The 72089-nt window shown below is 34.4% G+C and overlaps 1 protein-coding gene across 8 annotated transcripts; it reads right to left on the reverse strand.

Annotated features, from left to right (window-relative positions):
- Positions 1 to 8063: 8063 nt before the first annotated feature.
- Positions 8064 to 46494, reverse strand: LOC149542068 (vesicle transport protein GOT1-like). 8 transcript variants are annotated; one of them, XR_016355424.1, is made up of 8 exons: positions 45873 to 46494; positions 35952 to 36042; positions 10244 to 10335; positions 10066 to 10146; positions 9303 to 9400; positions 9115 to 9196; positions 8883 to 8980; positions 8064 to 8670 (listed from the first exon to the last, which is right to left on the reverse strand). XR_016355424.1 is itself a non-coding variant. In XM_089797115.1 (8 exons), exons 2-7 carry the CDS (start codon positions 35980 to 35982, stop codon positions 8945 to 8947), a joined length of 420 nt encoding a protein of 139 aa, XP_089653241.1. In that variant the 5' UTR covers positions 35983 to 36042; positions 45873 to 46494; the 3' UTR covers positions 8064 to 8670; positions 8917 to 8944. The 8 variants fall into 8 exon arrangements, 5 of the variants coding, with proteins under 5 accessions (XP_089653241.1, XP_089653242.1, XP_089653245.1 ...); XM_089797115.1 differs by having other exon boundaries at positions 8917 to 8980; XM_089797116.1 differs by having other exon boundaries at positions 8064 to 8980.
- Between the last annotated feature and the right edge of the window lie 25595 nt (positions 46495 to 72089).

Below are 72089 nucleotides of genomic sequence, written 5' to 3' on the forward strand. Positions count from 1 at the left end.
TAGTTAAAAATAATATACCTTGAATATATTATAATAGTTACATGTACATGTGTGCGCACGCACTTGACATAAGTTAATTATTCCATATATAATATTAGTCATCTATTATTTATATATCTCATATATATAATATAATTTTTTGGCAAAATTATAACATTAACAGGTTCTTCATGTAAGCCTATATTGTGTTAAGGTTTTACAATTATGCGGTTAAACCATGCAAACTTCCAATGCATGTGACAAAGAGGTTTTTTCATTGGAATATGTATGGCAGATGGAGAGCACAAATGAACTCTTCAGTGGCTAGCAAAAGAAAATGATATTTCCTTCCTTGCCTTTTTCATGTGGAGGGTTCACATTCGAGAGAAAAGGTTTCAAAGCGGAAAATGAATTGTTGAATTTATTTAGCTCTGATTTTGTAAGTCACTGGAATTATGATCCACTAACATAATAAAAACAAGACTTGTTGTGAATGGGAACTCTACAAGCAAATATCAACATTAGGAGATGTTAGTGGGAGAAAAGATTTAAAAAATAGATTTATGGGATGAGGTTAAGAAAGAGATAGAGAAACATACAACAGAGATTAATATGTCAATGCAAGAATTGTCATCCCAAATTATGACATTGCACATATTAGAGTCAAATAAGTGTGAGCCACTAACATACTTCAATTTCTACAAGAAAGCTTCTCAACCCTATGCCAAAACAACTTTAAAATGCATGCAAAGATGAATGTCAGACTCAAACAAAAATGAATGATTTTTTGGAAATGGGGAAGAATCTAGCTGACCCAAAACCTATTTGGAAAATCGAAGAGGATCAATTTTTTAATGATCAGTAGAATTAAGATCATCCTAGTGAAGCATATGACAGTGACGGAGACATGGAAGCTAATTAGGATCCTGGATTGACCAAGACTCCAAGATATTTCATTAAAATGAGTGATCCTTTGAAACAAATGTATATTGTAGTGGCAAATATGATAGACAAAATGGGTTATTCAGGTTTGGGTGGTGTTGATGTTAGTTTTGTACCACTACATAACATATAGCAATTGAATACTTGATATGGAATATCAAACACTCAATCCCTCTTTTGAAAAGTAAATACTCATGAAGAACATGAGAAAAACTCGAAGGTTCCTTACACTTGTGGATACTAACTCGGTTATATTAATGTGATTTTCTAGTTAATTACATAGGCGGGCTTACATTATTCATTCGAAGATAACTTGGACTTTTGTTGTGATGGTGATGAATTAGCTTTGCAATGTATATGCTAAATGATGTCGATGGCGATGATGGAGGGTATGTCCACCAACAATGCTCTGATTTTCTAACTTTCTCCAAGAATGAATTATAACTACTACACAACTTGTTGCTTTACTTCTACTCCTATGAATGGAAAGATTAGCAAATGGACGAGGATCAAATCTAATGAAAGCTTACCAATGGCTCTACCTCCATAGATGCAATGATTCAAGGGGAAAAGACTTGATTATAATGCAAGGCTTCCTAACCAGCCGTTAGGATGCTAGTGGCAAACATCCACTAATATCACCATACAGCTATCCATCTATTTGTACTCTTGCTTAACAACTTTCTTGAAATGAAATCTACTGTAACAACTTCAATGAAATTTAACTCTTAACTATTGGAAGTAGAAACCATGCAATAACACCAAGTGTTATTAATCACCATACAAGTCACAACAATGATAAAGAGAAGCAATTTTGGTATTATCTTAAGCAACAATTTTCTTCAACACTTTACAAATGAGAGAAAATGGCCTTATATAGGGGCCAAAATTACAACAAACAATAGAGATTAAGAGGCAAAATCAACGACGTAGATCAAATCCCAGAAACCTTAATTAGGGTTGCCACCCCATCGGCCAATGAGAAGATGCCACCTCATTAATGGACCAATGGAAAAAAAAAAAGTAGCAACCAATGAGAAGGCACCAAAATGGTAGCCAATCATAATCAGACACCTATCCTACCAAAAAGAAAGGAGAAATTGTCACTTGGGCTTTCATCAAATGATCTTCTAATATAATTATACCTTTTTTTTTCATCTTTTTAGCCAAGGCAATCAACTTGGCTAGCATGTCATTGACTTCCTTCATGGGAGGGAAAAGTGTGCTTCATCTTGAGCTCAACCAAATTCATCATGTTGTTTGATGCTTGCAGTGTCTTCTCATAATCCTTCTCATACTCTTTTGCATATCCAATAAAGGCATTGAGGAAGGCAAGGGTGCCCAAATGCTTCTTCTTGATGGAAACCTTCCCCAACTCATCTAATCTTGATCCAAATTTTGTCTCAGTGACATACTCCTCTTTGATGTCTTCAAAATCAAGTGTAGCTCCAACATCGCTCATCATGGTTGAAATGGAAGTGCTAATGCCTGGGTTGTGTTGTGCAATCTCATTCTGTATCTCTTCAAGTATCCTTAATCTGATGATCAAGGCAACAAACCAAGATTCGACCGTACTCATTCCTCCATCTACCAACTTCATTCTCTCCAAATATCTCTCTGGTAGCTCAATAAATGCCTGTAGCCTAGGAATGGCTAAGTCCTTGACTAGAAGGATATCCTTCCACTGCCCTTCAAATGTTCTGAAGTTGTCTCTAATAGCTACCAATGACTTGAACGTCGAGATAAAGGAAGGCAAGAAATTTCGTCCATCTTGAATTATAGCATGGATCCAATCCTTGACTTCGTGCGATTGAGCTAATATCTCTTCTATATTGCTCATTGTCTGATGAGAGCCTTCTAGTAGGTGTCCCTTGTAATATCCTTATTCTCTTCATGGAAAAGGCATCATAAAACATTTTATAATCTTTGGTGTTGTGCAAATGAAGCTGTGGATAGCACTCATGCACCAAACATTGCCCCGGCCCATTGCCAATCACTCCTAAGGTCTTAAGTGCAAGATTTTCATATAGTCTCACAATCAGATAGAAAGGATAGGATTTGCTTTTGATTTTGCACTTTCCTAAGTTGCAACTCTAGATTTTCACTTATAAATCTAGCCCAATCAAATTTTCTCTTTCCATTTTCAATTTCATCAATAAAGTAGTACATCCGATTTTCAAATTGCACACCTTGAGCCATGCCCATGTTCAGCTGAGAAGCACAATTAGATCATCGTACTTTGATTTGAAATCTAACTTGGTGAGCTTTGACGACTTGGTGACAATATCAAACCGGGATGCACATTCCATTACCAATTTCGAACGAGGCAAGGTAGGAGGGAAAGTTGTCGCATGTACAATTCTGCTCTTGTAGATCTTCTTCACCATGGGGGATTGTCCTTCCTTCGATCTATCCTTCAACTGTACTATGTTCACCGTGCCGATATTGGTATCACTTATTCACCTCACTTTCGAGAAGAAGGTGATCTTAAGCATCATGTCTTCCTTGTCTTTTTTGGTATTCGTTCCCTTTAGGTTCTTGCTTACACTAACATCTACCATCCTAAACACTTATTTTTGTCTCTTCATTTTAAATGATATGGACTATATTTATCAATTTCCAACCTTCTTTCTATCAATGGAATCTAGCTTATTTCTACTTCTTCAAGTCCTATCCCTACACTTATCAATCTCCAAACTTCGATCCTAGGGGTGGGACTACGACTTATTTCTCTTCATTACCTTAGGATGGACGACACTTATCAATCTACAAACTTCAATCCTAGAGTGGTCTAGCTTATTTCCACCTCTCCAAATGTCCTATCATAAAATCTACACTTATATCTCTCAACTTTAGCCTCTCAATGGAAATGATGAAGTGGTGGATGAGTTGTCTAAGAAGAAGATAAGGGAAACGAACCAAGCAAGAACAAGGAATAAAATCCTCCTTTAAAACCAATCTTCACCTTTAAAAATGATCAGAATTTTACCTTAAATTTGCCTTTACCAATAACTAGGCCTTTTCAAATTCAAATCAATTCTTAGAAATTTCAGTCCTCCACAAAATATGATGCCCTAGCAAAAATCAAAATTCACCAACCTTGCAAAATCTACCTATGCCACTAAATTTTGACCTTAAATCACATTTCCTCTTTACTAGAAAAAATCGCCCAATTCTAGGAGAAATCGCTGCCAAAGAGGGAAAATCCAAACGTCAAAATTGCTACCAATCTCGCAAAAATTAGGCCTCTTCACCACAAATTCGACCTAGGGCAGAAATTGCCCAACTTGCCAAAATTTCGATCTACTCCTCCAAATCGCCCTAGGGCAAAAATTGCCCAACTTAAAGGGAAAAATCGCTGCCAATCAATGGAAAAATCAGACCCCAAAAATCGCCTTAGCTGAAAATTTGCTCCCTAGAAGAAAATTGCTCCAACTTGCAAGAGGTGGAAAGAATGAATAAGGAAATAAGAGGGGGGAAGCCCCTCTTATACCAAACTTTTTGCCTCTCCAATTGGACCGACCTGCCTAGAGAGAAAACAAAATTTAGTCCCTTAATTAATAGCTCAGATTTAAATGCAACATTAAAATTACAGAATAGAAATAAGGTAAGCCTAGATGTCAAAAAAATTATTTAATGATGTTTTGGCAATTAAAATATCATTAAAATCGAATTTAGCAAGACAAAATCAATTGTCAATTCCAAATTACCAATTTCCTTTAACATTTCTAAAATCCTCTAGGCTAAATTTCAACCAAATTAATGAAATTTTGCAATTTAATCCAATTTCAATTTTGCAATACAATTTCAATTTTTTAATAAAATAAATCCTTTCCTTGGCAGTCAAAATTCAAACTTCAATTTCAATTTCATTATCAAAAATTTTATTTTTCACCAAAAAAATTCAAAATTTTCCAAAACGAATAAATCTAACAATTTTATTTTGAAAATGTTCAAGCTTATACAATTATGTCAAATTTTCAAAATTCATCTAAATCCAAAATTTGCAAATTTATCCTATCAGATATTGTTCTAACCATCAAAAAAATGTTGTTGTTAAATTATGTTTGGCCTAAGGACAAAATTAAATGTTCTGAAAAATCAAGTTTCACACTGGGTGAAAACAAACCAAATCAAATCTTGGCCCAAAGGCGTCCAAGGTGTAAAATTGTCAATTAAAAATAAAAACCTCTAGACAACTCCAAATTTTGCTAAGGCAACTGAAAAATTCCCAACACTTGCGAAAGTTGCCAAGGCTTGCTCGAAAAAGGGTGTCCCCAAAAATTTTGGGGCGATGGTGTGAAAACCTCACAACAAGTGGCCTGGATCCAAGAGTGAAGAGGTTTGTTGTCAAACTGTAGTATCAGCTCCACCAAAACGGGGAGGTAGACCAATTATTAGAGTCTCTGATGTAATTGTAGATGATTCATCTAGAAGAAAGGAAAAAATAAGTTAAGGAAACAAACCCATTGCAATCCTAACCAAAACTTGCAAATCTATATCACTCATTTGCCATCTCATTCAACCAATATTGTTGAGTCTACCCAATCTTTCCCACCATGGTTTTTCCCCTATCATGGTCTCCACGTCAAAAATATTAGTGTTGTGTATTCATGTGTCTTGAAGATTAGTGTGTTCATGCTTTAGATCCAAATCTAAAGTTTAATGGTTTTTCTTTCTTAGGAAGGTAGGAGGAAGTACATCATGCAAAGTGAATACTCTATTTGCAAATGTTGAAGAACTCATGATAAATGAAAAGAAAGGAAGTCTCTAATGTAGTCTTTATTTTAGAAAATAAATGAAACTTTATTATGGAATATGATATATACTTAGACCTCTCTTCAACCAGGACTAAGATATCTCAACCTTAGCACTAGAAATTATTTAATCTCATGTTGCATATTTTATTCAATATATCCTTGATGGAGCGTCAACTTCTTACATACAGAGTTCAAAGCATGAAATTGTGTCACTTATCACTTGGGTGCTCATTTAGAGAGCTCATTTAGAGATCGGAGTTTCTAAAAACGCTTACACATGCATATGGGTGCCAAGTGTCCTTGGTTGAGATAACTTTCGGCGGCATATAGAAATTGTTATGTAAGGACTTGTGAGTGAAAGAGAGTTAATATAGTTACAGATGATTTCTTTTTAGCAACAATGTGTGTGGTAGATGCCTAATTATGGATTTGGCAAATTTTTACAGAATGGATTTAATTGTATATGGGAAATTACTCTTATGGAAGGACAATAGTTAGTGTTTTAAAAAGGTTTCAATGCAACACGTCAAGCACATGGAAACTTGTTTTGGGCATCACTTGTCTACCTAGTCATGGAGGTGGCTCTAGAAACCATGGGCACATACCTTTCACACATGAACTTTATTAATATGATGCTGCCCTAATTGTTTTAGAGAGACACTTTGGTTAGTATTTTAGATGACAATACACTACCAAAATTCTTCCAAGTATGTATGTTGAAACTACTACTGAAACAACACAGACTATATATTATTATATATATTGTAATTGGCGTTATTGATACTACATTGAGCTTTGTGCTTTGGAGTGAGTTTTTTTCTCAAACTAGTTTTCCCGCAATAAGTTGGTGTTAAAGCTTTTATGTTTGTGTTTGAACTAATTTTGCCGACGTCCATTTAGTATGGAACTGTTCAAAGGGCTCATAAGAATTTTTAACATTCACTCTGCTATTAGATTTTGCATTTGGTAGCTTTATGTCATACTTAGCTTCCTTTCAATTGTTATCAAGCCCTGGTCTACTTTTTTATCCTTGTTGGATTGAAGGCGTTTTTTGCACATATCTTGTTTTAAAAATATTTTTGCAACAACAAAAAAACGTAACAATGTTGTAGCTTTGAGATGGAACACACATCTGGTAGAATAGAGATGGACTAAATAGCAGCCATTTGAAAGTGAAAACTCAAAATGAAGTATATGATCATAGATATAGGTATATGAGCTGCAACTTCTTCAACAAAACCTTAACTAAAGGTTAGGATGTATGGGGTGCGAAGGATCAAAACCCAAGGGATTGATAAGAATTTGCCTCGCTAATTTTGTACTCTTGAATGAACATGAAGAGAAGATTGTGGCTAAGCTTTGGAAGAAGCTTGGATATCTTTATCAAGGGAAATCCTTCCTAAATAAGCTATTCCTCATAAAGAAGAACTGTTGTCGTAGGATAGAGGATCCATTGTAAGTCACATGAATGCATTTAATATGGTAGTTGGCCAGCTGAATTTTACTGGTATAAAAATTGATGATAGAAAAAAACTGGCTTCTCTTAATGTTCTTAGTTCGATTCATGGGATCACCGTGTTAGGGTCATTAGAAGCACAACAAACACTTTCATGATGGAGGATGTGGTTTCTTTGTTGTTATCTAAAGAGATGCAGAGGGCATCTTCTAAGATGGCTAAAGAAGCCCCAATTTCCCCTGGAAGATCAATAGAGACAGACAAGGACAAGGGAAAATACAAGTCTTCTTGGAGGTCACAGTATCCTCGTAAAAATCCCTAAGGTAAAATGTTAGATTGTAGAAAAGAACAACTCCAATTTTCACTTTGTAAATTATGTGGACTCTTAATACAGTGTTGGCAAAACCCATGTTTCTGGTGTAAATTTGAGTTTGGAAGTTCACCTCGAAGAAATTCTGTTTGGTGATTTGTCAAAAAAACCATGAAAACTGGGGCAAATATCAAGGTTCAGTGACCAGACATACAGGTATAGCCAGTAGCATAGTAAAAATCAAATACACTAGGACTCATAACAGTTATGTTGTTTTCTATTTTTTGGTTTATCCAATTTAGCTTTTTTTCCTTTAATTTTATTAATATGGTAAAATAATAAAATATCCTTGCTGGGCCTGCAATGTTTTTAAATTATGTTTTTCCTAGGACAGACAGGTACTAAGAAGAACTTTTAAGTCCCTGGATGGTGCCAATAACAGAACAATACCAGCAAAGTGGGCAACTAGGGCAGCACCCAATAACAGTGATAACAATTGATTCCCACCATAGTAGAGACTAATAACCTTGCACCAAAATAATTTATAATTTCAAATACTACAGCACAATCTGTCATCACAACTAGGGTGTTAAATCAGTTAATTACAAAATACATATCTCCACAAAGAAAGAAATATTTATTTCATATGAACATAAATTGGTCATTCGTAGGGCAATGCAAAGTGGATAAATGTAACTCCATTCAGGTTACATTTATATCAGTAATGGAGGTATTTGTTGGCAAAAATATTAATTACGAAGCTGCATACACTTAAAATGTTTGCAAAACTTCTATTTCCAACTGAATCTGCCCCTGCCATATCAATGATAAGACTGAATCTATATCACGAAAGTTGTTTACAATGCGAAGCTGACATTACATCCGGTTGTGATATGATCCTCAAAAATGTTGACTTTCAGAGAGGAGACTATTCCTCCATACAGGATACTGCAATTGATCATATCAATAATTTTTGGCAATTTAAAAAAAACACGTTCACTTGATGATATTATAAAACAATGGTAAGTCTCATGGTAAGATGTTTGGAACATGATGCTGTGTGGTCCAGAAGATGACAAAATTTTAAATTGTTTTAGATTTTTTTTGTAGAATTTTCAGTATGTAAAACATAACCATAGTACAATCTAGATGAATTACTAACACTGTTGATGTCATCAAGTCCACAGGAACAAGTAACCAAGTTCTTAGAAACCAAATTCCTCCTGCACGAAGACATTTCATTTATAATACATTACAACCAACTTGGTATAAAACTTCCAGAATTTTGAGCTGTGAAATATTTACTCAAGTGCACTGTATTTCCAGGAGGAACTTGAAGAAAAAAGTTAAAAATATTATTTTTTATTTGTCAGATAAAGATTATTTTTTTAATCAGATAAAGATAATGAAGCAACTATCTCTGATCCTTACAGACCCAAGTGTGATTCTCGAGTGTCTTTTCTCCTTACCAAACCATGCATGATTCAACATAACAAATTACACTGGCACCCTTCTCTGCTTCGAGCCAAATAGCTAAAGAAATTACAACTACTGATCAGTACTTTAATACATAAAACCCCAAAAAAAACTTAGAAATAGCAGAAAATTTGGGTTAAATTTTTTCCAGAAGTAACTTTACAACTTTGGATTAAGTAAATGTTCATTACCGATTTAATGAATGGTAGTTGGAATACCCAACCGAGTACAGGAATCCTGTTCAAGAATACCACAAAAGTAGGCCAGAAACCACTGCCAAGGCAAAGAAAGAAGTTGGCAAAAAGCATAATAGTCAACAAAGTATAATCAAGAGGATGAGCCAAAAAATAGAAAGGCAGCAAGCAAGAAAAGGATTAACCTGAAGAGAAAAATAAAGCCATAGGTTTCTAATATCATCCCGATGACAGGCCATCCAATAAGAACAAAGAAAAAGCCAATCACAAAAGCAATGGATCCCTGCAGGCAGCAAGAAAAAATTTATTCCATTGAGAAATTCACTGATGACAATACTTTTTAAAGATTATAAAGCTAGCCTCATGTACCAAATATAAAATACACTTTATTCTTCTGGCTAGTCTTCAGCATATATATAATCTTTTTAGTTCTGCAATATTAATTTTCACAAATCAAAAGACTATCAATATCAAGTTAGCTTCATGACCTCTAATCTTCACCAAAAGCCATACTCTTATGAGATTGAAGGTCTAGTTGGCACTCAATGTATCCAGGGATATATTAAAACCTAGGAAATAGCTGAGTTCATAGTGAGTAAATTTTCAATAATGCCTAGAAAACTGAAACTACTAGAACTCAATTCAAATTTAATATCCATATGATTACAATTGACTAGAAAAAATTATATTTTTTAATAAAAGATATGCCATTTTTATAAACTCAACTTAGAAAGATCAGTTTTCAAAGTTTTAGAAATATATGCAACTTTGAAAAATGGTATTCGTAAATACTTTTCTGTTCAAGATTGATATACTGATCGTACTGCATTAAAACATAATGGATGTCCGCACAGTTGTGAGATGTGTATCAATGCTGGGGCCAGAAACACAAACTAAAACTATCTTAATGAAAAAATACCAACTTGGGGACTTTGGAAAGCTCCATACCTTGTAGTGGCTGCGTTTCATAAAGAATTGTGCGGTTGACTTCACGCCAATTGTTAACATAACACCTGCCAAGAAAAGGATCTGATAAGGATCACAAGTTAGCATTGCTTGAATAAGCATTTATATCAACTTCTTCAAGCAAAGTGTCAAAACAATGGCAAACGCCACAATAACTTACATTTCCCATTGCCAATAGACCCTTATCAAAGAAGAAGATAACTCCCAAGAAAAAAAATAGAACACCAAAGCCTGTAAGGCCCATCCCGATTTCTGTTTCATGACAACACAAATTGAGTAAATATGCAAAATACTAAAATGTTATAAGCCTATAATTTATGTCAAATTTGGCCAGGAGCATGTAGACCAAGATGACAGATAAAAAAATCAGCACATAAACTCTTCAAGTATGCCAAATCAAAAGCACAGGAATGATAATGTGCCAATCATATGAGAACCCTACATCTTAACATTTGCATTAAAAATGCCAAAGAGATGATGAAGCCATGTAGATTTCATACACTCATCAGCCATTCACCAAAAAAAACATCAAAAGCACATCTATTCAGGATCAGTGTTGAGAGTAAGACAAGACAAAAACTTGGCAAGTTGAATTTTGACTCAGTCCCTCAGACTCGGTGCCAAATCTTGGTGAAGACTCAACAACTCCGCAAATTTTTAGTAACATATTAAATAATAAACTTATGGGAAAAAGATCTTTGGTCTGATTATTTTCAATGCATTAGTATATCTTGACTCTTTGGTTATTAGATTAATTTTGTAAATATTCTTAACTGATCTAGCCCTTTCAATTCTGTCCTTTCATATTCCAATGATTTAGGTATTACCATTATATAAAGCGCATTAGGGATTTTAGAGGTCCACAGGCTAGCTGTTTAGCAGAATTTATTATGGAAACCATTATCAAGCTGTGCAGACCAGCAATCCAAACAGCCTTCGATGGGCCTGTAACAGGTACCATTATCAAAGATATGCTATTATCAACCCCCTTTCTAGTGACAAGTGCGGTCTACTGAATATTGATTAAAGAGTTCATATATAATTTAGATAGATACAGAGTTCCTACTGATATCACCTCAATGTTTGTAGCTATGGTTCATTCGGTAGAAGCGGAAAAGTTTAGCATAGAACTTCTATGCAGAAGACCTTTCAAAAAATATGCATTTAGGTGATCTTGAAAAAGTTTTGATAAACATTAATGTAAATCGCATGACTCCTAGGCCATGCAATTACGATCTTAATATGATGGGAAGGAATAATGACCCTCTTTCCCATTGTGTACACTGAAGATCGCAAGAGATTCAAAAATGGAAATCTGTCGTCGGAAGAAATGTGGACTTCCTGATGCATTTTCTTCATGTCAGAGACCCTCCTGGGCATGATTGGATTGATAAGTTTATGGAGGAGGATCAACTTGGCTTGTGGGAAGACATCAAAAACATCAACCTTGGATATATTAAGCCAAAAAATCCTTACGATGAAATATCAGACTTGGATACCTACTCTCAATAATCTGGATTAAAAATCCTTCTTCTAATGTAAAAGGCAGAATGATCAAAAATCCTTTTTCAAATATCTCTGTTCAAATAAAAGATTGAAATAATTCTAGATTTTATTTGTAGAAAGCTTTATGTCAAAATACATCTTAAGTAGAAAGTACAATATATTTCCTTTTGTTTAATTTGTATATAAAATTAGTTAAATTTCTTTATATTTCGTTTCTCTCTTCAATATTCTAACAACTTAATCTTAGTCTAGCAAAGCTATAATATGGAAATCAAAATCAGGGGATAAAAGATTAAATTATTACAGATAATTCTGCTAAGGCTTTATAACAAGATGTAACTCTAATTTATTTTAAGTCTGGACCTTTTATCTATCAAAAAAAATTTATGGGAAAAAATCACTATATTGCAGCATCTCACATCAAAATAACTTCAACCATCACAGTAGCATTATTCAGAATCCTGATTGACCAGGCAAACCAGAAGTATAAATTGAATTCAAATTCTCAAAAAAATACGCTTTTCCATTCAATGCAGCACAAAACTATTTTTGCTTAGTCTGTATGATCTCACAAGCCCTTGAGTTTTGACATGATTGGTATCTCTAATGGGTTGATGCCTACAATATCTACAAGTTCGGATTGATGTCTCCAGTTGATTGGTGCCAACAAATTATTTAAGGGGGATTGTTGTCTCGTATAGGTTGGAGCCTACAAAGTTTGTAAGAGATTTTTTCATATAAGAATCATTTTGTTGCTGTTTTCTCCTCTTTAAGGGTTTCCACATAAATCTTGTATTCTTCTTGCATTGGAGTATTGTTAGATCTTATGTGAATGATATTGTACAATTCACTCATTTGATTATAGTGGTTAAGTTACGAAAAAATAATAGATTGTGTTATACTGATTCTCCCCCATCCCTCCGCCCCACCCCTCCCTGCCTGAGTATAAGCTTATGTTCATGAAAAGAGTGAAAGGGGATGAATATGGCTGGATGTCAAAGAAGTATTTGGGGTTTTGCCTCTAGCCAAGCTAGCCAAGCTAAAACCTCAGATACCGATTCGTGGGGTCCAGGCCTGGCTTCCACATCGGAGGCGGACGGATTCCGGATGCGCCCGAAAGCCCTGCGGGTGCTGGCCGGAAGCGCCTGGAAGCTGAGACTCAACTTCCAGGCGCATCCAAGAGCCTGCGGCTGGCTTCCGGCCAGCACCCGCAGGGCTTCCGGACACATCCGGGAGCATCTGCGGGCCCAGCAGCCTTTCAAACAAAAAACAATAATAAAAACATAAAGATATCTCTGCTCCTTATGTGTCCAGTCAAAATGACTGTTCTGCCATCTGCCACATGTCATGCACTTTTTTAATCCTTGACACAGATACGTACAACCTAAGTAAAGCTGATGGTGAAGAAATGTGTTAAGAGGGACATGTTTGCGATCAGAGTGGTATTAAGCTATGTGCACTTATTGATTAATATACAGGGCAAATGGGAAAGAGTGCCTTTGGTGGACCAGGTCCCATTAACTAAATCGATATCTCACATGGCAGGGGCCAAGTAAAACATTAGTTTGCTAATAAACATTCCACTATCTTCTGAACTGATTAGTAATAATTTAAATTAATCCAACAGAAAGTGCCAGTACACAATCATATGCTGTCTCAAAACTGCAAAACTGCCTTTCAAGCATCATGTATCCTTCAAGACAAGCACAGGGATTCCCCAACAAAAATTATTATTCAGGAAAGAAATCATCAGTAAGAAGTCCCAAATATGGACTCCTGTAATTTTCGATCTACAAAAAAAATCTGAATTAGGCAAGGACAATTTGAATTGCGCTGTATTAACAAACATCTTGTAGAAATCTTCATCATGACAAACTTATGGTATCCCTCAAAAGGATTAAAACTGTATAAGAAATCCACAAAATAGAAAACATAAACCTGGAAGCAACAGTGTAATACTAGCTTGATAAAGGCAACATCTAACTGCTAAGATGTTACAGGCTAAATCTGGATAATGATGAATATTTGAAATAGAATTTTTACTAGAATTCTGCGAATATTCTGACAAAGAGGATGCCCAACATGAAAACAAACACAAACAGAGCAGTCTTCAAATGCAATATCTAAAGTTGACAAATAATTGAGATATTAAATACCTGACAGCATTATTAAAGTCAATTATAGGGCTTTCTGCCAGTCACAATCAAATTCACTCTCAAATTCGAATATAGGGCTTTCTGCCGGGCAACATCTAATCACTGCTAAGATGTTACAGGTTAAATCTAGATGAAGCTAAAAATTTGAAATAGGATTTCCACCAAGAATCCTACAAATACACACACACACACACACACACACACGTTTCCTCCCGCATCCGCATCCAAAAAAAAAAAAATCCCCGCATCCTGTATCCGCTTCCAGAATCCGCTTCGGAATCCGCATCCGAATCGGTAACTTAGGTTAAAACCAATATCTGCAAAGGAAGAAACACTAAAAGGACAGAGAGAAGCAACTCAAAGGAGAATCAACCCACATTAAATCATCATTGCCTCAAATTGGCAAATATAAAAGGGCTTAAATAAGGAATCTCAAGAAATGATTAATTTATGTGTATGCATTTATGTATATTATTATTTATGTATAACTTTATTTGTGTCACCATACATTACCCCAAAATTTTAGTGCACTGTAAAGCACAAATTTTTCTAAGAGAATTAACAACTGAAAACACTGACAATGATTTTTTCACATTAAGAAAGCAACATAAACATACCATAATGCATGATCATGCACCAAGGATGTCATGCTACAAAACAATGACACATCAAAACACAAGACATCAATGCATAAATGAAGAATTGAAAGACTTCAAAAATATCATGCGATGACAGCAATACAAAGAATGCTGGGAAGATAGCATCTCACCTCACATTGATGATGGTGCACTTGCCACCTATCACAACACACATAAAAGCAAAAAAGATACAAACAGCCTATAAGGGACATGCATATGCATGATTGCATCTTTCATTCCACCCAATTGTAATAGTAGACATCATAAAAAATAAGATAACATCTATCAAATTATTCATGATTGCTTACACAAGCAAATGTTCACTGGAAGATTCACTAACTCCCTTGATTCTCATGACTGGCTGATCATTCCAATACAAAAGTGTAATACAGCTAAAACATGATAAATTCACTTTAAAAACATATAAGAATATAGTTTCAAGCATAGAAAGTGAAAAGGTAGGTATCCTAACTCAAGCTTCCTTTTGGACAACTTTCTGAAAGAAGTCAACTATAGTCCCCTATTTTGATTCACACCTTTCAGCACCTAATTGCCCTTGCTTTTGGTTTACATTCACCCTGGATTCCTCTTATGTTCTTTGAAGAATAAAGATTTGATAAAATATCTATAAGGATTCAATGTCAACAAAAGTATTGGATTGGTTGGGAAGACAATGTTTTTATTATTAATATTAATTAATAATTAGTTGTCATGTCCCCTCTTTAGTCTGACTAGTAGAGTTTATGTGAGTTAGCCTATCATGGGGGTCTCATAGGCTAGCAGCTATGGATAGAGACTCGTACAAGATACTCAATGATCGGGCTTGACTTTACAGGCACTTGGGAGCCAGTTGGGTGCAGTTCCTTGATTTTAGGGGGTATCCCTACATTTTAGGAGGATGTGACAGTTTCCAAATGTGAGGTTCCACGGGACCATTCTATTGTTTCAGTTTCAATATGACAGGGTGTGTTCCCTAGTTTCTAGGAGCATCCCTGGATTATAGGGAAGGGACTACCAGTTGACCCATCTCATCCGATATCTGTCACAGACAGGTGACATGGTCAGTTTCACGTTTATTTGGTTGGTTTGGGCTTTCATAAGGAAAATGGGGAATATTTTAATATTTAAATATTTCCTAAGTTAGCTTTTAAATAATTTATAATAAGGCTATTTATATGACCATTTTGGAGTGATAAGGGGATTATGGCTTCGTTTGGATAGATGTACCCTTGTGTTATAATTCGTTGGAAAGGTCTTGAATTATTATAAACTATTTTCACTATCTGGAAACTTTGGTACTTTTGAGTTATGACATTTTCATAAAGTAATGTTCTTCCTATAGCCTAGATGCCTTTATTTGGGAAAATGTTATTTTATTATACAGTGCAAAGTGTAATTCATTTAGGGTTCGATTTGCACTTGGGAGGAGTTATAAGGAGATGAAGACTTAAATTGTTGAGTATCTTTTGACATTTGAAACTTGTGACATTGGAAATTGCTATAGTGGAGTGATTCAAAGACTTGGGACAAAAGCCCTGAGACTAAAGTGTTGGGACGCAAACCTCAACAAGGATTTGGTGATTCAATATTGGAGTTAATAGGTAATATTCTCTGTGGCAAGGATCGACATTCTTCATAGTATTATTTATCATAAGGAAACATCACATTCAACTAGGCGGTCAGCCTATTCCAGCTTGCGCGTTTCTTCCAGAGGCAGCTCAGACTTGTATTGTGGGCGCCATTCTTTATTAGTAGCCAAGTTTTGCAATTTGGAGATCATACAGGGTTTGTGATAGAAAGCTCTCCATCTTTTGTGATTATAAAACCCTTCTACAGCTGGCGTCAAGTTTATTGTAGACAGCAAAATATCCATTTGATATATTCATTTCTTTGACTGCAAAAAATCTGAATATTATGCCTCGTACAATTTGAATCATTTCTAGGTTGTTAAGCGTTTTCAATATTTCAATGTTGCTCATCATTCTTAGTTTGAAGTTATTTGTTATTTGTCATTTACTTGCATATAGCTTCAAAAACACCTAAATACTTGAAAACGAGGAAAAACTAAAAAAAAATCAGAATTCTATAAAGTCTATTCAGAGGTACAAAATTCTGGTCAAAGTCTTGAATTTTGAAACAAGCATCAATTTCCAAGGTCACCGGGATTGGGGATCTTTCCTTAGTCTTATATATATATATATATATATATATATATATATATATATATATATATATATATATATATATCTTCCTCTTCTGTTCTTTGAAAAAATGAAGATTTGATAAAGTATATGTAAGGATTCAGTGTCAAAGAAAGCATTAGAATAGTTGGGAAGACAATATATTTATAATTAATATTAATTAATAATTAGTCTAATTGATATATATATATATATATATATATATATATATATATATCATATTAGCATTGCCAGCCATCATTCCCAACTCTTTGGCCATAGTCTCACAATTTCTGTCTAAATTTCTAAAATGAAAATTTTTTAAATACACTACAGCATCATCTCTTAACAATAATACTAACCAACTCAAACAAATTCTATCTTTAACCTCAATATGCTTGTTTATTATCACTCAAATAGTTGGTAGACAAGTACTCACTGAGTTGCCAAAAACTAGCCAAATTTCTTACAAAATGAGTTTTCCACATGTTTACTCGCCATTTTTTGGGTCAGTGCTCATCAAAAACTCAGTGAGAAAGACCAAAAAAACTCACCAGACACATTAAAAATGTGAAACACAGAGAAACACAAAACAAAATAGTCAAAAAAGTCACTATTCAGCTCTATATATGCAAGAGTGCCCCTCACACTTCCTCCCATAGCACTCAGAGAGCAAATATTCTTCATAAAAATATGCCAAGTACATGATTTTCATACCTCCCAGTCTCGGACTCAGCTCAAACAACTCAACTATAACTCGACAACGAAATGAAAAAAACCCTTAATATTTAGAGATTTTTAACGATTTAAAACTTGTTTCATGTGTCCATTATTAAAATAAGCTTTAAAAAACTATAAAATCATCAAAATAGAAGCTAATTTGATCACATGCATACATCACATAAGTACAAACATAAATTGCACCTAAAGGAAATAGAAAACATAGATATGCAAAATTGCAAATAATGTCAAATCTATATAAAATCCATGAAATCCATGACATCAAATGTTCCCAAACATATGTGTAAACAAAAACAAGTATATGACTCAAGCTCTAACTCAGTCTCAAAGTAGTATGCCTACCTCCTACAAAAGGCATCTGAGCTAGGTCCTAAATCACTAACAAGCCATAGTATTTGCCTGTGAGGTACCACTCTGATAAACATTAGTTGCGCATGTGCCTAATCATGCTCTATCCTGCTCTACCATAGCCATAGCCTCAACCTCTATGTTTGCCTGGTCAACCCACCTATGGCCTCCCCAATGTGATTTGTGGACTCCTCGATGCTCTTCTTCCTTGTTGGTTGCAAACCCATGGCCTCTTCTTTTCCTTCACCTCTCCCACTTTTCTTCTCTTCTTCTAACAACTCGCAAATAGAATGACTTCTAAAGCAAAATAGAAGAAGTGAAAAAAACAAATGGGAAATAACTTTTGTTTTTTACTCGCTGAAATTGCCAAATGTTGACATGAGTCATGAAGCACAGACTCAGCAACTCATGAGTCATGACTCACCGAGTCATGGCAACAGGTTTTTATGACCCGTTTTCCCTGACATGACTTGTGCACCTGGAAAACTTGTATAACTCGCGCCGAGTCCATTAACACTGATATTTTTTGCTCAAATGATAACATTGTCAAACGGTGTGCAACACGAGGTTTTGTGTGGTTTCAAAGACCTTAAGGTGGGCTTGGCGGCAAGGGCACTACCCCTTGACCTCACCCTCCATTGTTACAAGGAATGTGTCCGGAATTTTGCCCCAGACCTTGCAAATGGCACTACCCCTTGACCCTATTGGAGGTATTGCACCCAGCCCCCCACAAGGGGTGCTGCTCCTCAACCCCATTTGGACTGTGGACTTAATATTAAATAATAATAATTGCATTAAAAAATTGCAATATTAATTTGAGAATATTTGTTTAAATATATTTGAACAAAGATGTTCAATATTTGCTGACAAATTATAACTGAAATAGGAATTAATATTGAATAAGAATTATATTAAAAACTGAAATAAAAATAAGTAAATAAATAACTATAATCAATACCATTACAAGAAAATGTATTTAATCAATATCATCATTGAATAAAGCTTATGAGACGGACAAAATCATAAACCACAGGAGCTTCCAAAGGATGTGTATGATCATTCTCTATCGAGGACATTCATGTAAATGGATATGAAAGGAGAACGGAACTATCAGCAACCATAGAACATGCAAAATTACTATCCATGTCGGGATATACAATGTGTTCTTTGTGTTTATGTTTTCCAAGCAAAAGGCAAGATGTTTGAGTTTTCTAATAGAGTATTATATATTAATGGTCATTTAGATATTTAGTCTTTTGGGCAAGTTATAATTTTTTACTTAGTTTCTAAATTTTATGGAAACTTTCTTGTTGTCAGCTTTCGAGAAAATTCAATTCCGTTTTTAATCAATCTCCGTTCATTAATCTTTTATGAATATACATTTTCATAACATGGTATCAAAGGTCAAGCAGTTCTAGCAAGGTTGCACAGGAACGAGGGTACTTGGGTACTAGTATTGGTATGGGTATGGGTACAGCTATTTTTCAAAATAGGGGATGAGGGTACTTGGGTACATCAAACCATTTTTCAATATAATTCAATATTTATAGAAAATCTGAAACTACGAGTCATGGCAATGGTTTTTCAAAACAAGAACAGTGATAAAGTTTCTAAATGTAATGTATTGTTTTTAGTTTTTGATTTGCAATATATTTGTAATAATAATATATGAAAAATATTTAGATGCTTAACAGAAGGCAAGACTTTAAACATGAAAAAGAAGATCATAAATCATATAACAATGTCATATTGCAAATGATAAACTTCTGACTTGAACAGTATAAAGTTTACAATTAATCAGTATTGAATCATAAGTTTCAAATTGATTACGTATTGAATTAAGCTTGATAAACAACAAGCTGATACACAGAAAAAATAAAATTGAAACAAAAATTATAAATCTTAATCAAGGTCCATAGCTATGATGCTCTCCACTGACTACTTGGTACTTGGGGTACGTGTACCTGGTACTCCAGGGGTGTGGGCACGCGTACCCATGCAACGTAGGTTTTTAGTGAATTTTTATAAAAATTCATAACTTTCACCTAGAACTTTTTCCCAGAAGTTTTCTTTTTATTTTTTATGAAAAATTGTGGTGTCTTTTAAGGAAATCATTTGCAAAAGTTTGAAGGTTTTTCTGGTCTGCAAATTTGAAGGTTGTCTTCAGTTGTTGTTTGTTGGTGTTTTTTGTTGATAGCAAGCCCATGCAAATAGAGTTTCAACCTCTTTCTCCTCTGCGAAGGAGTTGCAAACTGGTTTTGAGCCTTGTTTTTAGATTTTCGAGCACCATTTCTGCATTTTTCCACTGCTTGTGTGCACTTTTTTCACAGACCCGTGAGGTGTTTTTTGGTTGTGTGATTTTCCAGTCAAAATTGTAAGGTTTTCATGGGTATACCTTGGCCTAGGGCTTGCACATTTTTTGTGAAGACATTCTGATAAATTATGGATTTCCTCCTTTTCACCTGTTGTTTTCTAGGTTTTAGTGATTAAGTTTTTTCTGCAGATGTGTTATGGTGCAAACAAAATCTTGTTTCAGTTAGGGTTTTGAAGACTATTTTTGATGATTCTGTTGGCATTATCAAAATACTATTGGTGAAGAAGAGATTGATGTATGATCATCATTGATGGCAACTATGCAACTACACAGGTGGCAAGCAACCCTATAGCTGTTGACTAAGACAATACAATGCAGAAGCATGATCGGTGAAAGTGGAATGTACATGAGATGATCAGTGAACACATGGATATGACAATTGGTGACTATAGCTGAATAGTTGACAGCATACAGAGCACCCACAGTGGTCGAGGTAGAAGTGAAATCAGGAGATGCGATCACATCTATATGATCTACACGATTATTCTATTCCATAATCACGACCACAACCTAATTGGTTGAGAGGTAAGAAGAGTTTGAATTGCTCCAAGTGGCAAACAAAGGAAGAACACTCAACAGACAGAAGATTCAAGATTATCGGAAGTTTTCTAGGTTTCTATAAATAAGTTTTTTTGCAGATGTGTTATGGTGCAAATAAGTTCTTTTTTCAGTTAGGATTTTGAAGAGTTGTTTTGATGATTTTTGTATACAAATCAAGGGTTTTTAGGTTTGCAAAAGGCTTTTTACTATTTTTTACCCCAAAAAAATTAAGTTTTACACATGGTGTGCATTTGTCGTGAGAATTTTTAGCTCTTCGCTGAATGTTTTATTACCCAATAGGCATTTTCATTGGGGGCACAGCCCACGGGATTGGTCTCACGCTGTCACCATATTGGTATTTTCCCAGCTAGACATCAGAATTGCAAATGACATCAGTTCCTGGATGCTACAGATTATCATGGCGAGTCAAATGACAAACTATGTGGCAAAGACAGGTTCCGACAGTTAAACTATTGCAAAACCTAGCGCTCCTAAAATCACTGCCACCATATTCTTCTTTGGAGTGAAGGGCTCCGGAATTCATTGTCCCAGTCGATGATATAAATGGTGGGCTTTGTCACCAAATCACATCATCACGTCCACTTCAAAATGCTTCACCCTTGCTTTGGAACTCCTCAATCAGGTGTGGATAAAAAGGTTTTGTGCAATTTTCATTGTGGTCTTTCACTGTTCCTTACATCCTGTGTGTGATGTCGCTTCCATTGTTCCTGAAAGGAAACAAACAAAAGGCTGCAGAGATTTTCTGGAAAGTTTGGAAAGGCTTGAAGATAACTCAGTTCATTTCAATTTATCAGGTCCCACTCTTATAAAATTTGAGAAGATTGATGTGCAGACCAACTTGAATATATTTATCACTGAAAATCTCTGATTGCTATATCATATCATTTTAGTCTCAATTTCTCAGAAAAAATAAATTTTGGAAGAAAAGTAGCTCTCGAATGCTATAGGTCCACGATAACAATATCTAATAAAACTAAAAGTCATTTTAATAGTGGCAATTTAAATGTTTGATTTGAAACCATGCTTGTATATGTAATGGATCAAACTTCTCCATTTAAAGCTGAAAACTAATGTGTGTAGGCAAACTTGAAACATCCAACTCTTTGTTCCACGCTATAATAAAGCATGAGAATTCAATAAAGTTGAACTCACCCGTAGTTGGGTTTGTTTAATATCGTTTGTCAGCATGAGGTGAGTTGCAACATATGAAACCCTAGAGCGATTTTGCGCCTAATTCAATTGTTGTTCATTTATATCTATTGCAATTACATTGTAATAATACTCTGCAATCTGTCACACATAAAGAAATTATGCTTTTCAAAAATTTACAAATTCCTCTATTCTTTGTATTGGGTACTTAGATTTTTTAAAGAACCATCTCATTTTTAGATAAATAGTAGTAGAATTTACAAGGGTAGGAGTTTACTGCAAGCTTTTATAAATGAAACAAAATTGATTTTCAGAAATATGCAGATTCCGCTGTTCTTTGTATTAGGTACTTATCAAGTCCTAAAATCATATTTTTTCAGACTGAAAGTAACAGAATTCACAAAGAGAGAGGAGTTTCCTGCCATTTGTCATAAAAATTTCTTATCAAAAATGTACAGACTCCTCTGTTCTTTGTTTGTACTTAGCAGTTCCTAAAATTATTTTTTAACTTAAAAGTAGCATATGCCATGTGAACTCTTATGTTGGATTTTTTGACGTTGAGTTTTGCTGGCCGGTACACTTCACATAGCCAAAACATTCAATCCTACATCTGAAATGGGTGGGGGTTCCTGGTCTGTACGTCAATGTGAAGGAGGATTAATTCATTTTTATAGCAAACTGACAATTTTTTGTATTGCATACATATCAGGTTCAAAAAGAGCTTCACTATTCCAGATTGCCATGACAGACACAGGAGGGGCAGCTCAAGCAGGCAGATGCTGTGGTGATGACATGTTGCTATGATACATTAGAGATCACACGACGTCCCTCGACTATAAAACCCTTAGGTCTTCTGCCCCAAAGTAATCCAGCGGTTCAGAAAGCTCCACACCTGTTCTCAAAGTCGTCAATTAGGTGTGGCTCCAAAGCATTTCCAAAGTTTATGTTAATAGTGGGTGAAATTATGGGTTGCCTTAATGTTGTGGTGAATAAGACAACATTCACAGTATTTTTGAACTTAGGTCATACCACACATTTGTCAGACAAAGCACCTGCAAACTTATGGGCCATCTTTTTAGAGCCAGGTATATATAGCTAATGACAAACTTCACCATTTCCTAGCTATCTAAGTCTTGGCAATTCACAGATTTAATGATATCGATTTAGACTAATAAATGGCATCGCCTAGATACAAGCTTTCCCACAAATATAATATCTCAAGTTGATAACAAGCCTTCCTCCTGCAATCTTCTTTAATGGCAGGAGATTATTAAGTCATTTATTGTTACCTTTGAACAAAGCACTTGGATTATTTCCAGAAATGTTTGCAGTTGTGTATTCATTTGTTAAGTTATTAGTGCCAAGCTCATCGTAGTTTTTGATACATATTGTAATAAAGGCATTCACACTACCTTTCAAAATAGAGTAATATTTATGTTTCTTTTTCTCCAAGGCACATCTATTATGCAAGTGATCTCTGTTTTGTGGGATGTACTCAATTAGGGATTGTAACAGTTATGCTTAATTTTCTCTAAGGCGCATCTATTATGCAAGTGACTTCTTTTTTGTGGGATATACTAAATTAGGGATTTTATAGAGAGATTCCTTAGATTTGGTAGCACTGGCTCTAGAAAATTTACAACATCTGTTTTGTAAACAGAAGGAAATGTCCAATATCACTTCATGGGATTTGAAATTTGATCTTCACAGTAACATATTTACAGCATCAACCTAATCTACACTAAATTTTCAGAAGTTGGGGCTTAATTGAGCCTTAAATTAAAGCTTCATCCAAGATTAAGAGCTCCAGAGTAAAGCTTCTCTTTTCGAAATTCATAAACATACCTTTATTAGCCCACAACTGTATTTTGGGTATCCCCGGCAATGATGGCATTCCATAAAGCGACAGTTCTCTGAGACATTTTGACAAACAGTTCATGGGGTTTGCTGTGTTTCCACAATCTTCATGTGTGTCTACCAGGGTAGCTGTGAATATGTGTATTCGTTTAGGTATATGCATACAGTTTTGCGTATATGTATCTATGAATTGATCTTTTCTGACCTTGTTTTGGAATAGGAAATGGTCATTAAAAAGAATCAATATTTCATATATAAGATGCAATTGTTAGTGAGTTTCTGTTCATCAAATTAGTTTTTTGTTGTAAACGTTAAAAACTCTGACAACTTAGATATTGAATGGTATCTGATAGAATCCCTCAAAGTTCTCTGAGAAATTTTCACAAACAATTTACTGTTCTTGCTGTGTTCCCTCAATTTTGATACATGTCTAGAAGGGCAGCTGTGAATGAGTATTCATTTACCTATATGCATACAACTGTGTAAATATGTATCATGTGTTATGGCTATAACTATTCATGGATTATAAACTGTTGAATTAGTTTACCACTGAAGTATATAAAACCACAGTTTGCGTATTTTTCACAAATCTTACTGTGTCCGCTTATCATTATATGAAAAAAATTATTCACCTTTGGGGCTGCAGGCTTGTATGCCCTACTCTGTTTTATATTACTACCTGATGTGTTTGTCTGAGTGTCATTTCAGTTCTAGCATCATAGTTGTGTTTGCTCTTGCTGTCATAATTTACTTTAATTGGGTTATCTTAGACATTTTGTAGAAGAATCTTTAGCATGCAACTCTTGCTATGTGGTGGTAGTTTGTAAAAGGTTTTCCATGTAAACCATTTAATATCTCCTTTTTGGTGCAACTGATAATATTGTGTGAAAAAATTAATGCTAGATATGTGGGAGTAGTCCATTTTTAATAGTTGAAGTTCGTGATCACTTATGGTCATTATAAATTGGGAACCAAATGGGAGTTATTTGCAGCTTTCTGAATTAGAATGCAGAAACATGTGGTATGCTATTTTAAGTCTATTAATTGTTATTTTCAGTCTAGCCAAGGATTTTCTCGAAATTAGTATGCATGAACAAATAATCTAAGCAACCAAAATTCTTTCATAGGAAAGATTAATGCTATTGAATTTGCCAAAAGAAGGAAATATGCATTGCTGAGATTATGTTCAAATTAAATCCTTTTGTTCTTTGGTTAGTCACACTATGATCAAATTTGTTTATCTCTACCTCATATGGGTTGCTATGCTACATAAAATTTCTCACTCGTGTATCAAGTCAAAGCATGATGTGGAAGTATGGGCAATTTTACGGACTACGAAAGGACTATGAAGGACCAATTGTTTGTAGAGGATGATCTTCTATAACTGGAAGGTATATGAATTGGGTAAATCTTGCTGATACATATTGATTTGGAAGGATTATTGTAAATTATAGTTGATGTTTTGTGGTGATGGTGTCTCAGATCTATTTCTGGACTTATCACAAAAACTGCAGTTAAGTATTTTAATGTTGTGGTGTCAGTCAGATTGATTTGATCAAAGACAAGCTAAACTATATTTAATTTAGTTATCTTGATTAATAAATTAATCATTGATATACACATTTATTCATATATATATATATATATATATATATATATATATATATATATATATATATATATATATATATATATATATATATATATTAATAGCTGGAAAATGCTTAACAATTACTATTAATGATCTCATTATTACCAAGAATGCCGATTACAATATCATATCGGTTATATATATGTATATTAATAGCTGGAAAATGCTTAACAATTACTATTAATGATCTCATTATTACCAAGAATGCCGATTACAATATCATTCGGACCTCAAATAAAATACACGAAGAGATGCATGAAATCAGGTATTACATACCCCGATTGTAATTTGTGAAGGGTGGCAATTGTAATCTGTATTACATACAGATGCTTGGCTATTATTGTGAAACCCAGATAATATGATATGAATTGGTGTATTTGTTTAGAGTGACAAGGTAAATCCATGTATGACTCGTGTCCCTAGGCACGTCCATGTATGGGCATGGCCCTATGTGGCCTAAGGTCATGTCCCTACATGGGACGTGACTTATCATGGTCACAGATATATATATATATATACAGATGGAAAATATATTCAGTCACAATAATATTATTACATCTGCAGTGTATCTACAGTAATAAACCAGATTTATTAAAGGAATAATTCAGAGTATCAATACATCATAACAGTGAGGAAATATATACAAATATATCTGCACAGTAGAAGACTTTAAAAAATTAAAATAATTTATAGAGTAAATACATACACACAATTTCAAACGGTATTATATCTGATATTATTTCCTCAACAAAGTAGTTGTACCACAACATGTAATTGCATCTCATTTGTGAAAGTCTCGTGCTGGCCTTTCTCAGGTTTGGCAGGTAAGCTATTGATAAGTAGGGACAAATTATGATATTGGTATCAGGATTAAACTGTGTAGTTTTGGATATCATGTATTCAAGTTGAGTAGACACAGTTTAATGTCAAAAAGATAATTTCACTTCTTCCCCTATTTTTCATAGCTCCAACTTGCAGACTTGGCCAACTGTGTCAAAACATTACCAAGTGGATAAGCATGCCTTGCTTGCCTAAACTAAGCTGACTTCCCAGCTTGCAAAGATGAATAGCAAAGTGGAATTTGTTAAGGTGAATCACTGAATCATTGATCTTTGTTATAACTTGAACATACACATTCAATTCTGGAGAGGTGCTCAAGGGCGTCTATGTACTTCAGTTGCACCAATTCAGTGCAACTGTAAGTCAAGTTTTTTGTTTTAATTTCTTGATTTATTTATCATTTTTAGTATTTTCTAATGACTATTCACTTTATTGAAGTAAAATATAACTGTTTATCAGATAAAGAAGTTTAAGGATGCTCTTGCAAAACACAACACCTCAAGCCTCAAGGTGCAGCATTGGACCCTCAATGGGATTTGGGGAATGTGAACTCTCAGCACGGTCAGAAAATAAACATGCTAGTACAGGTTGGACCTGGTTCCGATGCTCTGGCTCTTACAGGTGCACATTGATGAGATTATTTTGTCCAGGAGATGCACCCATACTTTTGTGTACCTTCATTGGCATTTAGAATGTATTAAATATTCATGCACAGTCACTTTTTTGTATCTACCCGTTGCACAAAACCCTAGGTAGGAGTTTCTCTCTTATTGATAACCCAGTAAATACCTTGAGGTGGTCTGAACTTTTTCTGATATAGAAAAGTTGTGGCCAAGTTTTTATTGGTTTCTTCGAAGCACACAATTTCAAACAGTATTATATCTGATCTTATTTCCTCAACAAATTAGTTGTACCACAACATGTAATTGTGTCTCATTTGTGAAAGTCCGGTGCTGGCCTTTCTCAGGTTTGGCAGGTGAGCTATTGATATATGTGAGAACTAGAATACTCCAGACTCCACTTTATGATAGCAGTTCAGATTCTATTTGCTCCACGGAGATTGATCCAACTTCTTTAGGGCTTCAGCGATATTCTGAGGATGCTCTTGGGCCGTTATCAGTGTATGGCAAACATCTGCTGCGGCTTTATGAGTCTTTTGGCTTTGTGATCTTGAACGACCTTTCCTGCTTTCCTGGATCTGAGTCCTTTACTTGTTGGCCTCATTGTGGTGGTGTTGGTGTCGTTGATTATGTTCTTGCCTGTCCCTCCCTCATCTCTTGCATTTGCAGTTTCACCATCTTGCGCCTTCCTCTAGCAGACCATGCTCTACTCAATATCCACATTCGCCTCGCCCCTCTTCTTCTTCTTTCACCCCCTTTCCGATCGCCTCCCTTTTCTTCTGCCACTGCTCACTCACCCATTCACTTCCATTTTCTCGACAATGATTGTGAGCTCTTTTCAGCTTATCTTTTGCGACTCCTCAACCCTTCGTGCTTCTCGGACTCGTGTGAGGCCACCTCCATGTTTGACTTGCTTGCATCAGCTATCCTTGAGTCTGGTAAGACTTGCCCCATGAACCAGTGGTTTGATTTTGACTACAAATCTTTCCATCGTTTTATGCGTTCCTCTTTTGAGGCTCACTCCACTGACTTTGCCCACATTCACTCGTCTTATCTCCACTTTCTTCGGAGTAAGAAGCGTTCCTTTGCCACTTCCAAGTGCAAATCCCTACCCCCAGCTCTTATAGCGCACTCTTTTCCCCCATAGTTCTCCACCCTCCACCCTCAACTTCCGCTCTCTCACTTTGCATACCATGGCTCATTATGACATTCCTGGGCAGCCTTCTATCCACCCCTCTCCACCTCCTTTTGTCTACCTTTTCACCCCTTCCCACATTTATGAGGCCATCAGATCCATGAAGTCTAGTAGAGCTGCTAATGAGGAGAGCTTCCGGGCTGAGTTTTTCAAGTTTGGTGCTTTGGTTATGGGCCCCTATCTCTCTATTCTTTTCAATAGAGTGATCCACTCTGAGTTTCCGACCTCCTAGTCTAGACACCTAATTTATCCTATTCATAATATTGGCCCTATCTCTGATCTAGGGAACTACAGAACCATCATGATTGGGCACACAAATGCCAAACTTTATGCAATAGCCCTTAATGTTATGCTATCTGTGGAGCTTGATAGGAAAGGTTGTAGAGCTAAAGGACAGGTTGGTTTTTGGGCAGATTATCAAACTATGGATCACATCTTCACTCTACGGGCTATTATTGAGGAGGCCAGGCACAGATCGGAAAAGGTCTACTGTTGCTTTGTTGATTTTCACAAAGCTTTTGATTATGTTCCTAGGGTGGCTTTGTTTGAGAGACTTAGAGAGGTTGGTATTTCTGAGATGTTGTGTACCAATATTATGAGACTGTGCTTGGCAGATTCACAACTCCTGATGGTTTCTCAAATCCGATTCATAGCACCATTGGGGTTAAGTAGGGATGCCCTCTGTCCCCTACTTTGTTTGGGTTATATATTGATAAGCTTGAGGACTTCCTCCTGAAGTATTCACTCCCTAGGGACGGCTGTTATCTTCACTAGGTTCTGATCTCCATCCTTCTTTTTGCGAACAATGTGGTTCTCCTTGCTTCCTCTCTAGACAGATTACAAAGACTTCTTGATGGCTTGGCTTCCTTTTGTGATCAGCGACAGCATGTGGTTAACCTGGGTAAGACTTGGGTCATGATCTTTGATTGTTTAAAGACTTCTCATCTGCACTTTGTTTTCCAAGGTCAGGAGATTGAGATCACTTCATCTTACACGTATCTAGGGGTTATGTTTTCCGGTCCACGTTTCAATATGAGACCAACTATTCAGCCCAGAGTTAATAAGGGTATGGGTTCTCTTGCTCTGCTTGAGAAATAATGTTTCAAACATCACTTCCAGGATACCTTGTCCAAGTCATCTCTCTTGGACTCTCTTGTGCGGTCGACTGTTCTCTAAGTCTGTGGTTTGGGGCCCTTCTATTCTTAGCTCTGATTGGGCCTCAATTGAGCGGGTTCAAACTTTGTTCTTAAGGTGCATCATTAGATGTCACAGGTTCACTCCTCATAGTGTCATTTTTGCTGAGTTCAGTGTTCATCCTTTCAGTCTCGCGACCATTTTTGACTTGGTTTGGTTCCTCCATCACCTTCGTGATTTTGTGGATAATGCTGGTGACTATGAACGCTACTCCTATCTGGCATATTGTTCGTCTGTTTCGACTGCAAGTATCGAGTCTATTCTCGTGCACGCTGTTGGTACACATAGGCTGCTTCTTTGCAAGATTCAATTGGGATTGATATTGATCGTCTCCCCCCTTTTCAATTCTCATTGGATGCCCCGGCTCATCTTCTCCCCTCTCGTTAGGAGTTGAATGAGCATGTCCGAATTGACATCTACAGACGATACATTGCCACTACCTGGGTTAACCCTTCTGGTGGTCTACACCCGCGGATGTCCTTTTACACAAAGCACATTTTGGAGATTTCTAATGGTATTATTGTCCGTCCTAGCTAGCTCTCTCGGCGATGGTCTCATGCCCTGTGCATCTCTTTGGGTTCTTTCAGAGTTGGCTCTCACCGTCTTCGGGCTCAAACTGATGATCATATTGATAGGGAGGAGCAGCTCTGTAAGCTCTATAATTTAGGGGAGGTGGAGTCTGAGTTTCATTTCCTTTTTTATGCCCTATTTATTACGAGATCAGAGGAAAAATTTTCTGTCTGTTTCAGGAGTGCTCTCTATATGACTTTTTCAGCTACTATGATCAGCGATGCCTTGCACTTTATCTTCGTGAGGCCACTATGCTCTGTGATAGCATGATCCAGTCACTGCTTCCTCAACGGCACTCATCTACTCAGCTTATCACTACCTTCTTTACACCATTATCTCCTTTGCGTGGTGTGAAAAGGCCTTCAAGCTCCACTAGATCTATCGGACCTTCCAGATGTGTCAGATCCCATTCCGGTTATTTGCACCAGCGACACTCCTCCGCAAGTGGCCAAAGACAGTACAGCACCTCTACTCATTGGCAAGTGACTGATTTCTTTTTGCCTAAGAAAGACTCCTAGTCTCTCTTAGTGTTCTTTCTGTCTCTCTTCTTTGGTTGTTGCTTTGGTTTTGTCTTGTACTTTCGGACACCTTAGTGTGTTCCTGCTGGTGTTTGCCTCACTTTTGTAATCTTGCAGTCCCATAGACCTCTTTTTGGTCTTTTGTTGGACATTAATATCATTATCTTATCTTATCTAAGAAAACACGAGAGAGTTGTGAGTGAGCAATGGATTTTGCATGAGGAATAAACAATCTCATCAGGTATGACCGAGATATTCAAGGAGACAGCAACAGATTAAGGAGAACAACATATTTCACAAGAAGTTTGCATGTCTTTCAAGAAAGGAAACAATGTTTAATTCTAGATAAGGATTGTCTCAATGGTTGGAAATGATGTTTGGATTATCTAATAAATCACTAATCATTGATGCTAATGATTGAAGTTTCCACTTTTTTGGATTCCTTTGGTATTGCACACCTTAAAAACATTCTTGTGTTCAATAGACTTCAGAGGAAGATATTAAAAACCTATAGCAAGTGCTAACCGTAAAAAAGAATCATAAATGCAACACTATCAGCTAAACCCTTGCACCTCATCTAGTGCAAGCACTAGTACTAATTTTTAACAGAAAATTCAGAATTTTGTAAAGCTTGAATTTCCCTCACTCTTTGTGCAAAGGAAAATGAGAGGGATGGCGTCATTGACCAGCTTCATGTTGCAAGTCAACAGTTCAAAGGCAAGAATTACAATACTTGGAAACAAAGGATGCTTTCAATTTCTGGTACCAGTGCTTGGAACAGATTATTCTAGGTAACTCTACTCGTCCCACAGCTATGGGAAAATACTAGGACGAGTTTGATGAATGTAAATGAGAAGTGGTTATGTTGCTGAAGTTATCTGTCATTGATGAGATGCTTCCCAAAGTGCCATCTAGCAAGTTTGCAGCAGAGATTTTGGCACACATGAAAAGTCTCCATGAAACATCAGATAAAAGTCGAGCTTTCTTTTTAAAGAATATGTTGTTTTCTCTTGTAATAGATTAGAAGATATCTCTACAGGAGCATCTTATGAAGATTAAGGATATCTGTGATAAACTGGAAGCTATTGGTAGCAAGATGGAACCATAGGACATGGTAGTGATTACGCTTAAGTGTCTACCACAGTCCTATGAAAACTTCATTGAAATGCTCAACATTCCCTCCACTAATGTTGACTTGAATTTTGATGAGTTGTGCAATGAGCTATTGCAACAAGATAGGTAGAAGCAGCAATTTGGTAGTACCAGTGACATGGTCAGTGCGGAACAGGCATTTTCTGCCACGGATAAAGGCTTGTCCACTCAGCAAAAAAGATAACACACATCCGAGGACGGTTCCAAGAAGAAGATCACCTGTCACAATTATGGGAAGCTTGGTCATATCCAGAGGTTCTACAGACAACGGTTGGCTGATCACAAGACCAACCAAGGAGAGTTTCAGCAGCAGGCTAATGTAGCAGAGCAGTCTAAGGAAAAGAAGGAATCAGCCTTCTATGCAATTTGATTTGAAAGTTTTATGTCTGGGTAGTTAGTAGAATGACCATTAAGGGAGGGTAGTAAAGTATTTAATATTGATGATCATTTAGGTATTTTAGATATTTAGATATTTAGTATTTTAGGCAAATTTTAGTTTTTTAGTTAGTTTCTAAATAATATATTAACATTCCTATTGTCAGCTTTATAGAAATTTTCTATTTCATTTTCAGTTATTCTTTATATAAGAAGGCTTCGTCTCCATAATAGTTAATCTTTTATGAATATACATTTTCAGAACAGCATGTATCTGTACCAATGATTTCTTTAACCTTTCCATGGGGGTATTTTGTCGCTTGTTATTCACTATAGAATAAAACATTTCATCTTCTATATACAATATTTTCACCCCAATATAGTCCGCAATATAAAGGTTCTCCAAATAAAGATGAAGTAAATAATATCTATTGCCATAGACTTGACAATATTCAGTGTTAATCTTCACAAATTGCGTCTTCAGATATCATGCCTTAGCATTCTCCTCAATAATATCACACAATTTGAGATAATAATAGTCATCCCAATCAAATATCTTGATTTATAATTTAGCAATTTGAGTAGTGTGTGGAGGCTACCGGTACTGATGTTTAAAGTGCACAAACAAAAGATTAATACCGCCTCGCTATTCCGCTGAAGATTAATATTGCAAATATATTATATAATATAGCCCAAAGATATTAACATATATGGGCAGTGATAAAGAAAATAGTATTGTATGACTGGCGATTCGAACAAAATTTCACACAAAGACAGACACGAACACGGATACAGTTACAGATAGGCTATCAGATACAGATACAGCCATTTTTTAATACCCCCAATATGGATATGTGTGGATATGACATTGATAAAAAACACTAAAACATAGTTAACACAAATTTTTAAGTCAAATGTTAAATTAAATTGGGAAGATCTATGAAGTTTTTTAAAATTAAATTGGGAAGATTTATGTCAAATTTTAAAAAATATATCACACTATTTAGCAATTGTTGGAAAACCAAGTTTTTTTGGGTACTCATTTGTACAATATTTGACTTGTCTCCAGGCTGTATCAGACACGTTTCCAAATTGGATACAGGGAGATGCACATCGGAGGAGGGACAAAGGAGTTTATGGCTACTATGGTGTTTAATTATCAAACAGTAATATCAAAGTATTAGAAGTGGCAATTGGGCAGCGATTACTTGTTGCAAAGGAGAACAATGATTAATCATTAAGTATGATGTATAGAATACACCAATGGGATTCGACCCACAATTATGAGATATTTTATTGGAAAAAAAACACTCTTGTAAAGGTGCAATTATTAAAGAGAAGTAATTGTGTTTTTGGAGAAGACTCTTCATTTGTGAAGGGATAAGTATTTTAATGAAAGGCAGATATAAATAAGACTGGAAAGAAGGTGAAGTAGGGAATGAAAAAGATATATCATAACAGAGATATGATCTGCATATTTATAAAGAGTGGCAGAATTATAAAGAGGAGTAAGTGCAGATTTGAGAGGATAATGAATACAGATATGAGAGGATAAAAGGTGTAGATTTGAGAATTAATATATGATATATATACACCATCAAATCTGTATATGAAGAGAATATAATAGATCAGTCAAGAAGATACAAGGAAGCAATAAACTATAAAGTAAATTAAATATATAGAGAGATAAAATTTAATAAAGACCTGCAACGATTTTGTAGCAGACTTATGCAGAGGTACAAATGCAAAATCAAAGTAGAGATAAAGATATATTTGATATTTTTCAGAAGAGATGATAAAGGAAATCAATCATTCATTTTTGCTACAGACATTCAAGAATTCATGGCAAATAACAGCATAGTATACTCTATTAAGGATAAATAGTTCCTATATAATCTACAGTAAATATATGAACCAAATCATTTTGGCATATATATTATTGATTGAATAAGAAATAGTAAGGTGGTAGTGTGCATAATCTCCATTACATAGTTCAATTGCAAAGATTAGATAGTGCAGGAAGTTGAAGTAATTGTCCCACCATCCCAAGCTATCCTGAAAGGGGACATTCAACTGTAATGGATACCCCCAAATCTGCTTACAAAGTATTCACAGCTATATGGTAATTTTATCAAATACTTAGCTTGCAGTCCTTAATTTCCCATCATGTGCTACAACCCTTATGGCTCTAAAAAGGTTTGTCTGTATTGTGTTGTGTTTGGCATGTAACATGAATATAGGAATTGAAAGCATAAACATACATCACAGAAATAACCAGCACACTATATTTATAATTTTATATTGATTTCCAAATCAATAAGCATGCGCAAGGCTGACTCACTGAATACTCCAGCAATAAACCAGAACAAACATTGTTTACATCAAATAGTTGATGGCTTGGCCATTGCATTGATCTGCTGCAAACAGTATGTGGCTGCTACAGTATGCAGCTGCTACAGTGACGCGGCTGCTACAGTACACAGCTGAAAGCATAGACTCCAAAGACCAATCCCAAGGATTGATGTCTAGAGTGATACAAATGAGGACGTCCCCAGATGCCCAACACAATCTGCAAACTGCAAGTACTTCAATTCTTCTTCTCATCCAATCCCATGCCTGAACAATGCCCTCAAGCTCTCCTTTTATTCCCACTTTGTAGGGCTGGCCCACTTTTCACAAGCAATGTGGGATTAAAATAAAATAAATAACATCTTATGTCTCCCTTGGACATCTGCCACACAACCCAATATAAATAATATTAAAGTAACACTTTAATATTTTAACATTTGATTTAAATGCTACTTTAATAATATATCAAACTAGGAATGACTAAGCAAAATCACTCCAAGATCCCTCTAAACTCTTCGCTAGCCCCCCTGGGACCAATGCAAAACTAGGCTAGCGGCAACATAGTTGACAATTGCAAAAGAGGGGACATTACATACACTGCCCCTTGACCCCATTGGGATCTCCACTTCTAGACCCCCACTAGTTAATGGATGTCTCTTCTCATATAAGAAATTTGATTACAATAAGGGGATTTGGGAGTGAAGACCAAAATCAACAACGAATACAATTATTTTTATAGCTTTCATAAATCATTGATCAATGATGAAGTATAATATTGAAAATTCAAAAACCATTATTATTATAAAATGCAATACAACCTTCAGCGTTACACAAGAATGGTCAACAAAAAATAAGAGGATATCATTGGTTTGGTTGAATCAGAGCCACAAACACATCCTTCAATGTTGAGCGAGTAGCTACAACAGAGTGCAAAGATTAGAACCTGTCCCCAAGTTTTCATTAACCTAAGACAAAGGAATATGTTAAATGTTGTAATATGCAATTTACGATTTATGACAATGGTTTTTGAAGGCAGAAGTCATAGATTTATGATAGTTTCAAGCTAACATTTGTATCAAAATTTTGCATGGTGATGCAATTTTGTACTCAATTTGTATTCAAATGAATCAAATTTAACTGGAGAAACTTTTGAACTCATTTATGCTCTCTATAGATATATTTTGTCTTTGACTAAATGTATTTCTAGAGAAAGTTGACAAAATATTTTTGCTAATTTTTTTTGCCAAGTTGCAAATTTTGGCCTACTGAGTTTATGCTGAGTCCAAGTCTTCCAATTATAATCTCTCAAATCCTTTATCCTGTTCTTGTGAACAATCTCATATGATGTATCCGGGTGATTACACACCATCCCCTAATCAATTGGCATCTTCAGAAATTTCCCAAAATCATTCCCCTCATTTCCCAACACCCTGATCCAAGGAACTTGTGTAATCTTCATGTGTAAGTGCACAAACATAGATAAAATACTCAATGTATCCAAATATATATAATATTTCAGAGGAAGTTATACTAGGTTAAAAAAAAACTCCACTAAATTAATTACTATTGCCTTGCTTAATATAAAATATCTAAAGATCATCCATTTAACATGCAATGAACTCTGATTAACAACACATTCAGATAAGCTTTAGCATGGTTGCAAAGCAAATATGCTGACCTAGAGGTCAAATTGTGGCTACTATATTAATTTTCTGAACACATAAATTAGATCTAACCTTTCCCACCAAGTAAAAGTCAAGTAAAACATTGAAGTTATCATCTCAATGAAGCACTGTTACATACTATAAACAATTAACTTAACAACAAGATGCTTAGCATGCATGAACATAAATTTTGATGTGTTCATAACAGAGGATTAATAATGTGACCTTACTTTTCCGGTCATTCATCTCGAAGGAAAGCATGATGGCAATTTGAATTTATACCAATCTGCCCAGCAAACAAAGTGCACTTACAAGATCAATCTGCCCAGCAAACAAAATACAGTTATCAGACTGGGCTTATCTCATTCACAAACATCTCTTCAGCACTAAAAAAAGGCTAGAATAAAATACATGTAAAAACATCCAATTATATATTTGGCTGTGGCACCTTTAAGAATCCTATATGGAAAAATGTATAAAATAGTTAATTGATACTGGAATTTGCATAAGAAAAATAAGCATCATTTAAATTTCCAACTTTGTAGCTGAAACTGAAAAACGATCTGAGATACTTAACAATCAACTCTGGATTTTACTACATCACAATCTTAACAAAAGAATCCTTTTAGAATTTGGCTTATTATAGAATGATAAAATAAATAACACTGGATAGAGTTACGTTTCACAAAGAGAAGATTAAAAATGACTGTTCAACATAAAAAACAAAGTTAAAACATGTATTGATCTAATTGTTTCTTTTCACTTCTCTAGTTAATGCAATGGAATAACACTAGTCCCTGTTACCTTCTCAATGAACAATGACGTGACTTTTAGTGGAACTTATTCATGTTCCATCTGCCTTTTTCATATTTATTCAGTTGTTTGGTACTTCCTATAAGGTGATTGATTGACCATTTTCTTTCACATAAAAAGAGTAGGTCATTTTTCTCCTCTAAAGAAAAGCAGCTTTAACTAGTGGGTGCACATTTTCAGATTAATGTACTTTGGTAGAACTATTTTTACCATTTCTAAACAGTATGTTAAGATATCAGAGTCTAACCTTGCTCACCTGACATATTCACTTAATGTCTACCAGAATCTAGAGTCTAGACAACTCCAGTATATGGACTGAAAATATCTGAGCCCACGTATGTGTAACCTTTACATACCACTACTAAATCTCACTTCTTGATTTAGCAGTGTAACCTTATTCAATTATTGCATGGCCTCAATTTTATCTTTGAATGAATTAACATTATCTCATAATATTTTTTATTAACATGTCCAGTGACTTGAAATTGTTATGATAATTAGACTTATTTGTTTTAGAGAATAATATTTATTTGGACATCACACTTATAAGTGCTTCTAATGACATTAATAAGGCTCTACAATAATATAAGATTTAACCATACATATATAAAGATGGCATATATGGCCATATAAATTTGAACTGATTATTGATTAATTATAATATGCCTTAACTCAAAGTTATTACTATTCAATTGTTCCGGATGATAGGTCATCTTCCTTTTTCTGGTCTAGAATAATCAACAATATTGTTTTAAATTGGGGCTTCATAATTTGTAATTTTGGAGGGTAATTAATAATATTATAATAATCAAACTACAAAGTGTTTTTAAAAACTAACATTAAAAATGGAAGAAAAATTAAATCCAGGGGCCCTATTTGGAAAGGTATATCAAGGAGGTGCCTTACTTCATTTCATCATCAAGATGCATTGTCACATTCCCATTTGGGGATCCCAGTTTGAGTTGGTGTTCAAGGACAAAATGTTTGGCTTTTTCTGCAGGATACCATACTCCTATCATTTTGGCATTAAACTTCCCTGGGTTGTAACTTCTTCACAGGACTTGAAACTCGATGTAATTATTTTTTTTGAAATTGCATAGATTTTTAAGAGGAAATGAATGTGTAGGTTGAATTTACACGTAACATGTTTCATTTTAGCAACAGTTGTGAGTTCAGTAGCACATATATGCTTTAATGTTTTGGTTAAATTTGGGCTACCCAAGTTGCTACTGAAGGATACCATACTGCAGAAGCTATATTTGGTACCCAAGTTGCTACTGAAGGATACCATACTGCAGAAGCTATATTTGGTACCCAAGTTGCTACTGAAGGATACCATACTGCAGAAGCTATATTGGTACCCAAGTTGCTCCTGAAGAGTTCTGTGATACATTTATGTATGGTATCCTTTGTTAAAATTTTGAGTTATTTTTTAGCTGATTTTTTAACATTTTTTCCTTGAATAGAAAATGAAATAATTGCTAAGAAAATATAACTGCCCAGTGACTGCAGATGAAAGAATTATTTGCTTTACTAAAGATTTTGAGCTATTGAATGCAAAAATTGTGTGAATATTAGCACACAGATTTTTTCTAAGCAAAATCACATTGATTCATCAGTCTCTTACAGAAATTAATGTTTTTGAACCACAATGTAGTTCATGTTATTGAGTTCTCTGAGAGAGAGAAGTTGAAGGTGCAATCTCTTGTTAATGAATTCTCCATGACGGAGAAGTTCGAGGTGCAATCCCTTGTTAATGCATTCTACATGATGGAGAAGTTCGAGGTGCAATCCCTTGTTAATGCATTCTTCTTTGCGGAAAAATGTCTTAGGTGAAAACCCTTGTTCCACCCTCAGGGGGTAGCTATGGTGGATCCACCCTCTGGGAGTAGCCATAGTAGATGTCATGTGAGAGAATGCATAAGTTTTTTGTTCTTCGACTCTCTGGGAATAGCCTTGGTGAATGTCATGCTGAGATGACAATATTATTGTGAGAAAATATATGATGAGATTTTTTCTGTTACTGACTTTTTGTTGCAGCTTATTATGTTTGTCGTGTTAAGAAGATGGCAAAACATATGAATGATCTCTCTCTTGCTAGGAGGGAGTGTTAATGTTTTGGTAGCTGCGAGAGATATCATTCAGCAGCCATTGCATATAGAGATATTTTGTATTCTTGCCACACCGCCTTAATAAAGAAAATGAACAAGTGTTATTAAGCATGTAGCTTGGGTGGAATTGAAGTGCACTGTTTTATAGACTTCCCTTTACGGTTCACATTTACATGTCATCGCTGGAAAAGTGTAGCAGCTCTCTCATTTACCATTACGTCAATAACAAAGGGTCATCAGGCTTTAAGCGTCAGTGAAGATATTGTGCTCGCTGTCAATTACGAGGTGGTTTATTAAAGACGGAGACTGTGTGGACGATGGGATACAGATCATCATGAAATGTAACTGCCTCCAAGTGTATATCCTGCCTCTAGTAGTGTTTCTTGTTCTATCTCCGACTCAGTTTTTTTCTGGGCACTGTCAAGTATCGGCGGATGTTATAGATAGTTGTGATTTTTCAAGTGTAAGGCATGTAATATCATTGTAAGGTGAACTGATGTCATTGTGTGTGCTACTGATATTACCGCACCTGTTTACTGTTTCATTCTTATTCAGACATTTATGTGGATGATCTGTTTATGATCATTTCAGTGTTCTTTATTTTCTTCTCAGTATCTGAGAGATACAATGGGCTTCGTGTGTATTGCGTGACTCATTAGTTGTACTAAGTGATTCTCAGTCCCTGAGACATGCAAGTGTTACTTGAACTGTTAAAAGGATATTCTTCTAGAGATTGTTAAGAGTTAACAATCTCCAATCAGTTTTATCAGCTGATTAAGTGGGAACGCATTGTTTCCTGATTTTGAGTACTCAATAAAGGATCTATTTTGGGGGGGGGCTGGGTATTTCCCTCGAGTAGGAGGGTTTTCCCAGAATATATAACTGAGTCATCTGTTCTTATGCTTTTCTGTGTTTCAGTATATTTCATTTATACTATTCTGGTTCCAAAGCATCAACAGAACTATTCTACAAATGATATTTCACAGCTATTGAAAATTAGAAGTTCTGCTCAAGGTACTATATTGCCTTCATGAGTTCTCCAACTGTAATGATTAATGATTCTCATTAGACTTCACAAATTTTCACACCTAGAGGACAATTGGGCAAGCACATACAACCAGAATGTAAATGCCTATTAAGAGTGTAATTCTTTTCCAGAGTTTCTGAGGTATGTAGGAAAACTCTTTGAAACTTGAGGACAGTCCAGCATGTCCATAGATATATAGGAGCGGATAAGCTAAATTAACTATTGTATGTATGGTTACTCCAAAGTGTGTTTTGAAATGCAAATATAGTTTTGGGGGCCTCGTTGGAGAGATTAAAGATGGACAACTACAAACATTTTTTATTTGATGCAGCTAATGTTCTGTATAACTAGCACTGTGTTTCATATTTTGTATCAATTATCTAGTGAGGAGGAGCCCAAGACCTAACGCTTAATGGTTGTATAGGTGCCAAAATATAGAAGACTAGTAAGTAAAAAATGCTTTAAGCAACATGTATTGAGTTTATTATCTCTACATTAGAGCTCATCAATCAAGATAAGCCTAAAGAAGCTATGGCGTGTAGACATCTTCTAGGTTGAATGACATCAAGAAGAAATAATGTTTTACACATTTTTGTAGGGAACAAAGCAATAACCTTTTTGGGGTGCATGTAAAGAATATTATAGAGGCCTTGATGTGCCTTGCAATGGTAAATAACTATGCTCCACGGGGACACATCCCCTGGTTTTTTGGTCCCAATCTCATCCTGGGTACAGTAGAGGGATGTGAAAATAGCATTTTCCTATATCCCCTCCTGTACCCTCCCTCCACTTTCCACCAAAATCATTTTGGAATCACCACTTGGGCCATGCTAGACTGTCAAGTACATCCAGGCATACCAGGGACGATAAGGAGCCATCTGGTGGACCTTGAGTCTTGACTATCCCCAGTATACCTAGACATACCCGACAGCCCAGCCAAAAAGCAACGCACAAAAACTAATAAAACATTTTTTTAATTTCTTTCTTTGATTTGGTCAGCTCACATAGCCGCTAAACAACATTAAAAAAATTGGAAACCCTAAATTAGAGGATAAAACAACTAATGAGACAAAAAGACTTCATTTTTTCATCTGCTAAGGAGAAGAAGTGCAGGTTGTAAAGGAGTGAACAGCAGTTGCAAGAGGAGGTTTTGTCATCAAATCTCCTTCTTTAGAGGTAAGTTTTTTCAATTTGCAGTTGCTTTTGCAATTCGCTTTAGATTTTTTCAAGATTTTTTCGAGTTTTCCAACACATTGGGAGGGCATTATGGATTTATTGTTTTTATTTTTGAACTTGCAGCTCTATTTGACATTCATAAAAAAAATGCGTAGCAGCAGGAGTGATGGGAATAGTAATAGTGTGGGAGTTGAAATGGGCAAAATATCTGAAAGAGTTAGACCTATAAGTATGGCAGTCATTGGGGAATCATGAGGCAATGTGAATTTAGCATGGGCAGCAACTTCTAACCCATTTGATTGTTGCAAAAGGGCCATTCAACCTCTCTTACAATTTGATACAATAGTTGATAAAGATAAGAAGAAAAATCTGGAGGCAGTATTACAATTTGTGCCAGAAACATTATGGGGGCAGCTACAGTAGAGTCTATTGCCATATTTTGTATATACCTGGTAAAAGGGGTGAAAGGTTACAAAAAAACAACATAGGTAAATTGTGGAAACTAGATTGCCTATGGAGGTGAAGATATTAAGTAAAGGGACTTTGATAGAGAATTTGCAGCCCAAAGTGTCAATAACTAGTCTAAAAGATCCATGGACGATGCTTCTCATAGGAGAGAGGGTGCCACTGCCACTACCACTACTTGAAGAGGAAAAAAGACTGAGAGAAACTAATATTTCTGATTTGTTTAACAAGTGCACGAGATGGCTGAAGCATCTATTGCTAAGTTTCTTATGCTCATGATATACCATTTCATGTCTCACATTCATCATATTTCAAACAAATGTGCAAAGATATCTTTGTTTGATGTCCTTGATTTGTTCCACCAAGAGAAACTAAGCCACACACCACCCTTCTCAATAGAAAGTATTCGAAGGTGAGTATTTTGATGGAGGAAATAAGACATACATGGTTAACTAATAGATGTTCCATAATCATGGATAGGTGGACCAATATCAAGCATTGGCCACTCATCAATATTATTGCCACTAGCACAAAAGTCTCTTGTTTTCTTAGAGCTATACACTGTTCAAGGAATAGGACATATACAGCCTTCCAATTTCAGATTTTGAGAGATGATATAGAAGAGGTTGCAGTGATTGATTCAGCCTGTGTATGTAAGTTAGCTAGATTGATGGTGGAGAGTGCTTATAAGCACATTTTCTAGACCCTTGTTGCGTGCATGCATTGAAAAAAACCTTGACGGAGATTGAAAAAATTGATTGAGTGAAGGCAATGGTGCCTGAGGTTAGAGATGTGCAAATGTTCATTTGCAACCATCGCACTTATCTTGCATTGCCTAGAGCTTTTTCAAGGAAAGAATTCCTCAAGCCCATGGAGACTAGATATGCCAGTTACTTTATTTTGTTGGAGAGGATGCCTGGGGTCTAGGAGGGTCTACAATCCATGGTGTTCAATGCAGAGTGGGGTAGACAATATGAGGCAAGCACCTGAGGGAAGAAGGAAGAACCAAAGAATCTTCAACAAAGTGTTTGTGGTTCACAATGACTTAACGAAGTTGGCATTGCAAATATTATTTCTGAATTTGCTGATTTTAATTTGAAATATTTCTGACTTGTAACTTGCTTGCACTTGCAGATATATTTGATCCTTCATTGAGCCTATTGTGCAAGTGATAAGATATGTTGATACTAACTCTCCTAATTTTGGGGAGATTCATGAAGCCATTGATACCATGCTTGAGCAAATCAAGCAAGCTATTCATAACAAGGACCCTACTTTGGGATTTTATGATTAGTGTCAGGCTCATTATGACACGAAGGTGGAACATTATGAACACCCCACTCCATATGGCAGCCTATGCTCTCAGTCCAAAATGGTATGCACCGAAACTTGGGAGAGTGGCTCTACCTAGTGATTGCTATGGTAAATCGATGGCATTGTAGTTATTGTATTAAACAAAGGAGACGAAAGCTCCTTTTATAGAAGTACAAAGACAATGTTTCTAATAGTCATGAACTGAAGACAAAAATAGAAATTACTTAATAAACTAAAGATTAACTAAGATGACCATTAAAGAAACATTATAATATTAAATATTCTAATACCCTCCCTTAATGGTCATTGTCTAACTGTTGTCTTTTGGTCACAAAATTTTCAAAACATTTTGTTGCTACTGAGACCCTCCCTAGATCTGCAGGATAACTCAAGTTGACCCAATGAGACAGTGGATGTGGCATGGTAGGGATGCATAGGAGTTGAGAATACTTGTCATTCTTCTTCTTTAACAGATTGCCAGTTCCTCTATTGGAGAGAGGAATTAGTCCACATGCTTCATCCAATTAGTCGAGGAACAACCTTACCTTTGGGTGATTAGAGAAGTTAGTGGTTGTTCACAGTGCAGTTTGTTTCCATTATCCTCAGACTCCTGAGTATCGTTAAACTCCAACCTTACGCTGGGATGTCAATCCTAAAGAGGCTATGCAAATTGAGGAGGATGACACACCTCTAGGATTGGTTGGGGCACCATTGGTGATGAGTTTAAAAAATTGGCATTGCAGATTTTACTTCTGATTTTGCTGAATTTGCTGATTTTATTATTTAAAATGTTTCTGATTTGTAACTTGTTTCAACTTGCAGATATATTTGATTCTTCATTGAGCCTATTGTGCAAGTAATAAGATATGTTGATATTGACTCTCCTAACACTGGAGAGATTTATGAGACCATTTATACCATGCTTGGGTAGATCAAGCAAGTTATTCATAACAAGGACCCTACTTTGGGATTTTATGAGGAGTCTCTTAGGCTCATTATGACACGGCAGTGGAACATTATGAACACCCCACTTCATATGGGACCCTATGCTCTCAATCCCAAATGGTGTGCACTAAAACTTGGGAGAGTAGCTCCACCTAATGATGAAAAGGTGAAGGATGGCTTCTTTAAGGTGCTTGAAAAAATGTATAGCGAAGAGGATTCTACTAAACTTCACACTCAATGTCTTCCATTTACTAGTGTTTGTACTCTGTCCTTTTAGTAGACCATAGGCAAGGATAGATAGAGCTACATTAGCTTAAGTTGACCCGATTAGATGGTGGCCGTAGCATGTTAAGGATGCGCAGGAGTTGAGAGTACTTGTTGTTTCGTATTTTTTAACAAATTGTCAATTCCTCTGTTGCAGAGGGGAATTTGTCTACATATAGATTCATCCAATTAGTCAAGAGGCACAACCTTACCTCTAGATGATCAGAGAAGTTAGAAGTTTTCACAGTGCATTCCATATCCAATACGTCAAACTTCTAAGTACTGTCAGAGTCTAGCCTTACGTTGGGATGCCAATCCTAAAGATGATATGCAAGTTGAGGAGGATGACACACCTCCGGGATTGATTGTGGTTCCATAGGTTGAGGAAGCCCATCATTCTAACAGTGATTCAGATCCAAGATCTGATTTTGATTTTGATTCTTAGAACTGCCATGTGTTGTTTATGGACATCCATATATTTTCTAGTTCCATCTTGACGTTATAATTATTATGGACATCTGATCATGGACTTCTATGTTTATTGTTTAGTAGTTCAGAATTTATAGTTTATGTCATTTAATGATTCAAACTTGGAGCCTTTGGGCAGTTTCGCTATAGATCTAATCATCTAGTATAATATTCATGCACATTGACAATGAAAACATTTGAATTTTGTTTAAATTCTTATTGATTCTCATGTGAAATCTCAGTTCAAGTCTAATGCTATGTGTTAAGCTTCTAAAATGTTTATGATGAATGCTTTATCAATACGATATGCATATTTGAAGTTTCTCAATATTTTCAAAAAAGTCTCCTGTTTTTTAATAGCCCTAAAGAACCCCAATATAAGAAACAAATCCTGCTGTCCCGTGTCATCTGCGTACCTGAAACTCCTTGGAGAATAGGTAAATAACACTAGAAGTCGTCAAAATGATTTGAGAACAAAACAAACAAATGTCAAATCATGCAAATTTTTTTGGATACAGGACAAATCAAATTTTTAGAGAAAGTATTCTCCTTTGCAGTTGCAAGAACTTGATAATTTCAAGGATCAGCTTTCCAGACACAATCATATCCAGAATTTCTTCTAAAACGATGCTGAAACATTTCAAATTGATGCGAATGAAAGATGCTAGCTCTATTTGTTTGTGGGAAGATGATATCTGAAATATAGCACCCTTGTTTGTGTTGAGGGAACATAGAAAAGTGGTTTCAGAAGAGAATGTAATCATATCAAAAGCATTTTGACACCTAGTTACCCCACTGAGTCCTAATCATGTAACCGACCATGTGAGAGGTATACCCATCTGGAAAATAATCTGTTTGTCATTTATTTAGCACAATCTTTTAAAAATTCATCATTTTGTGTCACAAACATTCCGTGCCATGTGATGACTGGTCTTTGAAGTGCAAGAGCCAATATACCGACCATGTGAGAGGATATACCCATTTGGAAAACTTAGCTGTTGGTCATTTATTTAGCTCTTTTAAAATTTCATCATTTTGAGTCACAAAAATCCCTTGCCTTGTGATTATCGGTCTTTGAAGTGCAAGAGCCAATATAAAGGCATAAAATTCCGAAGAATTATGTCATACAATATATAAGGTTTGTGAAAAGAATGTGATAATTATAACGTGTCTGATCCCTACTATTCATTTTATGTGAAAATAGTTCTGACAACCATTCATTTATAGCATCAGCAGTGGCGGGTATCCATTCAATACAAAATAATAATGTCACAAAATAGCCTCAACAGCACGGAAACGGAAAGTAAAAATTTAAAACCCCCAAATAAACATAAAATTCATTTCAGAGTTCCATATATCTTTACATGAAGAAATAAATAGAGATATCACAGTAGATTTACAATAATATCATATATGAAATGAGTCGTAGATAAAACAGCCGAACCAATGTCATTTAATTAACGAAAAAAACAGAATTATTTTCGAATGAAATAAAATAAAACGGAAATGATCCGGTCGCGTACATATCCAAAAAAAAAAAATCACTGAAGCCATGGCTGGTGACTTACCTTAAGATTCTGCACGAAATGGTGTTGTGCTGTCAACGATTCCGATGAGGAAATATAGGCAGAGAGTGCAAGAACGAAACCCTACCAGAGCTTTTCTTTTTTCCTGAATGAGAAGAACCAAAACAAGTTTACCTTCAGCTATTACGTGAATCCACTCACAGTAAGCCAAGAGGAGATCTACAGATGTCGGCGATTTGCAGCTACCAGATTCATGAGATCGAGACAAAACAATTGCACCATTTTAAAAGAAAATCTTTGTTGCGAGACTAAAATTTATTTTCAGGCGGAATGTCAACTTCAGCAGCTACAAAGTATAGTCTATCCTCTAACTATCCTACAGCAATAAAAACCCAACACTCTCGAAAAATTCATGTTATTCAATGTTAAAATTTTCTTTTTGTTGTTTTTACGTTTGGTTCGTTGTAAGGTTCTCTGGTTTGTTAGGTCTCTCAATATAAACATCTCGCCTTGATTTCCAAAATAAATTCAGTTGAGAAGTACGTTGGAGGAAGATACAAGGAAGACGGGGTGTTTTATATCAATATAGAAAAATGCATAATGCAAAAGGGTCAAGTGGGATTGGAAACTAAGAAAATAATTTTAGGTTTTTCATAGTTTTGGTGGTATTATATGGTTGTGATGTATAGGTTCTAATATTTTACCAAAAGAGTCGATACAAATTTAGAGATTAAAAATTTTATTTAATTATATATTGTTTCAAAGACTAAATTATCTATTTCTTGTGAGGTTGTGTTGGGAAAGCTTAGGATGTTCTACTTGCTAAGTTATATAAGAATATTATAGAACATGGAGTTGGAACTCATAGTAGAAAAAGATGGCAAGGATCGCAGATTTTTTAATTAAAATATGTAGTAGATTATAGAAGATCCAAGATGCAAAAGGAAAAAGAAACTAAGTGTGGTTTTGTGTTTTTCTACTTGGAGCTTTGCATGCTTTTATGATTGTTGGCTATATTTGAGTCCCATAGATTGTTTGGCCTCATGGGCATCATTAAAAACTTTCAATCTATCATTCATTTAGGTAGGTTCAAGTACTTTAGAAGTGACTGCTCTAATTGGACAAGATTAAAAAAATTAAGACTAGCAATTGTACATTTTTGTGTGTGCAACGATGAGCCAATAGGAGTTAAGTGTGCTTGAGCTAGAGTAATATTGGGATGGGTGACTTCCTGGGAAGTCCTAATGCTTCCCCTCTGTGAGCATCACCTAGATCCAATGAGTGCTAAGCGTTCCATTTATTCTTATGAGAGATGGATTCATTTGAATCACTACTCATGAAACATAAGTCATGAGTTTGACTCAAAAACTACACAGTTAAATCCTAATAGCAATATCATAATTTGACTTGTTGTGGAAAAATATATTCTACTTATCAGGAGTTTACAATGTCAAAAGTAGATCATTAACAATGTATGGAAAGAAATTTGAAAATAATATAGTCCCTATATTGAGGTTTAAACATTGTGGGATATCTACTTCGGAAGGAAACACTTGGCTTCTAGGTTGAAGAAAAGTTATGTCATACCATTACCCACCTTTCTCTACCACATCAATCTCCTTAGAAGAAGGAATTACACGTATAAACACTTGTTAGTTGTATGTGGGTCTCATAGGTTGTTTCTCCTCCTGGGCATAATCAAAAACTTTCAATCATTCATTAATTTAGATAGGTTCAAGTCCTTTAAAAGTGACTACTCTAATTGACAAGATTAAAAGTTTTAAGATTAACCAAAAAATACAAGGTTGACTTCAAACATGACAATCATTTCATTTGTATATAAATTAATTTGTTATTTCAATATAGTTTATTATGAAAATTAGTATTTTCTTTTTAATAGTATTTTTAAATATATATATATTCATTATTTTTAATATGATTATTATTTATTTTTCTTTTGATTCGAAATTTGAAATTTTTTTTCTATATTTAAGTATAGAGTTTAAACACATTACAAAATTCGTAACTTGAGCTTAGATTATCATATCTATCTTTAAAAAAAAAAATGACACTTAATTTACACCAAGTATTAGCAAAATGACATAAGGTTTTCAAATATCAACATATATTGTTAGCACTTATGAATAAAAAGATAAATATTTTCAAATTTTAATTTATTTTCCCATCAAATTCCTCCCATTTTCAATTCCCTAATGGAGGGGAGGCCACTAAATTCTTAATTAGAACAAAATTCCTCTATGTTAGAGTTTCTCTCATTCTAAAGAAGATCCTTTATGTTTCTTCTTATCTTTTGTTTGTGGAACATGAGATTTATTTATATTTTGTATGACCATATATGCTCGTGCATCACCTCATGTTGGTTAATTTTCACTATCTTGTCTCCAAGTAGCTTTATGAATTTGGCGTTAGATATCTCCATTGTCTATATAACCTACAAGACAACATTATTAAAAAAAGCAAGTCTCTTATGTGACTTGGTAAGCAATCTCCCCACCCACTTAAATACCCCATCGTTTCTCACCTTCCAAGTGTGTTATAAGACCTCATTAGTGAGAAAGATAACCAGAATAAATTGTAACCCTTTTTCACATTTTAACATTACCAAATATGATTTCTAAGTATTTATTATCATATTAAATATTCCAAATCATAAAACCATTGTAGAACATATGTCAAATTTGTTTGGCAAATAAATGGTCAATGCAAATATATCTAATAGATTTTGTTTTCCTACATATAGGACATAGATTAATATCAAAAATATGTTTTTTATAAGGCAACTTCTACAAAATCGACAATTATGTGAAACAAGCCTTCTTAGACTCCAAAATGTTACCCTATAAATACCTAAAATGCTTTCGTAAAATTATTATTTTAATACTTTGATTCCAACAAAGATTGATATGCTTAGTAATAGAGAATTTCTTAGCAGAAGTCATGAATATCTTTGGCTTTATTTTTCATAGCAATATTAAACTATCACTCCATTTCAATTTTGAGAAATACTCATCTCCTCCAACACAGGAGAATGATGTGCTTAATATTTGGTATGCTTGACAAGAGATTGTACAAATTATCTGATTAGACTAGGGGATTTGAAAATTCATACTCATATTAGTTCAATCTAGAAGTGGACCATTAATGAAGAATGGTTTCACAACACACAACCCATTTTGAGCACTTGCAAAATGAGTATTCTCCATTTTTCACTTCTTGGGTGCCTAGTCCCTCTTGGTTTTGTTACCTATGCTTTCCTGGTGTGTCGGATTATAAGCACCTCCAAGTGTTCTCGATAAGTTGGGTCAAGCTTATGGTTACCCTTCCAATTCTTTCTAAGTTCCTCTTGTTCTAGGTTCTTGTTTTTTAGTCCACCTTTTTCCCTTTGTTTGTTTTTGAGGTCTTTATTTCCTTTAGACTCTCGAAAGTATCAGAGTTTCAGAACTCTATCAACTTCAAGAAGTCTGAGTTTCTTCAAGAATTTTTGAATATTGTAGATGTCAGACATATGCATCCCCAATATGTCTAAATTTTTGAAGTCATATTTTTCCCCTTTTTCCTTTGCTCAATTTACCAATTTTGAACATTCAAAGTTTTTGAAATTTATAGTCTCTGAGATTTTTTGTTCCCCATATCTAGTCAGTCAATCAAGGCAGTACATAACTTTGGAGTTTCAAAGTTTTTGGACTCCAACAACTCCAAAATCCCTAATATCTCTACATTCCTTACATTAAAAAAATGACTAAGTCCACAAATTTATCATGAGTACTTTTTGTGTCATCAACATTTCTTGCCTAATTGGCATCAATATAGGTGTATAACGTAAAATCATTTGATCTATCATACCACAAACCAAATTCCAAATTTCCCTTCAAATATCTGATATTATTTTTACTACTACTAAATGTGATTCCTTATGATCTACTTGATACCTCGCCAGAATACCAAGTGCACTAGCTATGCCAGGCCTATTATGATTCAAATATTATAAACCACAAATTATAGATCTATATCCTGTATGAATAATACTAGGAGAATCATCACTATTAGTCAGCTTACATTGCATACCCATAAGTTTTCTAACTGGTTTACAATTTTTCATACCAAATCTTACTAAAAATTCCTTAAGATGCTTAGTTTGAGATATAAAGATACAATTTTAGTTTGACTTATTTGTAATCCCAAAAAGTATTTCATCACACCTATCGTAGACATCTCAAATTCACCTTTCATTTCATCAGAAAAATTATTACTTAATTTGAATCATTTCAAAAGAGAAATGATCTTCCCTATGGACTTCCCTGTTCACCAATTTTTAAGAAGTAAAATTCCACTCACAATTAGGGGGTGAATCAGTTGTGAATAAATATAATTACATAAAAATTTCAAAATATAATCACCAACAATTAAAATAATGATGCATAATAGTAAGAATCATACACTATATAACACAATAATTTGTTTACTAGGGAAATCCTTGATCATAGGGAAAACATCGGTGAGGATGATACCCACATGATAATGTACTAATATATAAGTTCCTTGTCAAAGAATATGACCCTATTAGGATTCAAATATAGTTCATTTAGTACAAAAATCCTTATTAAAGGATGAATCCCTGTTAGGAGACCTTAAACCCTTGTTAGAAGGTTCCAACCTTGTTAAAGGTTGAGAAGAACAAGTAGACACACAATCTAAGTGTTCTGACAAAAGTGAAAGATAATATTTTCTGGATAACATACCCGATGAATATGAATTGACTAATTTGCAACTTACTTGCCAAAATAGTTCCTTTGAAGTCAACTCTGTCATCCAACATCATTATTTCTCTGTTGATAATCCTGCATCAAGACTCACATCATATGCATACCATACATCACATGCATATATTCCATATATCCCAATCAAGGAAAATAACTTTCATTTATACCCTTTACAAATCATCAATTAAGTCAACATATTAGAGCTTCCCAAATGTACAATTAATTATATAGGACCATGATAAGGCATACATTCCTTCATAAGCATCAATGCAATATTACATTAAGTTTCTCACATGTTACAATGAGAATATTACATTTGCTAAAGATAAATCACACGCTAGAATAACACAATCAGGTTCAAGTAAAATATACCACATTACACACTAGTGACCTTTCCAAAATAATCCAAATGCCTTACACTTCTAAACATACATGCACGAACAAATCTTATACCACCTTCTATACCCACCAAAGTTAATTCATGTTTACTAATAAGGTATCGTAAAAGTACCTGCAACTGTCTCATTTATTATTTATTGCACACTAGGTTGCTACTAGTCTTCACTAAAAAATTGTAACTTAATCAAATCATCACATAGAGCATAGCGGACATAGACATGATGCAAACACTCATTCTACTACACACATGTTACCTCACATGTCTAATTATGTGAACCACTATCCTCTTTGATCTAATAAATAACCTACCATATATATAATATGAGTCTATTATGAACATAAGAACATATGTCAATATCAATGACAAAACTTGTCATAAATACAACATCTCTATGACTGACCCAAGTGCCAAAAATATCCTTGATTCCTAAGAATGTCCCCCTTTGGCATTGACGATAACATATGGTGAAAAACATCAATCTAAAAGTAACAACATAATAATAAAAAATTAATATCCTCAACATATGCAGTCTTCAAAATTTAAACTTCATGTGAATATACCTTCCCTAATTATCTCTAATACTTTCTTGCATATACCTTCCTTGAAAAAAGGTTTTTTATTGATCTTCCCCCTCTTTAAAATCAATGGAAAAGGTGTCAATATTTCAAATATCAAGATTCTCTTACAATTTTTGAGGTTCTCTCCCCTTTTAATGATGATCTCATCAAAGTACCTTTATTGAATCAATCCAATCTACAACCAAAAAATGCCAAGTTCTAAATAATTTTGTTATGTCAAATATCATTATATAAGAGCTCTAATATTAACTCTACACCATGTGACCACTCCCCTTAAGGAGCAATAACAAGCATCACATCCAAATGAATAAATGTGCTCTTAATACATTAGATTGATGCGTATCTACATCAATTACTATTCACAAGGTAATTCCATTACCCCAAGCAGACCTCTAAGGTACTCAAAGATGTCCTTAGCCAAAGGTTTAGTGAATATATCTACTACATGCTCTTTCGTGCTCACATATTCCTTTATAATTTCCTTCTTCGTGACTTTGTCTCTCAAAAAATGGTACTTAATAGTAATATGTTTAGTCTTTAAATGTAAAATTGGATTCTTGGGCATGTTGATTGTACTTGTATTATATAATGCATGATGATATGTTCAAAGAATGTTATACCAATGTTCTTTAGAATCTATTTCATCCACATTAACTAATTATAATTATTATTTATTGCTATATATTTTGCTTCTATTGTAGATTAAGATATGCAATCTTTTTTTTTGCTCAACCATGAAACCAACCTTCCTCCAAAAAATAAATGCTCCTCCACTAGTACTTTTCGTGTAATCAATATTTTTTACCCAATTAGCATTAGTATAGGCATATAATGTAATTTGATTTATCATGCCACGAACCAAATTCCAAAGTTCCGTTCAAATATCTAAATATTATTTATACTACTACTAAATGTGATTCCTTGGGATTTATTTGATACCTCATCATAATACTAACTTTACTAGCTATGTTAGGCTTGATATGAGTCAAATATTGTAAACCATTAATCATAGATCTATATCTTGTATGATATGTATCAGGGGAACCATCATTATTAGTCAACTTACTATAATAGTTATTAGAATACAAGAGAGGGGAGGGGAAGGGGAGGGGAATTAGTTATCCTCAAGTCCAAATGTACCAATTCAACTTTTAACAACTTCAAACAACTTAATCAAACTCATAAATCCACTCGACCAATATAGCCATGTTGATCAATTGTATATTGCCTTTGATGTTACACAAAATGTCATATCTTTACTAGTTAGTGTATGTCAATCTCACTCGGGCGATGAAGATAGTTTCCTGTGTTTGTTAAGAATTCCAATGTTTGTCAAGATTAGAAGACAACGTGTACTGAGCTCACTCGGGTAACAAAGGAAAGTTGGATGGAACCAATGTTAACCAAGCTCACTCAGTTACCAAAGGAAGTTTGCAAAGATGCAGTATTAATCGAGTTCAATTGGTTAACACAGGAAAATATTTTTGGTGTTAGTGTGTACCAAGCAGGGTCAACTAACAAAGGATTTTCTTGTTTTGGCATATTGAGTTTAATAGATTTGTTTGTTAGTTCTAGCCAATTGAGGAGATGAATATTAATTATTCTAAGTTGTATTCAAGTTGACTTGACAATGTTAATGATATAATTATAAGATCAAGTTGAGGATTGAATGTGTGAGAGTATGTGAAGAAAAGAAGATGCTTAAAGGAAGCGAATTCGAAGAATAAGAAAAATATCCTTGTTGGGCAGCAAAGATTAATCTGATCAAGAAGGATCAAGTATTTGAGCCAGAATTGAGATCTAAAATCAACAATATAGTTGCATCAGCAATCAGGTCATATCATTGTTACTCTCTAACCATTGTAGTTGTGTATCAAATCTCTTAATCAAGTTGGCTTAAAAACTACTTGTCAAATCCTCTAACAAGGTGACATTTCTAGATTGAAGTGTCTAAAGACCTCTAACAAGGGCATTCCCAACAGGGTGATTAAATCCTCTAACAGGGTCACACCTAACAGTGTATTTTGTAACCTTTAACAGGGTTGGCTCCTAACATGGCTCACTTCAAAAGAGTGAAAATCAGTAACTAGTTGCAATTGGTGGTTTTTCCCAAATTGGGTTTCTACGTTAAATCTTGGTGTCTCTTGTGTTCATGCTATTTCTTTTATGTGTATGCAACTAAGTTAATTAAGGTTAATCAAAGTTAATATCTTAAGATATGCATGTTCAATATTTGTTGAGTTACAACATATTGTTAGTGTTAACCGAGTGCCTATGTGTTAACTGAGTAACAACAGTTTCAATAGATTTTATGTTTTGTATTGACATTTAAGGGATCTAGGATTCATTTTTGTGGTCATTGATTCACCCCTCCCCTCTCAATGACTCCTCTTATATTTCCAACAATCATCAGCAACCCAACTTATCATATCATCACTTAGCTCTCTATTTAGTATATGTGGAATAACATAATCATATAACAGTAAACAATATGAAACATGAAAATAATATTCACACAAGTATGAAACCAAGAATTAACATGGAATCCCAATTTTGGAAAAACCACCAAGTAACTTGCTACTACTTTTTCACTCTTCTAAATGGGATCGATCAAGAGCTAACCCTGTTAAAGGTTACAAAACACATTGTTAGGTTTAAGCCTATTAAAGGATTTAATCTCCTTGTTAGAGGTCTTCAAAACATCCTAGTAGAATGTCACCTTGATTAAAGGATTTACAATACGACTATTAAGTCAACCTTGATTAAAGGTTTTTAATTGCCATAATGGTTAGAAAGTAATAGCTGGTTTGAAATGATAAAATACAACTCACTTTTCAAACTTAGATCTCCATTCGACTCATTATTGGTTCATTGATTGGACTTCATCATATTCTCCATCATTGATCTACTTGGCAACATTTCAAGAAATCTCTCTTTCACCAACTTCTCACTTTTCCTCTACAAATTTGTTCTTCACAAGTCCTTCACAAATTCTCTAGCCAACAACTAGAAATAATCTCTTATGCCTCCTTAAATAGATGAGTTTAATCTTTTACCACTTAAACATAACCGAAGATCTTAGAGTTTGATCAAATTATTTGAATCTGTTCATCATTTTGTCCTTCTACTTATTTCTTAAAACTTATGGAAACTTCTCATTAAATCCTCAACTTGGATCTCTTAACAAACTTGATTAATGCATTAAATATGCTAGTTCATCAATCTTTATCTTTTACGCATTTTGACCATTTCATAAATTCAATTATGTTAGTTTTAAATCTTGATTCTTCCACAAATAGTTCAAATGTTGACACTTGGTCACCACTATGTTCCTTAGCTCAGTCAACACTAGGTAGCTCAATCAATACTAATCTGTCTTGCTCAACTTACATTTGTTTGCTCGACCATCACTATGCTTGATCGTTACTTTAGTTTACCTTTCACATTGCTCAACCATTACCATGACTTGGCTAATACTGTTTTGCTCAGCTATTTCTCAAGTTCCTCAATCTTCTACTTCAACTTCTTTACTAACCTAGTAACCTATTACTTGGTTAAGCTTAGTGTTTTACTCAACTTCTTGACTTTTATCAAACATCTCTTCCATCCTTCAACTCATCTTTCTTCTTCACTTAATACAATGATCAAACAACGTATTATCTTGTCAAAAACTAACTAATCAAGTGTCCCTTGTTGTTCCATCATACTTACTCCTCTTTACTCAACAACTCTACTACTTCATCTTGTTATCTCTCTTTTCAAACCCTCTTCATCAATCAAACAATATGGCACTCTACACTATTAACAAATGTCTTACCTATAAGGTTTGACATCATTGACAACATAACAATTGTTCTAATTGTAGTTTCCAACAATCTCCCTCTTTGGCATTCATGGCAACACCTTTAGTTACCATGCAATGGAAAAAGTGTTCTCTTGATTTTCATTGTCAACTCCCTATGTTCTCCGTGTCAAATCTTCATTAATATCCTTAGTTTCATTTTGATTCACATCGATGCAATCTATGATATGCTCCCTCTTTGCTTCTTTACACTTTTCCCTTTATAGTATCAATTGTGATTCTTCATTGTAATAGCCATTGTATAGACTCCCTCTTCAACATATCTATCATGATGATAACTTAAGATACTTCTCCCTTACATATCTTTGAATATTGGATGGTAACTTGACATTCATTTTCTCCCTATTTGACAACAATGACAAAGAACCAATACATGATGTCTTTGTCCTCTAGATTGAGTGGTCTTTGAATTACTTCTCCCTCTTTCATATTTTCCCTTGATTGTATCACCATGTGCCTACTTGTGGTTTTGTCAACTCATACAACTGACCTTCTTTTCATAGCTTTAGGTAGCTCCTGAGGCGTGACCTCCACATCAATCTATAAGATATTTTGATCATAACAATTGATGCAATGTTGCATCTTTTCTTAGTTTGTTATAGATAGGGGAATGACACCTATCTTACCTCTTAGATACAAAAATGAACCCTTAGGTAGTGCCCTAGTGAATATATCAACTATTTGTACCTTTGTGTTCACATACTCTATTCTTACTTCTTTGTCTTGCACTAATTCCCTCAAGTAACGATACTTAATTAAAATATGTTTGGTCTTTGTGTGCATCAAATAATTCTTGGATATGTTTATAACACTTCTGCTATCATAATATATCACCACAGGTTCAGTAATCTCTTCCTTTATTCCTTCCAACAAGTTGTTGATCCATGCAATGTTTGAGCAATTAACTACTGCTGCAACATATTAAATTTCTGTTGTGGACTGAGAAATACATTTTTTCTTCTTACTTGTCCATGATACCAATTTCTTTCCTAGGAAGAAATCTCCTCCACTTGTACTCTTTCAATCATCAATGTTTCCACCCCAATCAATATCTATGTAGACTTTTGCTCAAACTTGTCATTCTTCTTATACCATAAACCATAGTCTTCAATTCCTTTCAGATATCTCAACATCCTTTCACAACCATCATTTGATTCTCCTTAGGATTAGTAGAAATCATGTAACAATATCAACAACTAATGCAATGCTAGGTCTTCTAGGAATAACATATTGCAATTTGTCAATCATTGATCTATACATTGTCTGATTTATTTTAGCATAATCATCATTCTTTGAAAGTTTATGTCCAGTAGCCATAGGTCTTCCAACTATTCTTGAATCTTCCATTCCAAAGGTTTTCAGTATCTCTTTAACATATTTTAATTGTGTAATGTATATACCTCCTTTCATTTGATAGACTTGCAAACCAACAAATCATTTCATCTCTCTAAACATTGACATCTCAAATTATTTCTTTATCTCATTAGAAAATGATTTTCACATTAGATCATGTCCTCCAAATATGATATCATCAACAAATATTTCAGTTAACAATATCCTATTTTTGGATTCAATTTTCAAGTACATGTTGTTATTATCGTCAATTCTTACAAAATCAATTTTCACCAAATATGTATATAACCTTCCATACCATGTTCTAGGGGTTTGTTTCAAGCCATACACTACTTTGTGTAACTCACATACCATGCTCTTCTTGCTAGGTTCAAAAAATCCTTTAGGTTGTTCAATGTATACTTCTTCTTACAAGATTCCATTCAAAAATGCAGATTTAAAATCCATTTGATATACCTTAAAAAAATTCTAAGCATCATATGAAAGTAATGTTCTTACTCCTTCCAACCTTGCAACTCAGGAAAATGTCTCTCCGTAATCAATTCCTTCCTCTTTTGCATATCCCTTGCAAACCATTCTTGCTTTGTTCCTTGTGACTTCACTTTTCTCATTCAGCTTGTTTCTGAATACCCACTTGGTTCCAACCACATTCTTATCCTTTAGACTTGGTACCAATGTCCATGCTTTGTTCTTCTTTATTTGATCAATCTCCTCATTCATTTCTCTAATCCAGTCTTCATTCTCCAATGCACCTTTGATTGTTCTTGGCTCAAACTCACATAGTAGGCATGTATAATTCTTCAACTTGTTTCTTATCATGACTCCTAAATCTTTGTCTCCAATTATTTCATCAGGTGTGTGGTGTCTTCTCACATATTTTGTTGAACAAGTTCAAATCTTCTTTCTCCTTGAGGCAATTCACTTGGTCCAGTTTGCTCATTTTCTCCAGGTATCTCCTTTTTTTAACTTAGGTTCCTCTATTTGGTGTTCGATCTCCTTTCTCTATGACTCGACTCATATAGCTTAATGCTTGGTAGCTTGTTGGGGCTCGGTAGAGCTTCTCTCTTGTGACTTAGCATAACCTATTTGCTGATGCTTAGTAGTCTCTTTCTATTATTTAGGTAAGGCAGTTGGTTCTCCTTCATAGATGTATACAAATTTTTGTAATCTTTAGGTTTTTTCTTGAATTCTTCTTCATTCTTTTCTACAAATTCATCAACTCTAATATTTGCACTTTCCACAATTTTGTTAGTGTTAGTATTCAAATACTTGTATGCCTTTCTTTTAGTGGAATATGCTAAGAATATACCTTTATCACTCTTCTGACATCAAGTTTTTCATTCCTTGCATCTTTCAATATATAACACTTACTTCCAAAAACTTTGAAATATTTGACATTAGATGCATAGCCATACCATAGTTCAAAAGGGGTTGTGTTTGTACTTTTAATGGCTTGAATGTGGTTAAATGTATAAACAATAGTAATTGTAGCTTCTCTCCAATACTTTTGTGAAGCATTCTTTTCTATCATCAGTGTTCTAACACGATCCACGATTGATTTGTTTCTTCTTTTAGGTATCCGATTTTGTGGTGGTGTCCTTGGTGCTGACATTTGTCTTTTGATTCCTTTGTCATTGCATAATCTATTGAACTCCTCTGACATAAATTTACCTCCTCTATCTAATCAGAAGCATTTTTGACTTTTACCTATTTCCTTTTTAACTCTAGCCAAATACCACTTAAACATTTGAAAAGCATCAGATGATTCTCTGAGAAACATCACAATCATCATTCTAGAGAAATCATCAACAAATAGAATAATAAATTTGCACTCCAACAAGACCACATAAATCAATATGAACTAAATCCAAAATATCATCACAATAATAGGTCTTGCTATTGAAACTATACTTTGTCATTTAACCCATTCGACATTGTTTGCATATCACTTTTTCAGGTTTTATCAATCTTGATAATCCTCTTACTCTTTCCTTCATACTAATTCTTACCAAATTATGAAATTTCACATGACACAACCTCTTATTATTGTGATGTGGAGCCTAATCAAAATCGAAGCTTTATTCGATGTGGTTTCCCCCTAGATTATTTCTATAGGGGTTTTGGGGGTAGTGCTCCCAAGACAAGGTCAAGGGGTAGCACCCCTTATGGGGTCCTTGGGAAGTGCCCTAGATGCACTCCCTATCGTGGTATAGGATGGGGTCAAGGGGTAACGTCCTCATGGGGTTTTTCGGCAGCAATGCTCCCGAAGCCAAAAATGACTTTACTATTGTAAAAGGCGTCGACTATTATTTTTCTCTTAGATGACTTATTCTAGCCCTAATTTTGTAAGCAAAATAATCTTGTATAAAAAGGCTTAGGGATTTCATAATGTATGATGATATTGAAGCTTCTTGTGGTGATATTGAGCTATAAGGGATTGTAGATTGTAATTACTAGATAATAACAATATTGGACTTGTTGTTGGTGGACATAGCCCAGGGATTGGGTGAACCACGTTAAATCCTTGTGTCTTGTGTTCTCTTATGTGTGATTTATTATTTTCTAATAATGGTTATATTTGCATATAATTGTTATGTATGCTTGTGATTAATCCTAACACTTATGCCATAACCAAGAATTTTCAAATTGTGCCAATAAACATGTATGTTTAGATAGGTCTAGATAGAACAAGTTACCTCTTGTTTTCTCTCCACTTCCAATTAGTTGATGAGTAGTATCATATATTTTTTGCCTTCTTGTTTTGAAATTCAACTCGATAGCTTAAACTATTATGTTGTGCCACACTCACTAGATTATATTCCAGTCCATTAACCCAATATGCATTGTCACATATGATCTTGTCATTCAATGTAATAGATCCTTTACCTTTCAAAGAAAATGGTGCATCATTTCCAAACTTAACACAACCTCCATTATAGTGTTCTAGCTTTTCAAACTTACTTGTATCACCAGTCATATGATGTGAGCAACCACTATTAATTATTCATTTATCATTCTTACTCACATGTAAAATAAGAGCAGTTTTCTCAAATGTTTCATCTTCATCAGATTCATCTTTCACTGCAACATAAAAAAATTCTTCATCATGTTCATCAAAGTCACTTTCAGGTTCATCTTCTTCAACGATGTAACAAGATTTGTTACATTTTCCCTTGTATTCTTTGTTACCTCAGTTGTCTCTGTTGCCTCTCCTTCCTTTCCTTCTTTTTATCTTTGTCAAGATACCTTGCAAGAATATGACCAAATCTTTTACATGTAAAAAAGATTATAGGAAGTTTACCTTTGTATTTTCCTTTTCCTCTTGGTAGCCTTCTTGCCAATAATGTTTCTAGATCATCAAGGTCATCATTTGATTCACTATCACTATCCACAAGCTTACTTTTTGAACTTTTTCTTCTTTTAGATCCATTAAAGGTTAGTTTAGACTTGAAAGCACATTCAACACTAGAAGGTGTATTATTATCAAAATTTGACAATTCAAATGTAGTTAGTCAACCAATTAGACTATCCAGGGTCAAATCATTACCAGGTGTACATCTGACTTATTATATTGTAGATACTCTAATTACATAAATAGGAAGTGAATTCCTCAACACCTTGTTGATCATAGTCTCTTTAGACATGTTTGCTCCAACACCTCTAATTGCATTCGCCACTTATTTGATTCAGCCACAATATTGTGCAACAATTTCTCCTTTTTCATTCTCATGTCATCGAACTTGCCTCTCAAACTTTCATCTTTAGACCTTAACACTTTTTTGTCTCCTCCATGAATTTTTGCTAACTTATCTTACATTTTCTTTACAATAGTGTAATCCTTTACATCATCAAACACATCATAACTTGGGGAAGATGCCAAATCTATCATCATTTGATTGTGCTCATGCTTCTCTTTTATTTTCTCAATTATCATGGGTTTAGGGACTTCTATGTATTCATTGTCCAAGTAGTACAGTGTAGAGTCTCCAACTGCAAATAGATACAATCTCATTAGATGTTGTCATATTGGGAAGTTCTCTTTGTTCAACTTGGGTACCTCTCTCTTGTACATCTTGAGCTTTAGCTTAAGTCCCTTCAAACTTTCCTTACAAGCACCAAAGCTCTAATACCAATTGTTATAATGATTATAATAATTGGTTGGGGGGGGGGGGGGAAGGGGGAGATGAATCATTTATCTTGAGGTCCAGATGTACCAATTCAACTTTTAACAACTTAATCAAACTCATAAATCCACTCGACCAATATAACATATCACCAGTAATCCAACTTATCATATCATCACTTAGCTCTATTTTTAATATATGTCAAATAACAAAAACATATAATAGTAAATATGATGAAACATGAAAACAACATTCACACAAGTATCACACCAGGATTTAACATGGAAACCTGATATGAGAAAAACCACCAAGTAACATGATATCACTTTTTCACTCTTCTAATGTGAGCTCAGTTAAGAGTCAATTCTATTAAAGGCTATAAAAAATATTGTTAGGTGTGACCCTATTAAAGGATTTAATCACCCTATTAGGAGTGGCCTTGTCAGATGTCTTCAAAACATCCAATGCCACCTTGATTAAAGGATTTACAATATGACTTTTAGGTCAACCTTGATTAAAGGATTTTACTTCCACAATGGTTAGAAAGTGACAACTAGGTTGATCTAATAAAATACAACTCACTTTGTGAATTTAGATCTCCATTCGGCTCATTCATGATTCATTGATTGGACTTCATTACATTCTCCATCATTGATATGCTTGGAAATACTTCAAGCAATCTCTCTTTCACCAACTTCTCACTTTTCCTCTGTAACTCTATTCTACACAAGTTCTTCACAAATTCATCAGCCAACAACCACAAATCATCTCTTATGCCTCCTTAAATAGACATACTTTAATCTTTTGTCACTTAAACATAACCGTAGATCTTAGGGTTTAATCAGATTCATTAAATATTTTCATCATTTTTTCTTCTACTTCTCTCTTGAAACTTATGGAAACTTCTCATTAAATTATTTCCTTAGATCACTTAACAAACTCAATTCATGCATTGAATATGTCATCTCATAAATCTTTATTTTTTATGCATTCTGACCATTTCATAATTCAACTGTGTCTACCTCAAATCTTGATTCTTTCACAAACTGTTAAAATGTTGACACATTATCATCACTATGTTCTTTAGCTTGGTCAAGACTATGTAGCTCAGTCACTACTAATCTCTCTCGCTTGACTTAAATTTTCTTGCTCAACCATCACTGTGCTTGGTTGTTACTTAAGTTTATCTTTCATCTTGCTCAACCATTACCATCAGTTGAGTAATACTGTTTTGATCAACTATTACTTAGGTTCCTTAATCTTCTGCTTCAATTTCTTCACTGACCTAGTAACTTGTTACTTGGTCAAGCTTAGTGTTTTACTCAACTTCTTGTTATCTATCAAACATATTTTCCATACTTCAACTCATCTTTCTTCTTCACTTAATATAATGATCAAACAATATATTATCTTGTCAAATACTAACTAATCAAGTGCCCTTTGTAGTTCCATCATACTTACTTCTATTTAATCAACAACTCTACTAGTTCATCTTGTTATCTCTCTTTTTAAATGCTCTTCATGAATCAATAATATGGCACTCTACACAGTTAGAAAATGTCTTACCAACAAGGTTTGACATCAATGACAACATAACAATTTTTCCAATTATAGTTTCCAACAAGTACATCCTCTAACTATATGTGTTCCAATTGGTTTGCAATTTTCCATACTTCTTCTCATTCTCCATTCAAGAAATCTGATTTGACATTCATCTAATACACTTTGAATTTTTTGTTAGTTACATATGTAAAAATAATCTAACTACTTTTAACCTTGCTACAAGGGAAAAGGTTTTTCAAAATCAATACCTTCTTGTTGTGAATAACTTATTTGCTTGAATATTGATGGTATTCCTATTAGGGAGTATGTTAGCATTGTTAAAGATATTTCTATGCTTATGTGTTGCATTCATGATAATGTTTGTCATTGATGTCAGCATACACTTCATTTTGTGAAGATTACTCGAGTTGTAGAGGAAGAATCATTTAGAATAGTCAATAGTCAATGAGTTGGGTTATGCATAATTGGGAAAAGATTCAGTGATGTGTTTGGGTGCTACAACTATGAACACATTATGAGATTAGAAGATATGCCAAAGTTATGTGATGTTTTCTATAGGTAGCTTTTAGAGAGAGTTTCTAGAAAGAGTGTACTGGTAAAATAATTGTATCTTTTAACAGTGATGGAATTTGGTTAAGAAAGCTTAGAGGATGGTCAAAGACAATGTCAAGATCCTATGTTCTAGATGGAAAAATCAGATATGTAGTTTGAGATGACTTATGAAGATTGTTCAATGGATGTTTCTCAAGAAGCTTACTATTGATAAAATATTTATGACAAGTGTTAATTGTGATTTAACCTATAATTGTATGATGTCCTATACTATTCATTTTAAATTGGGAAAGCCACAAGGATGAAATAAATAGTTATTAGGACTTGGTATAAAGGAAATATTGTTTCCTTGGTTATAATCATCAGTGAGATCAATATATTCCATATGCAATCTTGAATGTGAATTTGGCTATAAGAAGAGAAGAGATCAATGCTAAGGATGTATTGTGAGATTGAAAGGAACTATATTGGAAAAGGAGTTGTTGTTTAGTCAATTCAGATCTTGGATAGATTATCCTAAAGATTGTTTAGTAAAGATAGCTTGAGGCTATTTGAACATTCGGTTCAATTGTCCTCCTTTCAACTCCTAATAGAGTTAGCACAACTCCTACTAGGGTTGAAAACTCCTAATAGTGATTCAAAGTCTCCTAATAGGGACTCTACATGTACTGATCGTATTTCTTTGGCTCCTAACAAAGTCCATCCTTTCACAAGGAACATTTATATTAGTACATCATCTTGTGGGCATCATTCCCATTAGGGTTTTCACTCTGATTAAGGGTTTCCCTAGTTAACATATCTAGTGTTATTGTGTATGGCTATCTTGCTATGGTTGTTGCATCTACTATTTACATGTTTTAGAATTAATAAAGATATTGAGAGCTATTTAAAATAAATAACTGATTCAACCCCCCCCCCCCCCCGCCACCAGTTATCTTGGTGGACTTTGCTTTCTAACAATTGGTATTAGAGCATCAGGTCCTTGAAGGAAAACCTTAATATCTTGAGGAGATTCATGGATTCTTATTTAAGGAAAGAAAGTCCTAAGTTTGATGGAATTAATGATAGCCAGAAGGAGAAGATGAAGACTCACCTGCTATGCATGGGTCCATAATTTTGGTTAGTTACTTTGAAGGAGAAGACTATGGTAGATGAAGACAAGTTTGAATCCTATGAATAAGATGGAAATGATCTATTCATGCAGAATGCACTTGTTAGAGAAGCACTTTTATCAGCTCTTCTAGAATAGGAGTTTACAGAGGTAAAATCTTTAAAGCTTGTCCATGAAATTTGGATTATTTAATAGAAGATATTTGAAGGTAATGCACATGCTAAGAAGGTTATATCACATAGTTGAATATGTATGTTTCAAGATGCTAAAATGTAGGAAGATGAAACTATAAGAGGTTACTTGGGTATAATATATGAGATTTTTGTAGGAATTAAGAGTTGTGGTGTATCTAAGATAGAGAATGAGATTATATGGAAACATATGAAGACCTTGACACCTACTTACAGTCAGAAGGCACAGATGATTGAAGAAGTTATTCCTTGAACACCTAACTTTACAAAAGAACTTCTTATTGCAAGATTGTAGACAACTAAGTTATGGATGAAACAAAATGATGGAATGCCTATAATGGAGATTACTTTCAGCATATAAAAAGACAACCCTACATTAATAAGAAGTGCGAGTACAAGTGGAGATTTTGCTAGAGAAAGATAAATGAAAAAAGAGAAAGATAAAAAGATTCACAAAAGACTTTCTCTACTTCTAAAAAGAAAACCTAGAGGTAACAAAATCTTGTTTGTTGGACATGTAAATAACTAGGTCATTATGCATCAAAATGTCCTAAGAGAGAAAATAAATTTAAGCCTTTAAAGCCCTACAAATCTAGAATACCTAAAGATTGCTTCTTTGTTAATGAGGATGATGAACTTGATTTTAAGATGGTAAATTTCCTATATGATAGTGATGATAAGGATGATGAGATAGGATTTTTTTTCTATTAAAGAAGAAAGCCCTAAAAAAGAAATACAAGAAGAAGTAAAGGAAGAAAAAGTCCTAGTATCACAAATTGAGAAGAAAAAGTTTTATTGGATTATAGATAATGGTTTTTCCCATCATATGACTGGAGATATTAACAATTTTTTTGAATTAAATAGTTATGATGGTGGATTAGTTAGAGTAGGAAATAGTGTAACATGTCACATAAAAGGAAAGGGATCTATTACTCTTGATGGAAAGACTAACACTGGGGATGTTTACTTTGTGGATGGATTGTAACATAATCTTTTGAGTGTTGGGAAACTTGTTGACAAGGGATATCAGTTGTAATTTATAGACAAGAATTTCATTATCAAGGATAAGAATGACACTTTGATTAGTACTAGTACATGAACAAGAGGTAATGTATTTCAGTTGAACCCTACTAAAATAACATGTTTGGTTGCTAAAGTCAATGATAGTTGGCTATGGCATATGATTTTTTTTTTCATAGCAACTTTGATAATATTTTGAAGGTCAGTTTACATTTCCAATTAGAGACTTGCCTAAGATTGTGAAACCTACTAATTGATGTGAAAAGAATGTGTGTTAGCAAAGCAAAAGAAGAATTCATTTTCGAGCAAGATGTTTACTACTTCAGCGAAGTTAGAGATTGAACATAAAGATCTTAGTGGTCCAACAAGAATATGAGCTTTTGATGATGAAAGGCATTTCATGCTTCTCATTGATGATTACACTAATGTGGGTTGTATTTCTTAGAGATAAATATGAAGCTTTTGAGAATTTCAAGATATTTAAGTGTAGAGTTGAGAATGAATCTAGTTTGAAGGTTAAATTATTAAGATTAGATAGAGGTGGAGAACTTATTTCAGCTGAATTTAACAATTTTTGTGAGGATAATGGTATAAAGAGACTACTTTCACCCCCTAAAACTCCACAACAAAATGGGATAGTAGAAAGAAGGAACAAACTAGTAATAGAAGCAATGAGAGAATGATGTTTGAGAATAATGTATCATATATCTTTTGGAGAGAAGCAATGAAAACCATAATATAAACTATGAACAAAGTGCACATTAGACAAGGCACTTGTAAGACACCTTATGAACTTTGGTTTGGAGATACACCTACTATGAAATACTTTAGAATATTTGGAATTAAATGCTATATTAAGAGAGATGATGATATTGGAAAGTTTTATTCTATAAGTTTCATATAGTTTTTTTAATCAAAGAATGGATACTATTGTTGAAAGTGATAATGAGAGAGTTGGTGAAAAGTTTAGAATTTAAGAAATGATACTTGATTATGATTCTAATGGAGAGACTAATCAAAGCACTAACAATCATAATGTTGAGCAAGATTTTTTTTAATAAAACTAACATTGATATGCAGACTAAATTACAAAGAGAAGAAACTAGATCAAAACCTAGAGCATAAATCAGGACTGAACAAATAACACCTAACAAGAATGTGGCAAAGAATCACCCAGTGGAACAAATAATTGGAAGTGTGAACAAAGGAGTTATGATAAGAAACAAGGTTAGTGAAGAATTGTGTTTAATATCTCAAGTTGAACCTAAGAATCTTGATGAAGTTTGCAAAGATGACTATTGGATAAAAGCTATGAAAGAGGAATTAAAGAAAATTAAAAAGAACAAAACTTGGGAATTCGTTCTTAGACCTAAAGATAAGAATGTTATTGGAACTAAATGGGTATTTAGAAACAAGATGAATGAATAAGGTGAAGTTGTGAGAAACAAAGAAAGACAAGTTTGCAAGGGATATTCACAATAAGAAGGAATCAATTTTGAGGAAAAAATTGTACCCATTATTAGATTAGAGGGAGTGAGAATGTTTTTGGCATATACAACTAACAAGAACTTCAAAGTGTATTAAATGGATGCTAAGTCATCTTTTCTAAATGGAGAACTTGAAGAGGAGGTATACATTGAAAAAACTGGTGGTTTTCCTTTGATAGGTGAAAAGGATATGGTTTGTAGATTAAAGAAGGCATTATATGGTCTGAAACAAGCACCTAGAGCCTGGTTAACAAGATTGGATAAACACTTGAAAAATTTAGGATTTTTGAAAGGTAATGTTGATAGTAATCTGTACTTTAGAAATAATGAAGATGGTTTGTTGATTTTGTAGTATTGGTGGATGTCATTATTTTTTGAGGTAATGAAAAAGCTAACAAGACATTTTCAAAAGAGATGAAGAAATAATTTGAGATGAGTGATGAGTATGACTGGAGAGATAAAATATTTCTTGGGATTGCAAATTGTGTTGAATAAAGATGACATTTTGATATCACAAGCTAAGTATCTTAGAGATTTTCTAAAAATATTTGGATTGGAAAATTGTAAACATGTTGGAACACGTATGGTAACTGGATGTTACAAATTATCTAGAAAAGATGAATCACTAGTGTAGAACAAACAAAATACATACCGATAATTAGTGGATTACAATATTTGACACATACTAGACCTAATATATTTAATGCAGTTGGAATTGTGGTAAGATTTCAAGAAGATCCTAAAGAGACACAACTTACAATAGTAAAAAGTTTTTTTTAATACTTGAAAGGAACACCTTATTACAGTTTATGGTATGATAAATCACATGATTTCACATTATATGTGTACAGTGATTCTTATTGGGTAGGAAGTGTGGATGATAGATAGACCACCAGTGGTAGAGCATTCTTTTTAGGAGAAAGATTAGTTTCTTGGCTGAGTAAGAAATGAGATTGCATTTCACATAGTACAATAGAAGCAGAATATGCAACAACAACAAATAATAGTAATTGGATTATTTGGATGAAGGAGATCTCAAGGATATTGGAATTGATTTTACTAAGCCTATTGTCATACATTGTGATAACACAAGTATAATGAGCATAACAAAAGTTTTACATTAAAAGATAAAACACATTTCAATTAAGTATCACTTTTTGAGAGAAAAGGTACTAGAGAAAGATATCATATTGGAATATGTTACCACACATGAGCATATAGAAGACATATTTACAAAACATTTGGCTAAGGACACATTTCAGTATTTGAGAGGTAGGCTTGAGGTTATGCCCCAACCTATTTCAAAATACTTAATGCAAAGAATGAATTTGTCTACTATGGTTAGAGAACTATTCTTTTTTCTGGATTGGATGCTTGATGCTTCTCCTATGAGGGAGTCTATGTGCTTGAGCCGAGTCATTAAGGACTTTTGGTAGTGGTATTTAACAATGTTTCTAGACACTTTGTTGTGAGCTTTTACAAATTATTTTGGACATGATTGAACTTCAAGAATTGACATAATGATACCTTCATCATTAATGTCAAAAGGGGAGAGTAATACACAAAAAATATTATTTTGGAACATCATGGGGGAGAGACGAATACATGAAAAACATTATTCCTTATGGGAGAGACATGCATTTAATATAATTATTGATGTTAGTGGGAGAGAAATTTTCCTGTCATTAGCAAGAGATTAGCTAATTACTATTGATGTTTATGTATGGGGGAGATTAACACCTTTTTCATGCATATTTATTATTTTATGTATTGTATGGTTGTGATTTGATCATGAAAAACTCTTTACAACCTCTCTAAGATGAATGCTTACATTCATAGGTAGCATGAATGGGGGAGTAAAGGAAAATGAGGAAGAAACATATTTGGTAATCATGGTACTTAGATGTTTTCCATCTATGTTGCCATCAATGCCAAAGGGGGAGATTGTTAGCATGAATGTTGATGGTACTCTTATAGGGGAGTATGTTAGCATTATTGGAGATATTTCTATGCTTATGTGTTGTAATCATGATAGTGTTTGTCATTGATGTGAACATAAACTTTATTTTGTGAAAATTACCCAAGTTGTAGAGGAAGAATCATTTAGTGTAGTCAATAGTCAATGAGTTGGGTTATGTGTGAATGGGAAAAAATTCACTAATGTGTTTGGATGCTACAAATATGAGCACAAAACGAGATTTGAAGAAATGTTAGAGTAATGTTATGCTTTCTAGAGGTAGCTTTCAGAGAGAGTTTCTAGAAAGGAGGTACTGGTAAAATAATTGTATCTTTTAACATGATGGGATTTGGTTAAGAATGCTTAGTGGATGGTCAAAGAAAATGTCAATATCCTATGTTCTAGACAAAAAAATTAGATATGCAGTTTGAGCTGACTTATGAAGATTATTCAATGGATGTTTCTCAGGTAGCTGACTATTGATAAAATCTTAATGACAAGAGTTAATTGTGATGTAACATGCAATTGTATGATGTCCTATACCATTCATTTTAAATTGGGAAATCTTCAAGGCCGAATCAATTAGTTATTAGGACTTGGTATAAAGGAAAGATTATTTCTTTGGTTATACTCACTAGTGATATCAATATATTTCATATGCAAGCTTGAATGCATATTTGACTATGAGCAAAGAAGAGATTGATGTTAAGGATGTACAATGAGTTCAAAAGATATTGAGATTTGTTTCAAATACATAACTGATACCCCCTCCCCCCTCCTAAGTTATCTTGATGGACTTTACTTTCTAACACAAGCTTTACATACTTGTCTTTCTTTTTTACTTTCCAATTCTCCTTGCTGATTCATTTAATTTATAAATGCCCACTTTTTTCCTAGAACATTCTTGTCTTTAGGCCTAAGGAATAATTCCCATGTATTTTTCTTTTGAACATGTTCAAGTTTTTGCTTCATGGCATTGATATGTGATTCATCTTTGCATGCTTCATCAATATTCTTAGATTCAAATTACAAAATCAAACAAATCACATTTATTATCTCCATCTTTTCATTACTCCACTACTTGCATAACCAAAAAATTGATCATAAGGATGATTTGAAGTAACATACTTTAGTGTTCTTTGTTCTTCTCTAGGTTCATCAATTTGAACATGAAATCCATTATCAATCTCAAAGAATAGTCCTTGTTCCACATTTTGGTTTTTTACTGGTCTCTAACTTGTGTTTTCTTGATTTTGTATCTTCATCTAAATCATACTCAAAATTTATTTCTTGTACCTAAAATCTTTCATCAATTCTTATATTTGTACTATCAACAACCTTCTTTAGTCTTAAGTTATAATAATTATAAGCCTTACTTTTAGTAGACCATCCAAGAAATATGCCTTCATCACTTCTAGGATCAAACTTTCCTATTTCATCATATCTTTTGATATAACATTTGCTTCCAAAGATTCTGAAATACTTAATAGTAGGTGTATGACTAAACTAAAGTTCATAAGGTGCTTTACATGTTCCTTGTTTAATCTAAACTATGTTCATGGTGTATACTATTGTATTTACTAATTCTCTGCAATGTACATGTGTCACTTTACCTTCAATTAACATTACTCTTTTTGCCTCATAAATTGTTATATTTCTTCTCTCTTCCACTTCATTCCTCTATGGTGTTTTAGGGGCTAAAGTTTGTCCATGATTTTTCTTATCCTCATAATATACATTAAATTGATTAAATATGAGTTCATTTGTTAAACATATTCACCCTAAACCATTCAGTATAAGAGAAAGAGGGGCTTCCAAACATACTCCCAATTTAACCTAAGTTAGATTAGAAATATAACTCAAGTGAAATGAAAGGATGCCAATACTAAAGCCAAATTATGTCAAGCAATTGACAAGATCACAACACAACTCACTCCCTCATGCTTATATTACAGTTGCTTCTGATCCACAATCATTCAAAGAAGCTTCAAGTATTCTAGAATGGGATAAAGCAATGAAGGAAGAATATAGTTTTATTATGAGAAATGACACATGGGACTTAGTCTCTCTTCCTAAGGGAAGAAAATTGGTTCAATGTAAGTGGATCTATCGAACCAAGTTTGCAGTAGATGGAAGTGTTGATAAGCATAAGGCTAGACTTGTTGTAAAAGGTTTTTCTCAAGTACCTGGCATTGACTACACTAAGACCTTTGCACCAGTTGCAAAAATGAACTCCATTTGTTTGACACTAGCTATAGCAGCACCTCAGTGATGGGTTGTTCATCAGATGGATGTGAAGAGTGCATTTTTGAATGGTGATTTTCATGAGGATATTTATATGGAGTAGCCACAGGGATTCGTTGAGGATTCTACCTTAGTTTGCAAGTTGAAAAAGTCTATCTATGGACTAAAACAAGCTCCAAGAGCTTGGTATGCCAAGATGGATTCTTTCCTTCTCTTAGCAGGGTTCACCAGATGTTATTTAGATCTGGATTCTGAATGTCTACATTCTTCAGAGGGATGATTATCATTTGCTACTTGTACTTTATGTTGATGACTTGATCATTATAGTGAGACAACATCCATCATTGATAGTGTCAACGCTACTTTGCAGGATAGATTTTCGATGACAAATTTGGGTCTACTTCATTATTTCCTTGGTATTGAGATACATCAATATTCATCAGGGATCACATTATCACAACCCAAGTCTTCTCTTGATCTACTTGCTTGATTTCGCATGAGTGACTGCAAGGCTGCATCTACTCCACTCCTTTTAGGTGTTAAGTTAGAAGCAAAGTGTTCCACTCTACTTGTTGATGCTACTTTGTATAGACAGTTGGTTGGGAGACTCATCTATTTGACACATACACACCCTGACATATCCTTTGCAATTGGCATGGTTTCTCACTTCATGCAAGAGCCACATGAACTTCACTAGAAGGCAGCCAAACACATCCTACACTATATCTAGGGTACACATACATATGGGAAATTATATGCAACTAGTACTGGACTATAGTTAGTGGGTTATATAGACTCAGAGCATGCAAGAGATATTGATTCTTGCAAGTGCACTTCAAGATACATGTTTCATCTTGGTTTCGGCCCCATTTGTTGGTAGAGTAAGAAGCATAACACTATAGCTCTTTCATTGACTAAGGCTAAGTATCGAGGAGCTGTGACTATGGTGACATAAGCTATTTGGTTGTAGAATATTCTAAAGGAGTTTGGTTTTGATCTACCTAGACCCTAATCAGAGTGCCATTGAAATCTCAAA

This window comes from Cupressus sempervirens, chromosome 8 (genome assembly GCF_028749045.1).
Source record: "Cupressus sempervirens isolate cs-2001-9-10 chromosome 8, ASM2874904v1, whole genome shotgun sequence".
Lineage (NCBI taxonomy): Eukaryota > Viridiplantae > Streptophyta > Pinopsida > Cupressales > Cupressaceae > Cupressus > Cupressus sempervirens.

Excerpts from the sequence above, each read along its gene's own strand:
- LOC149542068 (XM_089797115.1), bottom strand. The coding sequence starts at position 35,982 with ATGCTTTCCTTCGAGATGAATGACCGGAAAA. Across the intron at positions 9,401-10,065 it reads TGAAACGCAGCCACTACAAG|GGATCCATTGCTTTTGTGAT; the intron begins GTATGGAGCTTT and ends TGCTGCCTGCAG. Across the intron at positions 8,981-9,114 it reads AACTACCATTCATTAAATCG|CTATTTGGCTCGAAGCAGAG; the intron begins GTAATGAACATT and ends TAATTTCTTTAG.